Raw genomic sequence first — 62,314 nt, forward strand, 5'->3', positions numbered from 1 at the left:
TTTTTCTTCACTAGATTTAGTTTCTCAACCATAATTAACTAACGGAATGCCACACATCATATTTTTTAAATCCCTCTTCATTCAATTGATCTGTTATTGCTCTGATAGCGTAATAAACTGATTAAACTTTAAAATGACCTAATTCTGTTTTTTTTACCATTCAGTATCTCATTTATATTAAGCGACGGTGTGATCTATGATAGATTTCAAATTTTAGTGACTAACACTTCCGTCAGTAAAGATATTTTTCTAGTAGTTTATAGTTAGACTACTTGAGCAATTGATGTTGATGCAATTGCATTATGTCCATAGAAATATAAAAGAAATGTCTCTAATAATGAAATTAAACGTAAATATCAAAGACTTATAATAGTCATCAAGTCAACAGTAAATTTCAAAATCATTGATAGGTAATGCCAAAGACTTGTAATAGTAATCAAGTCAAGTAAACATTTACTTGTTGTACACGTACAAATTTGGGGACCAGTTTATTTATTAACTAGCCATAAAATAACTCCGTCAATAAAGCATTGATTATTTTTGTTATTAAAGTTATTATGAGTTTAATTTAGTTGAGTAAATCTAATTCAATTAAAGATATTTTAAATATTTATTAAATTAAGTGCCCTCTAAAAATAGAAGCACACTTATAATTTGGAACGCCTAAAATAACACAAATCTATTTTAATTTTTATAGATGGAGAAAATTAGTAATTTATTGATTTAAAAATATCTATAGTACATTTTTTGAGTTTTATATTTTTATAAATTTCGTATGTAGGAACTGTATCTTTATTTGTAAATTTTAATAATAATAGAGATAATTCAGTTCATCTGGTTCCAATAATAAATAGAGATAATTCAATTCTAGTAATTCATTGTTTTAAAAATCCTCATCAAAATTTTTGTTTTACAGATCTTTGCTTCAAATTCAAATATTTTCTTAATTAACTTTGTCCTTCTTTTTCATTATAATTGAACTAGAACATAATTCACCAATTTTAAAAAAATTCTTCATAACACTATTACATTTAATAAAGAGAAATTAGTAATATCTTCTATACTATATATAAAAGCACGGATGGGGGGGGAGGCACTTTTACGCTAATGTCCTTTATAATAATTTAGTAATTATCTTAATATTTTATATTAATTAAATTTAATAATCACTATAATTTAACTCCTAATATGATTCCTAATCCAAATAAAATATTAACTTTCCTATAATATAGTATTCCTTAATAATCAAAACTCTAAACTTTTCTAACCAACTAAAAACCCTTTAATGTTTGATTAGTATGTTAAATAAATCCTGTGGCAAACTAATTTTTATGATTCGGGATTTATTAACTGTCTAACTAAAATAGTATTTTGATGTTTGATTACCATTTTAAATAACTCCCGTAGCAAACAAATTAGGGACGTGTTGTCAATCTTATAAGGGAATTAGGTATGTTTGTTATCTGTAATAGTAAAAAGGATAATATTACTTAAGTAAATGACTTATAATAGAATACTCATTGTTATCAAAGCAAACAAACATAGACGTGTTAGCAATAGCAATTTTATATATTTTCAATTTAAAGAACTATTTCAACAAAAAAATAAAGCAAATAAATTTGGAACCAATTCAAAATTCAATATCCAAAAGTTGATGATAAATATGTCTAGAATTTGATAAATATGTCCATAATATGTTTTATTTTATTTTATTACTATTTCGATGTATATTCACTTCAGTATTTTTAGAAATAAAAATAAATAAATGTAAAAAGATTTCAACAAAAAAATAAAGCAAATAAATTTGGAACCAATTCAAAATTCAATATCGAAAAGTTGATGATAAATATGTCTAGAATTTGATAAATATGTCCATAATATGTTTTATTTTATTTTATTACTATTTCGATGTATATTCACTTCAGTATTTTTAGAAATAAAAATAAATAAATGTAAAAAGGAGTAAGAGTATACATATTTGTTTTATAATCATTTGTTATTTAACAAAAATTATAGGAGCCACGTACGTAGCACATAATGAGAATGAGAATTAAGAATTATTTGTATATGTAATACTAATAACAGACTAACATTACTAAATTAGTATTTCTTATTAAATTACTTATACTATAATTATCATTGTTAAAAATATTATCAATTTTATAACCAAACAAAAATTCTAACTAATCTGATATTTTACATATAAATTATATTGAAAAATATAATAGATTGTAAATAAATATTATCGATGTCGATTAATTTTAAAAATCAATAATTTGAAGCATTATATTTATTTGTAATAAAAGTTCTAACAAATTTTATATTAATTATAAATAAATATATTACTATAATTATGATGAATTTAATTGATATAAATCAAGAAGTTACATTACGAGCCACGTGCATAGCACGTAATGCGAAACTAGTGCCAAATAAAGAGAATTAGTAATATACCAAATAAATAAGAGGAATAACTTTTTTATGCTACAAATAATCATAGGTACATGTCTTTATTTCAGAAACTATAAAAAATTGAATGATGCAAATTGTACTTTTATTTGCAGATCTATGAATTAGTGGTATTCGTAATTGTTAGAATTTTAAATAGGAAAAGAAAAGCAATTAAAAAACATATAAGCATTGCAGCAGAAATAAATTAAAGATCTAAACCAAACTTTTTTTTCTTTTTCTTTCTCAATTTGATTATTTAATTCAGTTTTAATATTGTGAGAGAAAGTTAATAATTGATTAGTTAATTAGGTTGTGATTTTATTCGGATTTTTGAGACTTGAGAGGGCGGGATTCGAGTGCACTAGAATAGTTCGATTCACAATAAAATCACTAATAAGTCTTAATCCATTTCTTACTAATTTATTTGGAATTATCAATACTTGAGTACTTTATCATTATTGTTTAAACCTTAATTTATTTCTTGTTTTCAGTTTATATTTATTTGAGTTAGTTTACTTTGATTCTTAATTAATTTATAAAATTCCATTAATTAATTAAAGAATAATTAAAATTTGTTGTTTAATTCATTGCTTCTGTGATACTTGCTCTTCCAAAATATATTATATGCACAATATCGTACACTTTCTTGGTCTTCCAAGATATAATTTTTTCGGATTTTTTTTATTTAAAATTATTTATTTTTACGGTTTTGTATTTAATGAATTATTAATAATTAATATAAATTAAATAATAATTAAAAGTTTAATTTTATGAAGAAAAATGTATTTTTGTATCATTAATAATATTAAAATTTAATTAGAATATAGGTTAAAAAAATTTAAACTTTGTTTTAAATGAAAAAAGTTTAATTTAATGCTTTAAGGTAGAGTTGAAAATGAAAAATAAAAAAAAATATAAATAAATTTTTTTTAGGTCGGGATATAAACAAAATAATGTTATAATATGAGATTTTTTTAAATAATTAGGCCTATTGAAATAGATATTAATTCTAGAACTAAACAAAATAATTGAATTTTAACTAGACAGGTTAGGAATGCTATTGTTTTAAATCATCATACTGCTCTCCTCCTTAATTTACTGCTTTCGCAAGATTGAGATTATTGAATAGTAATTACTGATTATGAAAAAAAAAGGTTTGGACTTTTTTTAGAGAAAATTACTCTATTTTTAAAAATAATTTGATTTTCTACCTCAATAAGGAAAAGATAGAGAAAATACCTCAGTATTTTAATGTTTTTATTTTTTTACTCCAACACCTATTTATATTATAATTATACCTATCTTTTATTATTATTTTACTCTAACCATATTATTTCCACTCTTAAGTGACAACTGTCACTTTTTTTTTTCTCTCCTTTTCTCTTTTTTCTCCATTTCTTTTCTTCTCTTTCTCTGTTCTTTTTTTCCGCCATTCTTTTTCTTCATTTTCTTCTTCTTCTTTATTTCTTCTTCATTTTTGTTCTATTTCTTCATCGTTAATTCATCATTCCGTCGTCGCTCCACCATCATTCTGTCGCTGCTCAGCCGTTTTTCATATTCAATTTTAGCATTTTTTCCCCGACTCATGGTGATTAATACGATTGTTTAACTTTCAGATCTAAATAAATTACTCTTCAATTTCTCAATTTTAGCTCTAAAAATCTGCATTAAAAATGTTTTTATACACAAAAATGATTTTCTGAAGAAAAAAACTGCTTCTGATTATCATACGAGTATCATCACTGCATTATCATGCAAGTATCATAACACTGCATAAAAAATCAATTTTTTATTAAAAAATATCGTCTGATTATCATGTTATTATCACTACATTATCATGTCATTATCGTAACATTATATAATTATGATAAGGTTATGATAATACAATGTACGATAATGATAACTAGATGATAATGAATTATAACAAGGTTATGATAACTGGATGATAACGTACGTGAAAATATAATTACAAAAAGATTCATGACACCAGTATGATAACAAGATGATAGTAAAATAATAAAGTTATGATAATTGTATGATAATATGATACCTGTATGAAAAAATAATTACAAAAAAATTATGATAACGAGATGATAATGTGAAAATAATATGATAATATGATACATGTTTGAAAAAAATAATTACAAAAAAATTATGATAACAAGATGATAAGGTGAAGATAATTGTATGATAATATGACCTTATTATACTTCATTATCATACTATTTTCTCCACATTATCATCTCGTTATCAAAATTTTTATGTAATTTTTTTTCATATATGTATCATATTATCATACTGTTATCATAACTTTATTATCATGTAATTGTCATAACATTATCATTTAAGTACAGTAATACATTATCATCTCGGTATCATATGATTATATTATGATAACGAGATAATAAAATTGGGGACTTTAATTTCTGTCACTAAAGTCATGCATAATTATCGATGAATTTAGTGACGGAATACTATGTCCAACTTAAATAAAAAAAAACATCTTATACATAAATTTAGTATATATTTTTTCTTCACTAGATTTAGTTTCTCAACCATAATTAACTAACGGAATGCCACACATCATATTTTTTAAATCCCTCTTCATTCAATTGATCTGTTATTGCTCTGATAGCGTAATAAACTGATTAAACTTTAAAATGACCTAATTCTGTTTTTTTTACCATTCAGTATCTCATTTATATTAAGCGACGGTGTGATTAATGATAGATTTCAAATTTTAGTGACTAACACTTCCGTCAGTAAAGATATTTTTCTAGTAGTTTATAGTTAGACTACTTGAGCAATTGATGTTGATGCAATTGCATTATGTCCATAGAAATATAAAAGAAATGTCTCTAATAATGAAATTAAACGTAAATATCAAAGACTTATAATAGTCATCAAGTCAACAGTAAATTTCAAAATCATTGATAGGTAATGCCAAAGACTTGTAATAGTAATCAAGTCAAGTAAACATTTACTTGTTGTACACGTACAAATTTGGGGACCAGTTTATTTATTAACTAGCCATAAAATAACTCCGTCAATAAAGCATTGATTATTTTTGTTATTAAAGTTATTATGAGTTTAATTTAGTTGAGTAAATCTAATTCAATTAAAGATATTTTAAATATTTATTAAATTAAGTGCCCTCTAAAAATAGAAGCACACTTATAGTTTGGAACGCCTAAAATAACACAAATCTATTTTAATTTTTATAGATGGAGAAAATTAGTAATTTATTGATTTAAAAATATCTGTGGTACATTTTTTGAGTTTTATATTTTTATAAATTTTGTATGTAGGAACTGTATCTTTATTTGTAAATTCTAATAATAATAGAGATAATTCAGTTCATCTGGTTCCAATAATAAATAGAGATAATTCAATTCTAGTAATTTATTGTTTTAAAAATCCTCATCAAAATTTTTGTTTTACAGATCTTTGCTTCAAATTCAAATATTTTCTTAATTAACTTTGTCCTTCTTTTTCATTATAATTGAACTAGAACATAATTCACCAATTTTAAAAAAATTCTTCATAACACTGTTACATTTAATAAAGAGAAATTAGTAATATCTTCTATACTATATATAAAAGTACGGATGGGGGGGGGAGGCACTTTTACGCTAATGTTCTTTATAATAATTTAGTAATTATCTTAATATTTTATATTAATTAAATTTAATAATAACTATAATTTAACTCCTAATATGATTCCTAATCCAAATAAAATATTAACTTTCCTATAATATAGTATTCCATAATAATCAAAACTCTAAACTTTTCTAACCAACTAAAAACCCTTTAATGTTTGATTAGTATGTTAAATAAATCCTGTGGCAAACTAATTTTTATGATTCGGGATTTATAACTGTCTAACTAAAATAGTATTTTGATGTTTGATTACCATTTTAAATAACTCCCGTAGCAAACAAATTAGGGACGTGTTGTCAATCTTATAAGGGAATTAGGTATGTTTGTTATCTGTAATAGTAATAAGGATAATATTACTTAAGTAAATGACTTATAATAGAATACTCATTGTTATCAAAGCAAACAAACTTAGACGTGTTAGCAATAGCAATTTTATATATTTTCAATTTAAAGAACTATTTCAACAAAAAAATAAAGCAAATAAATTTGGAACCAATTCAAAATTCAATATCGAAAAGTTGATGATAAATATGTCTAGAATTTGATAAATATGTCCATAATATGTTTTATTTTATTTTATTACTATTTCGATGTATATTCACTTCAGTATTTTTAGAAATAAAAATAAATAAATGTAAAAAGATTTCAACAAAAAAATAAAGCAAATAAATTTGGAACCAATTCAAAATTCAATATCGAAAAGTTGATGATAAATATGTCTAGAATTTGATAAATATGTCCATAATATGTTTTATTTTATTTTATTACTATTTCGATGTATATTCACTTCAGTATTTTTAGAAATAAAAATAAATAAATGTAAAAAGGAGTAAGAGTATACATATTTGTTTTATAATCATTTGTTATTTAACAAAAATTATAGGAGCCACGTACGTAGCACATAATGAGAATGAGAATTAAGAATTATTTGTATATGTAATACTAATAACAGACTAACATTACTAAATTAGTATTTCTTATTAAATTACTTATACTATAATTATCATTGTTAAAAATATTATCAATTTTATAACCAAACAAAAATTCTAACTAATTTGATATTTTACATATAAAATATATTGAAAAATATAATAGATTGTAAATAAATATTATCGATGTCGATTAATTTTAAAAATCAATAATTTGAAGCATTATATTTATTTGTAATAAAAGTTCTAACCAATTTTATATTAATTATAAATAAATATATTACTATAATTATGATGAATTTAATTGATATAAATCAAGAAGTTACATTACGAGCCACGTGCATAGCACGTAATGCGAAACTAGTGCCAAATAAAGAGAATTAGTAATATACCAAATAAATAAGAGGAATAATTTTTTTATGCTACAAATAATCATAGGTACATGTCTTTATTTCAGAAACTATAAAAAATTGAATGATGCAAATTGTACTTTTATTTGCAGATCTATGAATTAGTGGTATTCGTAATTGTTAGAATTTTAAATAGGAAAAGAAAAGCAATTGAAAAACATATAAGCATTGCAGCATAAATAAATTAAAGATCTAAATCAAACTTTTTTTTCTTTTTCTTTCTCAATTTGATTATTTAATTCAGTTTTAATATTGTGAGAGAAAGTTAATAATTGATTAGTTAATTAGGTTGTGATTTTATTCGGATTTTTGAGACTTGAGAGGGCGGGATTCGAGTGCACTAGAATAGTTCGATTCACAATAAAATCACTAATAAGTCTTAATCCATTTCTTACTAATTTATTTGGAATTATCAATACTTGAGTACTTTATCATTATTGTTTAAACCTTAATTTATTTCTTATTTTCAGTTTATATTTATTTGAGTTAGTTTACTTTGATTCTTAATTAATTTATAAAACTCCATTAATTAATTAAAGAATAATTAAAATTTGTTGTTTAATTCATTGCTTCTGTGATACTTGCTCTTCCAAAATATATTATTTGCACAATATCGTACACTTTCTTGGTCTTCCAAGATATAATTTTTTCGGATTTTTTTTATTTAAAATTATTTATTTTTACGGTTTTTTATTTAATGAATTATTGATAATTAATATAAATTAAATAATAATTAAAAGTTTAATTTTATGAAGAAAAATATATTTTTGTATCATTAATAATATTAAAATTTAATTAGAATATAGGTTAAAAAAAATTTAAACTTTGTTTTAAATGAAAAAAGTTTAATTTAATGCTTTAAGGTAGAGTTGAAAATGAAAAATAAAAAAAAGATATAAATGAATTTTTTTTAGGTCGGGATATAAACAAAATAATGTTATAATATGAGATTTTTTTAAATAATTAGGCCTATTGAAATAGATATTAATTCTACAACTAAACAAAATAATTGAATTTTAACTAGACAGGTTAGGAATGCTATTTTTTTAAATCATCATACTGCTCTCCTCCTTAATTTACTGCTTTCGCAAGATTGAGATTATTGAATAGTAATTACTGATTATGAAAAAAAAGGTTTGGACTTTTTTTAGAGAAAATTACTCTATTTTTAAAAATAATTTGATTTTCTACCTCAATAAGGAAAAGATAGAGAAAATACCTCAGTATTTTAATGTTTTTATTTTTTTACTCCAACACCTATTTATATTATAATTATACCTATCTTTTATTATTATTTTACTCTAACCATATTATTTCCACTCTTAAGTGACAACTGTCACTTTTTTTTTTCCTCTCCTTTTCTCTTTTTTCTCCATTTCTTTTCTTCTCTTTCTCTGTTCTTTTTTTCCGCCATTTTTTTTTCTTCATTTTCTTCTTCTTCTTTATTCCTTCTTCATTTTTGTTCTATTTCTTCATCGTTAATTCATCATTCCGTCGTCGCTCCGCCATCATTCTGTCGCTGCTCAGCCGTTTTTCATATTCAATTTTAGCATTTTTTCCTCGACTCATGGTGATTAATACGATTGTTTAACTTTCAGATCTAAATAAATTACTCTTCAATTTCTCAATTTTAGCTCTAAAAATCTGCATTAAAAATGTTTTTATACACAAAAATGATTTTCTGAAGAAAAAAACTGCTTCTGATTATCATACGAGTATCATCACTGCATTATCATGCAAGTATCATAACACTGCATAAAAAATCAATTTTTTATTAAAAAATAGCGTCTGATTATCATGTTATTATCACTACATTATCATGTCATTATCGTAACATTATATAATTATGATAAGGTTATGATAATACAATGTACGATAATGATAACTAGATGATAATGAATTATAACAAGGTTATGATAACTGGATGATAACGTACGTGAAAATATAATTACAAAAAGATTCATGACACCAGTATGATAACAAGATGATAGTAAAATAATAAAGTTATGATAATTGTATGATAATATGATACCTGTATGAAAAAATAATTACAAAAAATTATGATAACCAGATGATAATGTGAAAATAATATGATAATATGATACATGTATGAAAAAAATAATTACAAAAAAATTATGATAACAAGATGATAAGGTGAAGATAATTGTATGATAATATGACCTTATTATACTTCATTATCATACTATTTTCTCCATATTATCATCTCGTTATCAAAATTTTTATGTAATTTTTTTTCATATATGTATCATATTATCATACTGTTATCATAACTTTATTATCATGTAATTGTCATAACATTATCATTTAAGTACAGTAATACATTATCATCTCGGTATCATATGATTATATTACGATAACGAGATGATAATACAGTGATAACAATATGATAATCAGTTTTTTTGTAGAAAATCTTTCTTTACGCAGTGTTATGATAATAACATGATAATACAGTGATACTCATATGATAATCAGAGACTGTTTTTTTTTATAAAAAAATATTTTTTCTGCAGTGTTATGATAATCATATGATAATCAGATGCTGTTTTTTTTTTTTTGCAGAAAATCGTTTTTTGTGCTGAAAATCGTTTTTTTCATCATAATAACGTTTTTTCATGTAGATTTTCAGATCTAAAATTGAAAAAAAAATTCAAAAGTAGTTTATTTATATCTGAATGTTAAAAAACTGTAATAATCACCATGAAATAAAAAATAAATAAAATATGAATGAACAATGCAGCGACGGTGGAGTAATGAAGAAACGGCGGCGAAGCGATGAAAAAACGGCGGCAAAGCGATGAAGGAACGGCGAAAAAAGAAAAATGGAGAAGAAATAAAGAAGGAGAAGAAAATTGACGAATAAAAAAGAAACTGAGGAAAAGAAGAAGAAGAGGAGAGAGAAGAGAGAGAGAAAAATATTAAAAATATGACAGTTGTCATATGATAAATAAATATATACTTAGAGTAAAAAGTTAATAAAAAGTGAATATAATTATAATATAAACATATTTTAGAGTAAAAAAATAAAAGAATTAGAATGATGAGATATTTTCTCTATCTTTTCCTTATTGAAGTAGGAAATCAAATTATTTTAAAAAATAGAGTATTATCCTAATCTTCTCCTTTTTTTATCATTTGGCCTTTTTATTATGATGTACTCCCTCCGGTTCATAATATTTGTCGTATTTGGCCATTTCACATATATTAAAAAATAATAAATATGTCTTGATTTGTGTATCGTTTTATTAAATTGTCCATATTAATTACCACTTGTTTTATGTTTGACTAATTTTTTTAACCTTACAAAGTATTTATTGCTAGGGATAATTTTGGAAAAATAGCAATTAATGTTTTCTTGAAATTCTAATGTGACAAATATTTTGAAATAAAAAAAAAATCTCAAATGCGACAAATATTATGAACCGGAGGGAGTATAAGTTTAAATTAAAAGGGAGTTTGTCTTTGTCTTGTAGCAAGCTGATGGCCAAAAATGGCTAAAACTATTTATTTGAACAATTTTAAAAAATTAAAACACTAATTTAAATAAAATAAACATGCAGACACTACTAATGTATTTTATTTAAAAATTTATTTTGTTTAATCACTTTAATATTCAAAAAAAAAAACTCAAATGTTTAATTCATACTCTACCCTTGAAGAAGAAAACAACGTTAATTTAAACTTAATTTCGGTAAAAGCACTTCAATTATACAACAAAAAAGATAAACAAAGTTAGGGAAAAAGCTCAGAAAACAAAAGTCAAAACCCGGTAGATAAAGATGTAATTAAACTACCGAAACATGTATTTTGAGAAATTACCATAAATAATTATTCTAAAGATAAATTAAAAAGAGTTTAAATGTTTATTCTAAATTAAAATATGTAATTTATAAAATTAGAATAGGAGCGTTTCTACAAATATTTACTTTTTTGACCGTTTCAATTTTAGTTATTTTTCAACCGAAGGGGTCCACAGTTGAAATAGGATTCACGGGATTGATGAAACAAAAAGAAAAAAGGGGCCCGTGGTTTCATTTATAGCCGTCAGCATTATGATTTAGAGCAGTGTTTTAAAAACCGAACCGGTGGCCGAACCGGTGAGGTCACCGGTTTCCGGTTCAACCGGTTGACCCGGTTCAATGACCGGTTTAACCGGTTTGATAAATTTAAAAAATTTCTGGTTCACCGGTTTTTTACCGGTTCAACCGGTCCAACCAAAAGATCTGGTTTTTCGCAGTTTCAGACCGAACCACTGGCCGGTTTGCGGTTCAACCGGTCCGGTCCGGTTTTTAAAACACTGATTTAGATTAGGTCGCATTATGACTTAAGAGTGCCCCATCAATTTTTAAATATCCACTTGCCTGCATTGACATATCATTTATCACGTTAGGTCCTTTTTCTTTATTTGCGTTATTAGCAAAAATTGGTACACATTCTTTACATCTTGTTTTAAAAATGGTACCACAAACTTTAATTTCTATGATTTTTGTATTTTTGTATTATTGTTTATATTTTTATTTTATATTAGTGTTTTTAATCATTTTAGGATATTTGAAGCTGACCTGACAGCATGTGAATAAAATATCTCGTCAGTTAAATATTCAATTTGATTGCCACGTCACCTTCAAATGGCATAAATAATTGAATAACCTTATTTGAAATAAAAGAAAAAATAATAATATCAAAATGACACAAATTAAAATTATGGTACCATTTTAAAGCAATATAAAATTTTTTTACCACTTTAACTAATAATTATCTTCATTTATTTAATCTTTCAAGTTAAATATATAATAATTTATTTATTTATTAGCAATTTTACGTCGCTTGTTAAACATATTTTTATTTTAAATTTTTTCCAAAAATATCTTTTCTCTCACTTTTATCAAATATAATCACAATTTATTTATTAATTCTATATATGCCGTATATAATATAATATCCTATCACATCAACTCTAAATCAATTGTCAGTATATCTAACAAAATATGAAAAAAGATAGTGATGTACATGACATTAATTTACATTATACTAATATGAGACACGTCTATATCAAGCAATCAGTATAAAACCGAAGCAAGTCAAATCACATAAAGGTCAAGGCAAAGGCCTCAATCGGACTCACCGAATCAGTCATATCTCGGATACACCGAGGACAACCACTCTGAACATTCTGAACAAATCTGTCAGAACGTACTCTGACATTCCAGACAACTCCTGCACAGACAAAGAGAAGCACGTCAGACTTGTCGGCCTAAACAAAGGGAAACAAAGGCATAGTATAAAAGGCAAAAGAAAAGTAGGTGAAAAGGTTAATTCTCTTTTTCTCTCATCTCTTAACTCACTTTCACTTCTTATTCTTTCTCTCACTAAAATACCTATTGACTAGACCGTCGGAGTGGTTTGCCGGAATCCCCTTCAGGTACGGTCTTGAAGCTTTCGCCGGATCAGAGTGTCGCCGTCGTTCCACAAGTTATCATTGGCGCCGTCTGTGCGAACGAAAGTAAGAAAGTTTCCCCCTTTCTATTCTACCGGAAAGTGATAGGATCAGCAGAGGAGAGGGAGATGATCCCGCCATCGGAGATAATAACACGCTCAGCAATAGAACAGGAGAGAGGCTCAACGCGGCGCCACGAAGAGCCACGGGTGAAAGCTCGTTCTGCCCGGCCACAACATTAGGAGGAGGTGTTCACCCGGGCACTACATCGGGGATCACCACTCATTATCCATGGGGAATGCCACTACCGGGAAACATTCCCCCAGCATCATACTTCACTCCTATGCCGCAAACCACTCAAATTTTTTCACTAAGGCCGGGCGTAACTCCCATCAACCTCACATTCACTCCGAGCACCACCCCCACTCCCAGACCGACCACCACCATAAAAATTCAAAACCCCACACCAGCACAAATCCAAGAATACATCGAGTTTCATGCTCGGCAATTGGCTTTCCTTCAACAGGTACAATAAGCCCATGCTCGGCCAACGGCCGCAACCACAACTCAGGGCAACATTACCACCCCACCATATATACCGACCGCACCACCTCATCCACAAGAATTCTACCAAGGCCAGACAACACCCGAGGAAGCAAATCACGAGAAAAATCCACGTGAACAGAACCCAAAGGAAGGACAAGGAATACTAGCCGTACACAAAGCCCCAGAGGGACCGAAGAAGACGCCCAAGCGGGTTGAAATCGAAGAAAGCGTGCACAGCTCAGGAGCCGATTCACCAAAGAAAAAGAGTCTGGAGCAAGAAATTACCAAGAGGGTTAGAACTGAAATGGAAAAATTCAGGAGGAAAGAGCCGAGGAACACAAGCTTCTTAAACATTGAAAACCCACTGTCTACCGAGATACGGGATGAACCCTTCCCTTTAAACTACAAAACACCGCAGTGAGACGAGTACAATGGAACAGGGGATCCGATCACACACTTGAGCTGTTTCCAAGTGGTCATAATGGTACAAAGCTTATCCGAAGCCGCCGTCTGCAAGCTCTTTCCAACAACCTTGAAAGGACCGGTTGCCATCTAGTATCAAAGCCTGAAAGAAGGCTCTATTTGAAGCTTTGACGAGCTAGCAAAAGCTTTTCGAACTCATTTTGCACCGATCATACAGTGAAAGAAAAAGTCCAGTGACCTAAAACTTTGTTACCAGAAACAAGGAGAAAGTTTGCAAAGCTATATCGGCAGATTCAATGCCGAAGCCGTCGAAGTAGGAAACTTGAATGATGATACCGTGATAGACGCAATGAAGGACAACACAACGATGATGGCCTTCAGAGATAATGATAGGAGTAAAATACTCCTATATTACGAGTCACTTTTACATCGCTTTGTATACTTTTGTTGCATGTTTCGAGTGATTATATCGCTTATTACGTGTGTTAGTGTTTCAGGATAAACGGAGCGTATGTGAAGGGTTTTGAGTCCAAAAGAGCAAAGAATCGATGATATTTGGAAGTCGGAAGTTAGATTGAAGCAAGGAGCGAAGTAAAGATCGAGAAGCCCTTCTTCTGCTTGATCTCGATCGAGAAGCAGATTTAAACTGAGCTTCTCGATCGAGAAGAAGAGCCAAATTTGGCAGAGATTCAAGACTTCATGCTTCTCGATCGAGAAGCTGAGTTTAATGAAGCTTCTCGATCGAGAAGGGCCAGAATTTAGCAATTCAAATCAGTTTTGGGTCTTGTGCTCTCTTGGCCCACTTCCACTTTTGGACAAACAAGCTTGTAATAGGATGTTTTTTATTTCCTTTTTAGGCTTTACTATATAAAGGCACCTTATGTCACATTTTAGGTTAAGCCTCTTTTTGTAGAAACAATTAATTCTCTAGCAATTATTCTCTCTTATTTTCTTGCTTGTTCTTGGAGATTCCTCCATTGTTAAGGATTTCAAGCTTTTATTTCCAGATTTTGGGTTTTGAATTCATCTTTAATACAAGCTTAGTTATTGAATCTTCATTATCTTGTTCATGCTCTATTGTTCTTCATTGTTATTTGAGGTAAACTTTCTAACTTTGATTATGTTGATTTACTATTGCTTAGTTGTTGTTTTAACTTTAATTATGAATAGCTAAACCCTAGTCTAGGGGTTGTTTATGATTGCTATATATGATTGCTAGATGATTGCTTAGGGTTGTATGGGTTAGGGTTTTGTTGTGTTTAATGATCTTAATGCTTAGATTAAGTTAGCTTCTTAATTTATGATTTGTGTTTGATTAGTGAGGGCGAGAGTTAAGCTAATCGAATAGACTTAGTTGAGCATAAGCTTAAGACCTAAATGCGCGAGAGTGATTTAGGGATTTAGCGGTTGTTCGGAGTTTGCGGATTAATCGGATTGATTGTTGTAGTCGACATCCAATTGTGCGAGAGTGAGTTGGATTTCGACTCATTAATCAATTGTCGGTTCGTCAACTTCCGGCTCGAGAGAGCGGATGTAGATACCTTAGAATGGCTCGACCCGAACCAATACCCGTATACCCTACCTATCACCTAGGAATCTCGATGGCATGATTAGCAACCCTTAGGCGCTTTTAATTATTGTTTTAAATCCTTTAATCAATTAGTTGTTTAATTCTTAATTGCTTCTTAGTCTAATCAGTGATTGCTTAATTTTAGTTCCATTGTTATTAATCAAAAATCCAACTACTCTTTGCTTTTCCGAATTGAAAATCAAAGTCAATTTCATTCACTTTAAACCCCTTGTCTCCGTGGGATCGACACTCGACTTGTCGAGTTACTACAAGTTGGGTTAATTCTCAACAAGTTTTTAGCGCCGTTGCCGGGGATGAGATTGCATTTAATTGATTGAAAGTATTTTGAAATTCGGTCGAGTTAGCCTTATTTTCTGTTTTTATTTTTATTGTTCATTTTTGCTTTTTCGTGGTTTATGCTCGGTTCTCTTGTCTTTGTTTGTGTAGGAGTTCACCCTTTGTGTATGCATAATACACGACGTGCTAATCTCCCACTAGAACCTTTCCAAGAGGATCTCGGTAGTTACGAAAGAGGCGTGAGAAGAAGAGCCCGGATTCCGTTAATTATGGAGGGTGACGGGCATGATTATGAGGTAGAAGAAGGATTCAATCCTCTAGTGGATGAAGTGGAACAACAATATCCACCCCCTCCTCCACTTGAGAATGTGAATCAACAAAGGCAACAAGAGCGACCAAGAGATGTTCGCCCTCGAGTGCAACCGCAAGTGCAAAATCAACCGAGGCAAACTTTGGGCGAATTTTTCTTGCCGGATGTGGATAACGCCACGTTCGGATGTTTTGCTATGCCGGTTCAAGCGGCGACTTTTGAGATCAAGCCGAATACTATCCAACTCTTGGAGAACCGTTGTGCTTTCTATGGTTTGAAGCATGAGGACCCAAATGCCCACATAGCCAAGTTCTTAGGTGTTCTTAACACGTTCAAGCTTCATGGGATAACCGCGGAACAAATCAAGCTCCGGATGTTCCCTTTCTCCTTGAGGGATAAAGCTAGTTTGTGGCTCCAATCTCTACCCAATGAATCGATCCACACTTGGCGGGAGTTAGCTCAAGCTTTTCTTAACAAATACTTCCCATATGGCAAGACAACAAAGCTCACCAAAGACATTCTCGAGTTTGTGCAATTCGATGGGGAGTCACTCTATGAAGCATGGGAGCGCTTCAAGGACTTACAAAGAAGTGTCCCCCATCATAAGCTTAACAAGGAGCATGTGATTCAAATCTTTTATGATGCAACGAATGTCACTACTAGAGCTACTATCGATGCGGCTTCGGGTGGGTCTTTGATGCAGAAGACGTATGAAGAGGCTCTTGAGTTGGTGGAAAAGTTGGCCATGGTGAGTAGCACATGGGGGCCCATAGATAGAAGGGCACCGGCTAGTCAAAAGTCGGTAATGACGCTTGACCAAGTTAGAGAGATGGAGGCTATCAAGGAAAAAAAATGCGTCACTCCAAGCACAATTGGATGCTTTGAAGAAACAAGTTGCGCCTAGAAATGCTTTGGTGGCTTATGTGCAAGTCGGTTGTGAGTTTTGTGGTGAATTCAACCATTCGGGGGGAGAATGCCTAGTGACGGGGCAAGCTTTGAGTGAGCAAGTGAACTACATTGGGGTCAATGGCAAGCCAACGATCCTTATTCTAACATCTACAACCCAGGGTGGAGAAACCATCCTAACTTTGGTTGGAGGAATAATGAAGGACAAGGTAATGCGCAAGCCCCTCAACAACAAGCGGGACCAAGTTTCCAAGGTGGAAATATACCTCCACAACAACAAGGGAACTATCATCACAATCAAGGTCATGGAAACAATTCGGGTGCTAGACCTCAACATTCCCCCGGTTTTCAACCTCAAAGAAATATGGATGAAGGGAATATGCTTGCCAAGTTGATGGAGGAGCTTAGAGAGATGAAGCAACTTCAAAAGAACCAAGCCGCCACTAATCAAATGCTTGAAACTCAAATCTCACAACTTGCTATCAATCTTCAAGGTAGACCACAAGGGGGATTGCCCTCTACTACGGAGAACAACCCAAGGGAGCACCTAAAAGCGATAGAGCTTCGGAGTGGGAGAAATCTAGAAAAAGCTAATGGTAAGAAGCATGTGGTTGAGGAGGATGAGCCTCAAGTGGTGATTGATGTTGCTAGCTCTAGTCAAGAGCCACCTATTGTTTGTGAGGAGGTGGCTATTGAGGTTGAAGAGCCTTATGTGAGACCGCCACCGCCACCACCGTTTGTACCACCGGTTCCGTTTCCAAGCCGGTTAAGGAAAGCTCAAGGGAACAAAAAGTTTCATAAGTTCCTTGAGATTTTCAAGAAATTGCAAATTAATCTTAGCTTGGCGGATGCACTCCGAGAGATGCCGCAATATGCCAAGTTCTTGAAGGATATCATTACCAACAAACGGAGTTGGGATAGTGGTGCAACGGTTCCCATTCCGGAAGTTTGTAGCTTAATCATTTTGAATGATCTACCGGCTAAGTTGAAGGACCCAGGGAGTTTTTCTATACCTTGCACTATTGGCACTATGAGTTCTATAAATTGCTTATGTGATCTTGGTGCTAGCATTAATCTTATGCCTCTAACTCTTTTCAGGGCATTATGTGGAGATCAAACCGTGAAGAGCACCTCGATGGTACTCCAACTAGCGGATCACTCATTGAAGAGGCCGTATGGGATTGTTGAGGATGTGCTTGTGAAAGTGGATAAGTTCATATTCCCGGTTGATTTTGTTATCTTGGATTATGCGGTGGATAAGGAATGCCCAATGATCTTAGGGAGGCCCTTTATGAACACCGGGAGAGCTTTGATTGATGTGCGTGGTGGGAAATTGACCTTGCGAATTGATGAGGAAACGGTTGAGTTCGATATGAAGAAAGCAATGAGGAGTACCATCGAGGAAGAAGAGTGTATGAGGGTTGATTTGGTAGATAAAATTGTGAGGGATCAAGTCGAGGAAAACGTGGAAGCATTCAACCTGGGAACATTGGAAAAATTTGACAATTTCACCAATGCCCAGGAGCTTCTCGATCGAGAAGCAGAATTACCCCTTGCTTCTCGATCGAGAAGAAGAGGTGAAATTGGCAGAATTTTCCAACCAAGAGCTTCTCGATCGAGAAGCAACTCCCAGTCCACTTCTCGATCGAGAAGCACAGAAAAGGAAAAAATTTCGCAAGTTTCGAAGGTTGTCTTCCATTCCGATGATCCTATTGATGAATACACCGAAGAGGATGAACCTAAGTCGGAGAATTTGAGCAAGAACAATGGTGTGACTCCTCCATCCTCCGAGTTGCCACCAATTGTTGAAATGAAGCCACTTCCGTCTCATCTCCGGTATAATTTTGTGGGGGAGAATGAAACCTTGCCGATAATCATCTCGAACAAGCTTTCCAAGGAGCAAGAAAGGAAGGTGGTGCAAGTAGTGAAAGAACATGTGTTAGCCATGGGGTGGAAAATCTCCGACATTCGAGGCATAAGTCCTCAAGTGGTGATGCACAAGATCCACCTTGAGGATGAAGCCAAGAAGTGTACTCAAAGGCAAAGAAGATTGAACCCTAATATGAAGGAGGTTGTGCACAAGGAAATAGTAAAGCTTCTAGATGCCGGGATTATTTATCCGATCTCCGATAGTGGTTGGGTTAGTCCGGTTCAATGCGTACCTAAGAAGGGAGGAATGACGGTAGTGGAGAACGAGGAAGGGGAACAAATCTCTACATGAACGGTTACCGGGTGGAGAGTTTGTATTGACTATCGAAGGTTGAACGCGGAGACTAGGAAGGACCACTACCCGCTACCATTCATTGATCAAATGCTTGAAAGGGTGGCGGGTCACAAGTACTACTGCTTTCTCGATGGATATTCCGGCTACAACCAAATCTTGATCTTTCCGGATGATCAAGAGAAAACAACGTTCACTTGCCCCTATGGTACCTTTGCGTACCGACAAATGCCCTTCGGTCTATGCAACGCACCTGCCACATTTCAAAGATGCATGACCTCGATATTCACTGATATGGTGGAAGATATAATGGAGGTATTTATGGACGACTTTTCCGTTTTTGGTGATTCGTTTGATGGTTGTTTGGCAAATCTTGAGCGTGTTCTAGCACGGTGTGAGGAGACCAACTTGGTGCTTAATTGGTAGAAATGCCATTTCATGGTAGAAGAGGGAATTGTGCTCGGGCATAGAATCTCGGAAGCGGGTATTGAGGTAGATAGGGCAAAGACGGAGGTTATTGAGAAGTTGGTGGCTCCGGTGACGGTTAAAGGAGTCCGAGCGTTTTTGGGCCATGCGGGTTTCTATCGACGGTTCATCAAGGATTTCTCATCCAATGCGAGGCCATTAACGAGTTTGCTAGTAAAGGATGCCCCGTTTGAGTTCACCAAAGAGTGTCAAGAGGCTTTTGAGAAATTGAAGGAGGCCCTTGTAACCGCTCCTATTATTTCATCTCTGGATTGGAACTTGCCTTTTGAGCTTATGTGTGATGCAAGCGATCAAGCCTTGGGATGTGTATTGGGTCAACGGAAGGACAAGAAAGTGCATGTGATCTATTATGCAAGCCGGACAATGGCGGGGGCCCAACTCAACTACACCACTACCGAAAAGGAAACGTTGGCGGTAGTTTTTGCTTTGGATAAATTTCGGCAATACTTGCTTGGGTCCAAGTGTATCATCTACACCGACCATGCCGCTTTGAAATACCTCTTTACCAAGCAAGATGCCAAGCCAAGACTAATCCGATGGATCCTCCTAATGCAAGAATTCGATATTGAGATTCGGGATAAAAAGGGCACGGAGAATGTGGTGGCGGACCATTTGTCAAGATTCAAGAATCCGGAGCCAATTCCTATCGGTATGGAAATCAACGAGTGGTTTCCGGACGAAACGCATATGGTCATCCGGGAAATGGAAACTCCATGGTATGCCGATATTGCTAACTTCCTTTCATCTAAGGTAGTGCCTCCAGATTTGACGCACCATCAAAGGAAGAAGTTCCTTTCCGATGCCAAGAGGTTTCTTTGGGATGAGTCGTATTTGTTTAAGGAATGTGGAGACGGAATGTTGCGGCGATGTGTTGCTTTGAAGGAAATGATGTCCATTTTGGAGGCTTGTCATACATCCGATTATGCCGGTCATTATGGAGTGGCGAGGACCGCCGCCAAGGTGTTGGAGAGCGGATTCTTTTGGCCTACCTTATTCCGTGATGCTAAGGACTTTGTGAGCCATTGTGATAGGTGCCAACGGGTTGGGAACATTTCCAAAAGGGATGAGATGCCATTGACTTCCATGCAAGAGGTAGAGATCTTCGATGTTTGGGGGATTGACTTCATGGGTCCTTTTCCGATGTCGCATGGGAACTTATATATTTTAGTTGGCGTATGTTATGTGTCGAAATGGGTGGAAGCGGAAGCTCTACCTACCAATGACGCCAAGGTGGTTTTGAAGTTCCTAAAAAGGTTGATGAATAGGTTCGGTACCCCACGGGTTATTATTAGCGACGGTGGATCTCATTTTTGCAACCGGCAATTCGATGCATTAATGAAAAAGTACAATGTGTATCACCGGGTTGCTACCCCCTATCACCCGTAAACAAGTGGGCAAGTTGAGGTCTCTAACCAGAAGTTGAAGCGGATATTGGAGAAGACGGTGAATGGCACTCGCAAGGATTGGAGTTTGAAGCTTGACGATGCATTATGGGCATATCGCACGGCATTCAAAACGCCATTAGGTATGACCCCTTATCGCATTGTGTATGGGAAAGCATGTCATCTACCCTTGGAATTGGAGCATCGGGCTTATTGGGCGATTAAAAAGTTGAACTTTGATCTCAAAGCGGCGGGGAAAAACGCTTGTTGCAATTGAATGAATTGGAGGAATTCCGGTTCTTGGCGTATGAGAATGCGAAGCTTTACAAGGAGAAGACCAAGCGGTGGCATGATGCCCACATTTCCCCTAAAACTTTCGAAGTTGGAACGTATGTATTGGTGTATAATTCGAGGTTAAGATTGTTTCCGGGAAAGCTTAAGTCCCGATGGAGTGGGCCATTTAAGATTCGGAGCGTGGCGAATCATGGTGCCATTGAGTTGGAGAATCAAGGAGGCGAAACGTTTAAGGTCAACGGACACCATTGCAAGCCTTACTTGGGACCTTTAACGGATCAAATTGGGGAGCAATGTTATCTCGACCCCGCCTCGTGAGTTCCACAAGCGAGAATGGTCGAGCTTTCGACCTCAAACAAGCGCACTTGGGAGGCATTCCCAAGCGGTTCGATTTTCTCTCTTTTTACTTAATGTCTTGAGTAGTTTACTTTGAGCAATTTTCATTTTGAATTAGTTTATTTTTGTTTATATCCTTTGTTCTATTTAATGCTGGGGTGTTTCGTGTTTTTGGTTGCGTAGGAAGTGAAAAATGCCTTTGCAAGTGATGGATAAAGTTGGAGAAGCGATTGGCAATTTTCGCTCGTTTTGAGAAAAACTTGGTGTTAAAACCAAGCTTCTCGATCGAGAAGCCAAAAATGCCTTGGCTTCTCGATCGAGAAGAAACCTCAAAAACGGCAGAAAAATGCCAATTCAAGCTTCTCGATCGAGAAGCACATTTCTCAGGTGCTTCTCGATCGAGAAGTACATTTTAAAATTTGAAGAAGCCTTTGTCATTTTCAAGACTCTTCAAGTGCACATGGGGTGTGATGAGGTGGCTTAATCTTAGCCATATACAAGAAACACAACTCACAAGGATTGATGAGTTGTCACCATCTCATATTCAAAATTCAAAAAGAGTGTTTCTTTTCCCTAAAAAGCCAACCCCACTTCATCTTCTTCCCCACACTTTGCCATTTCTAGCAAAAATCAAAAGCTTCATCCTCTCTCATCAAGAAATTCGGCCACCACTATACACACCCCAAACCACCACCAAACTCCAAACTAAATACATTTTCGACTACCCTTTTGCCTCTTCTCAACATGGCCGGAACTTCAAAGTCATCCAAGGGCAAAGCCGCCGCCGCCACCGAGTCCGCCCCTGTACCAAGACCTCTCCGAAAAGGGAAGCAAACCGCTTTCGGAGCAAGAGTTGTGGGTGCTAACACGCCGGCTTCCTTGACAAGAAGATTTGAAGCACCTTTTGAGATACGCTCCGTTGAAGAAGGATAACGGTTCGAAGCTATCAAAGCACGTACGTTTGCCATCCCCTTTCAAATTAATTGGGACGACATGACCGGGTTGCGTTTGGCGGAGGATGTGAAAAAATACTTGGCAATTTTGGGAGTATTGCGACTTGCCAAGAACCCGAGCGTCGGGTATGAGGAGTTAACATGGGAGTTTTTCACAACCCTCCGGCCTTGGGAGGATAGTAGTATGGTGCTCTATTTTCGGTTATTTGGTGTGGAATATGAGTTGACGGTGGCCACACTAAATTTGGACCACGGAATGAGGAGGACCGGATTGACGGAAAACCCGAAGAGATTTGACTACAAAGCGGTTTGGGAGGAAGTCTCGGATTTGGGAGGCTATCAAGCGAAAACGGCAAAGGTAAATGACATCAAGGATTCCGCGTTAGTGGTGGCGGTAAAATGGCTCGGCCACACTTTCGGGAGGCGCCAAGAATATACCAAAGTGGGGGAAACCGAGGTGCTCATGATGAATGCCATGCTTCACCCGTAAGTAAATGATTACAAGATCGACTCGGCCTCCTTTTTGATTAACGCTTTGAGAACGACTCCGGAGGCGGATACAAAGATTGGGTTTGGATGGTTGATAACTCAATTGGCTCGGGCATATGGCATACCCGCAGAAAAGTTTGAAAGGCTCACCCCTATTCCGTCCCGGCTCATCGACGAGAAGCATTTGGACAAAGCCGGCTATGTCAAGAAGGGTGAAGTTGTCCCCTATTTCAAGAGAGGAGCATGGATCAAGGCTCATGGAAAGGAAGCGGCAAGAAGAGCGGAATTCGGTGAGGATGCAAATGTCCAAGAGGAGGAGCAACCGGCCACTAGAAGAGAAAAAGAACCGGTGAGGCATAGTGGGAAGGCGCCGGCCGAATCAAGTGCTCACGGTGCGGAAATTCCGGATAATGTGCAGTGGGAACCACCGGCTCCGAGTACTTACACGGGGAGTGATTTTGAAGAAGAACAACGCCAATTCATGGTGGAGCAAAGGCGAGTTTGGAAGGAAACGCAATATGAGATGCGAAGGCTCTGACATAGGCAAAGAAGAGAGGCGGAAAAATTACAAGCATATTTCAATGCTCAAGGAGGAGCACGCTACCCATCACCTACTCCATCTCCCGAACCTCCGGCGTTCGATTGAACCAAGATTTGCATTTTTCTAACTCAACTCATACAATTTTGTGTTTCTTTATTTCTCGCTTAGGGACTAAGCTTAGAAATAGTGTGAGGAGGGTTGGTGAATTGTATTTCGTTTTGTTAGGTTTTATTTTAGTAATTGCTTTATGTTTGTTCCATTTTGTTTTAGAGTCTAGTTGTGTTAGGTTGTTTGAGTCGCCTCCACTAAACTCTTGTGCCAAGCTTGTGAAATGATCTTTGTGATAAAGTTAGTGTTTTGGTAATGATTTGAATTGTATCAACATTCACTATCTCTTGTGCTTTAATGTCGTTATGCATTTTTCTAGCTTAGACAATTGTGTTCAATGCTTTCTTAATGAAATGAAAATTGATATGACATGTTGCAAAGGGATAGCGGTAAAATTGACCTTTAGTTGTTGATTATCGAATTCAATTGATTAGCCTAATACGGATGCATGATGTGTGACAAAGTTTGAAAAATTTGTGTTGACGCAATTTTGGGCATAAGTGGCATGAAAACATAGGAATTGAGCATTAGGCATAACGCCACATATTTTTTTTTCGAGATTTTTCGAGCCTAATTGTTTGTTGTGAGTGTCAATTGTCCGGAATTCCTAGAATTTGCTCGGTGTCCATTCAAAATTACATTGTTGAGTGGTTGATGATTAGATGAGTATGGTATTAGGTGTAACCAATTCTAGAGACCACTTTAAAAGCTCACCTTTTACCTCTAGATAGCCAAATTTGGGCCTAGACCTTTGTTGAATATTTCCATAATCACATCATATTCCGTTCTTCAATTTCCACTTTTAATCACCCGAACTTGACTTGTGAACTAGTGTGAGGAGGAGAGGGTAATAGCTTGATGAAAATGAAGAAGTTTGAACTTGAGTTCCAAAGGCAAAAACCTACACCTAAGAAAGAAAAATTCAAAAACAAGGAAAAATTGAAAAAGATAAAGAAAAGAAAGAAAACACAAAAATAGAAGTACGAAAAAGAAATAAAAGTGTTAGAACGATAAGAGAAGTTCAATTATGCTAAAATTCCAAGCTAACCTAAAAAGCTCGATGTTAATGTAGTAACTAGTTTCAAGTCAAGTTGTAGCCTAAAATATCAACTTCACCTACCCCGACCTTGGCCACGTTACAACCCGTACAAAGTCCATATGATAATCGTCGATCACCGAGCTAAGTAGTGGAGTTTAGGACTATGAGCAAACCTGTGGCTGTGTGCTTCATTTCTTGCTTTAAACACTTGTGTGTTAGAGTGATACCTTGAGAGGATTTTAGTGCCTTTGCTCAATGCTTATGTTTGATTTTGCCATAACTTGCCCAATGTTCGTGTTTGACCAAGCATTCACATGTCCCGTAGATGATGGTAATAACTTGAGTATTCGAGATTAACCTTAGACTAATGCAATTATTTTCTCTTTGTCTTCGCAATATGTCATTACAACTTGCATGGTTCATTTATGTGCATTGTTCATCGTTGTTGATGTTAGACATTTGCATTTATGCATTTTTGATACTAGAGTGTGATTGATGATGCATGGTCAATCTTACCAAATTACTAGTTTTGAGTTGTGTGCAATGCATTTCTTGCTTGAGGACAAGGAAGGTTTAGTGTGAGGAGGTTTGATAGGAGTAAAATACTCCTATATTACGAGTCACTTTTGCATCTCTTTGTATACTTTTGTTGCATGTTTCGAGTGATTATATCGCTTATTACGTGTGTTAGTGTTTCAGGATAAACGGAGCGTATGTGAAGGGTTTTGAGTCCAAAAGAGCAAAGAATCGATGATATTTGGAAGTCGGAAGTTAGATTGAAGCAAGGAGCGAAGTAAAGATCGAGAAGCCCTTCTTCTGCTTGATCTCGATCGAGAAGCAGATTTAAACTGAGCTTCTCGATCGAGAAGAAGAGCCAAATTTGGCAAAGATTCAAGACTTCATGCTTCTCGATCGAGAAGCTGAGTTTAATGAAGCTTCTCGATCGAGAAGGGCCAGAATTTAGCAATTCAAATCAGTTTTGGGTCTTGTGCTCTCTTGGCCCACTTCCACTTTTGGACAAACAAGCTTGTAATAGGATGTTTTTTATTTCCTTTTTGGGCTTTACTATATAAAGGCACCTTATGTCACATTTTAGGTTAAGCCTCTTTTTGTAGAAACAATTAATTCTCTAGCAATTATTCTCTTTTATTTTCTTGCTTGTTCTTGGAGATTCCTCCATTGTTAAGGATTTCAAGCTTCTATTTCCAGATTTTGGGTTTTGAATTCATCTTTAATACAAGCTTAGTTATTGAATCTTCATTATCTTGTTCATGCTCTATTGTTCTTCATTGTTATTTGAGGTAAACTTTCTAACTTTGATTATGTTGATTTACTATTGCTTAGTTGTTGTTTTAACTTTAATTATGAATAGCTAAACCCCTAGTCTAGGGGTTATTTATGATTGCTAGATGATTGGTTAGGGTTGTATGGGTTAGGGTTTTGTTGTGTTTAATGATCTTAATGCTTAGATTAAGTTATCTTCTTAATTTATGATTTGTGTTTGATTAGTGAGGGCGAGAGTTAAGCTAATCGAATAGACTTAGTTGAGCATAAGCTTAAGACCTAAATGCGCGAGAGTGATTTAGGGATTTAGCGGTTGTTCGGAGTTTGCGGATTAATCGGATTGATTGTTGTAGTCGACATCCAATTGTGCGAGAGTGAGTTGGATTTCGACTCATTAATCAATTGTCGGTTCGTCAACTTCCGGCTCGAGAGAGCGGATGTAGATACCTTAGAATGGCTCGACCCGAACCAATACCCGTATACCCGACCTATCACCTAGGAATCTCGATGGCATGATTAGCAATCCTTAGGCGCTTTTAATGATTGTTTTAAATCCTTTAATCAATTAGTTGTTTAATTCTTAATTGCTTCTTAGTCTAATCAGTGATTGCTTAATTTTAGTTCCGTTGTTATTAATCAAAAATACAACTACTCTTTGCTTTCCGAATTGAAAATCAAAGTCAATTTCATTCACTTTAAACCCCTTGTCTCAGTGGGATCGACACTCGACTTGTCGAGTTACTACAAGTTGGGTTAATTCTCAACAACCCTGAAAGGACCGGTTGCCATCTGGTATCAAAGCCTGAAAGAAGGCTCTATTCGAAGCTTTGACGAGCTAGCAAAAGCTTTTCGAACTCATTTTGCACCGAGCATACAGCGAAAGAAAAAGTCCAGTGACCTAAAACTTTGTTACCAGAAACCAGGAGAAAGTTTGCAAAGCTATATCGGCAGATTCAATGCCGAAGCCGTCGAAGTAGGAAACTTAAATGATGATACCGTGATAGACGCAATGAAGGACAACACAACGATGATGACCTTCAGAGATAACCTGATAACGAATCCGGTACAAACTTACTCCCAGCTCATGGACCGAGCTTGGAATTATATAAATTTGGATGAAGAACAACGACGAAAGGCCACACAAACGACAACACAGTTCCAAACACCAAGGCCTACTTTCAGTTAGACGGCTAGGCAAGACAAGTTCAGGCCAAGAAACCAACAACAAGTCGGTCCGCAACGAACAGAACCACACCGACCAGTGAAAGTAGAAGACCAAGGCTTCATTCCACTCAATACACCGAGATCGCACATCCTAATGTGGATACAGAACAACAATGAGCCAGTAAGATACCCACCAAAGCTTCAGTACGAGGGAGATAGGAAAAAATACTGCCAATTCCACGATGGCCATGGCCATGTCACCGATGAATATGGAAGTCTGAAGAAGGAAATTGACCGATTGGTGCAAGTCGGTCGGTTAAAAGACTTTGTCGCACAAAGCAAAAATTATAACTCGGGAGGAAGTTACCGAGGCGAGCATAGTGGAAAAAGAGAAGAGGCACCACCACCCAAAAGACAAAATGTATCGGGAGTAATAAACACCATAGCAGGCGGTATGGCCGACCCAGAATACAAACGAGGAAGACGCAAAAGGCAAAAAGTGGTGATGAATATATCGGTAGCTAAACCTTTACCCGAGGTTAGTTTCGGCTCAGCCGATGGCGAAGGAATAGATTTCCCACACCAAGATCCCTTGGTAATCTCGGGACTAATCGAAATTTTTTGGGTAATGAGGCAATTGGTCGATGAAGGAAGCTCAGTTAACCTCATCACAAAGCAGGCATACCTCGGTATAGGGTGCTCCGTTCTAAACCTCAAACCAGTCAAAACTCCCCTAGTCGGCCTGGGAGGAACACCGGTACAAGCAGAAGGGGTTGCGGAACTAACGGTGGAATTAGGGAAAGAAAATGGCTCGCCAAAAGGAGGCCTGATCGGCATCACAAAGAAATTCAAAACACTATTTATGGTTGTCGACATGCCACTTGCTTACAACGTCATACTCGGCAGACCAATGTTATACAACACCGGGGCTGTCACATGCATCAAATACTTGTGTATGAAAATACCGACCGAAGAAGGAGTGGTGACGGTCAAAGGAAGGAAATACATAGCCAAACAATGCTACTTGGTATCAATGAAAGGAGTATCAGAAACCTTGGCTATTGAAATAATGGAGATACCAGACTCGGACGAGGGCAAGCTCGAACCGCATGGAAAGTTAGAAAGGGTTAATCTGACAGGAATAACACCAAGATCGGTCCAAATAGGCGCAGCACTACCTAAACCAATAAAACAGGAGAGAACCAACATGCTAATCAGGAACGAGGTCGAATTTGTTAACACCCCAGGCGAAATAGAAGGGGTCGACCCGGCAATAATATCACATAAACTAAATGTTGATCCAAAGCACAAGCCAGTCAAACAAAAGAAAAGAGCCTTCGCAGTGGACAGACAAATCGCCATCAGAGCCGAAGTAGACAAATTATTAGCAGCAGGTTTTATCAGAAGAGTGTATTACCCAGAGTGGCTATCAAATGTCGTGCTCATAAAAAAGCCAAATGGGAAATAGAGATTGTGCATAGACTTCACAGATCTAAACCGAGCATGCGCCAAAGATAGCTACCCCTTGCCAAACATTGACCAACTGGTCGATTCAACCAGCGGCTACGAAGTCTAATCGTTCATAGACGCAGCCCAAGGATATCACCAGATCCCAATGCACAAAGATGATGAAGAGAAAACAAGCTTTGTAACCGACAGCGGCACATACTGTTACAAACAAATGCCATTCGGATTAAAAAATGCAGGGGAAACTAATCAAAGGCTAATGAACTTCGTATTCAAAGACCAGATCGGTCGTAACATGGAAGTTTATGTCGACGACATCATCGTCAAGTCCAAAAAGGTAGAAGATCATGCGAAAGACATAGAAGAAGTCTTCACCAAGCTTAAAAAATACAAACTCAAGCTAAATCAGGACAAATGCGCATTCGGAGTCCTAGCAGGAAAATTCCTCGGTTACCGCATCTCTCAAAAAGGCATTGAAGCAAACCCGGAGAAAACGAAAGCAATTTTGGACATGAAGGCGCCAAAATCAGCTAAAGAATTTCAAAAGCTCAACAGTAGAATCACGGCTCTCGGTCGATTCGTGTCTAACTCGGCCAAAAGATGTCTCCCGTTCTTCAAAATAATAAGAAATGTGAAAAAATTCGAGTTGACCGAAGAATGCCAACAATCTTTTGAAGAGCTCAAGAAATTCCTGAGTTCACCACCCCTACTCGGAAGACCTGAAACCGGAAAAGTGCTATACCTATACCTAAGCCTCACTAACGAAACAGTGGCATCAGTACTGATAAAGGAAGAGGCATCCGAGCAAAAGCCGGTATACTACACGAGCAAGGTGCTAAAAGGGCCCAAGTTCAGATATAGCAAAATTGAGAAATTTGCATTAGCATTGGTCTTAACAGTCGAAAAACTAAAAAGATATTTTCAGGCTCACACAGTAATAGTCCGAACAAACCAACCTCTGAGAAAAGCGCTCGCAAGACCAGAAACATCAGGACGACTAATCAACTGGTCGGTCATGGTAGGATTATACGACATCAAATACGAACCGATAACAGCAATGAAAGCTCAAATCTTAGCCGACTTTGTAGCAGAAACAACAACACATGATCAACCTACCGAGGTAGACAAGGGCCTAGTCAGCTGGACGCTACAAGTAGACGGAGCATCAAACATGAGCGGAGCAGGAGCGGGCATGATACTTAGAGGACCACATAAGATCAAAATGCAAAACTCGATCCATCTAAATTTTCCAACAACCAACAATGCAACAGAATACGAAGCTTTGATAAGTGGATTAAGGATGGCAATGGTAGTCAAGACCGAATACATTAAAATTCAGAGTGACTCTCAGTTGGTGGTTAACCAGGTACTTGGTTTATACGAGGTAAAAGATCCAGAGATGAAAAAATACGTAGACTGAGTGAAATAGATGCTCGCAAAAATTACCGAAGAGGGTGGAAAATGATAGTTAGAAAAAATACCCAGAGAAGAAAACACAGAAGCAGATACATTGGCAAAAGCCGGAGCAGCCAATGAAACAATGCCGGGCATACCGTGCTCGGTTCAAAACTTTAGCAGTATCCAGAATCCCGAAGCAACGTTTCTCATCAACCCATTAGACCAGTGGATGGAACACATCATATCATACATTAAAAGCGGGAGCCTTCCCGAAGATAACAAAGAAGCAAAGAAAGTAAAACGCCGAGCACCACACTTTTCATACCGAGACGGGACACTATACAGGAAATCATTCTCACACCCCTGGTCCAGATGCCTCATGGTGGAAGAAGGGAAATATATCTTAGCCGAGATACACGAAGGCATATGTGGAAGCCACATCTCACACCTGGCACTCTGTCGTAAAGCCGTCTTACAAGGTTATTACTGGCCGCCACTGGCACAAGATGCAGCAAACCTGGTACAAAAATGTGAGAAATGTCAGTACCACCAAAACGTACACCATAAACCAACAACCGAACAAAATCCAATAATAAGTCCTTGGCCATTCAGCATGTGGGGAATAGACATCGTTGGACCTTTTCCAACGGCAAGTGGGCAGAGAAAATTCCTAATAGTAGCAGTTGACCACTTCTCAAAGTGGGTAGAAGCCGAAGCTGTCTCCACCATAACGGAAGCACGAGTGCGAAGCTTTGTCCGAAGAGAAATCATCTGTCGTTTCGGAATCCCAAAAATCATCATAACCGACAACGAAAAGCAATTCGACAACAAAAACTTCAGAGAATTCTGCACTGAAAAAGGAATTGATCTAAGGTTCACATCGGTCACCCACTGATAGGAGTATTTTACTCCTATTTAGAGTGTCGTTTCCGCATGCTTTTATTACGACTTATCATGGTTTTATGGTTTTCCGAGTACCTTATTATATGTTTTAGTATTTCAGGTACTTTGGAGCATCGCGGAAGTATTTTGGTACAAAAGATGGAAAAGTCGACGGATAAGAGGCGAAAGCTCATTTGCAAGTCTGAAAAACCGACCCCTCTGCACTAATTGGCAAATTGGAACCAGCTACAAGCCTCAAATGAATTTGTGTTCTTCATGAAAGTTAAAGTAGACGTCCCAAGCTTTCCAACGGTTCAAGAACCGACTCCATCAGACATTTCTACACAAAGTTATGAAGTTTTGAAGATCGGAGCTGAAACCGTAATGTCAAGCTCGAATCGAGCTCACCAAGACCAAGAGGGAGCTCGATTCGAGCTCACCAAGACCAAGAGGGAGCTCGATTCGAGCTCACCACTCTGAGTTCCAGAAATTCAAGCTCGAATCGAGCTTGAGGAGCAAAAAATCAAGCTCGATTCGAGCATAGGCTTGTGTAAAGGGGGAAATTTGATTTCAAATGCTTCAAGGCTTGATTCTCTTTGCTTCTTTGGGCCAAACACTCTTTGAGTGAATGTTTTTCTTTCCTCTTTTGTAAACATATAAAAACCCTTTTATCTCTATTTTAGGTTAGATGTATGATTTGGTAGAGAATTCTTAGACATCTCATTATTGTAGCAACATTTTCTCTCTAGCTTTTAAGTATTGTTCTTATTATTCTTGCTTAAACTAGTAAAGGATCTTCATAGTTCTTAGTGTTCTTCATAGTTCTTAGTGTTCTAAGTATTAGTCTTTTAATTGAAACTTTATTATCTTGTTCATGTGTTTAAGGTTCACTTATTACTCCAAGGCACTTAATCTTTACTCTATGCCTAATCTCTGTTATTGCTTAATTAGTTATGCCATGATGATTAGTAGCTAAACCCCTTGTTTGGGGGTTGTTATGATTGCCATGATTGATTAGATAGGTGATTAGGGTTAGGGTTTATGGGTGATGTTGGTTGTTGTGCTTCTTGAGCTTAATGCTTAGAATAGGTTGGCCTCTTATTCTTTACTATGTGGTTTAATTAGGAGGGCGAGAGTTAACTAATTAGATTATACCTAGGGGAGTACATGCTTTAGACCTAGATGCATTAGCATGATCTAAGGCTATCTTGGTTGTGGAGTTTGCTTGATTAGTTGGCTCGATTAACTTTATCGAAATCTATGAGCACGAGAGTGGATTAGGTTTCAGAATTATTAATCAAGTTTTGACTCATTCACTTCCGGCTCGAGAGAGCGAAATTGGTTCCGTAGAATAACTTGACCCGACCTAAGTTCCTATCACCTTGACCCGAACTACCTAGATATGACTTTGGCATGACTTGCAACCTCCTAGCGTTTTTACCCTTAGTTGAATCCTTATTGTTCAATCTTGTTTAATTTAGTTTAATTGCAAGTTCAGTAGTTGTTTACCTTTAGACTTTTGATACTTTGAAAACCATATTCATGTTTGCTAAACGAATTGAATAGCAACTAAAATCACTCTCATCAATCATCACTCTCGAATTCACTCCTTGTGGGTACGATAACTCGGACTTAGGTCCGCTCTATTACAAGTTGGGTTTATTCTCAACACCCACCCACAGAGCAACGGGATGACCGAAGTAACCAACCGGACCATTGTCAATGGTTTAAAGAAGCGGCTAGACGAGGCAAAAGGTCGATGGACCGATGAGCTACACAGTGTCCTATGGTCATACAGAATCACGCCAAAAGATGGCACAGGAAGGACCCCATATAGCCTAACCTACGGGTGCGAGGCAATGATACCAGTAGAGATAGGTATGCCCACCATCAGAGTCCAATATTTCAACGAGGAACAAAATGAAGAAAGCACTAGACTCTGCCTCGACCTGCTAGAAGAAAGAAGAGAGAAATCCTTGCTACACATAGAAACATACAAACAGAGGATGACAACATATCACAACAAAAGGGTCAAACCCCTAACATTTGAAGTCGGAGATCTAGTACTACGAAGAGCCGACATAGCAAGAGGAAATGCAGGAGTATCCAAACTCGGAGCAAACTGGGAAGGACCTTACCAAATAAAGAAAGTAGGAAAAGGAGGAGCTTATCATTTAACATATCTGTCAGGTCGAGACCTACCAAGAACCTGGAATGCCAGGGTTCTTACAAGATTCTATCAATAGACAACATTCAGGTTAATCGAGTCAGTCAGGGGTTTTTCACTTGCATTTCGGTCAAGGTCGGTTGTAGGCAAAAATGCAAGTTTTTCCCCTAGAATAAAAGAAAAGAAAAAGAAAAAACAAAGTGTGCCAAAAGACAGCTTCAAAACTCAAAGCAATTGCTTTATCCGAACTAAGCCATAGCTTAAAAACGACTTAAAGCAATTGCTTTATCCGAACTAAGCCATAGCTTAAAAACGACTTAAAGCAATTTCTTTATCCGAACTAAGCCATAGCTTAAAAACGACTTAAAGCAATTGCTTTATTCGAACTAAGCCATAGCTTAAAAACGACTTAAAGCAATTGCTTTATCCGAACTAAGCCATAGCTTAAAAACGACTCAAAGCAATTGCTTTATCCGAACTAAGCCATAGCTTAAAAACGACTCAAAGCAATTGCTTTATCCGAACTAAGCCATAGCTTAAAAACGGCTTAAAGCAATTGCTTTTTCCAAACTAAAAACCGAGCACAGAGATGAAATATCCCACAAACAATATCTATTTTTAAACAAACACCGATGACAAAGTTGAACATATAAAAAGTAAAGAAAAGTACCAAACAACGGAGATAAAAAAACCGATATATATATATATATCACTTGTGAAAAATCCATAAACAAAATTACAAAAAAAAAAAAAGAAGGCACAGTTCCTAATCTATTACAGCTCGCGTAACATCGTCAGGCAAATTCAAACCATTTCCTGACTTAAAGCCACCACCCTCGCTAAGACCAGCCTCTTCATAATGACTCACATCAAGTTGTCCAGGCATCATCGGAGCCGTAGGAAGGTGAACGCTCGGATCGGCAACAGATTGAGCGTTATCCCGGTCTATCTGCTCAAATTCTTAACTTAGCTCGGCCACCAACTCTGTCGCAGCATCAGACACCTCGGCTTTCTTCCGCATAAGCACTTCATACATGCTCGCCGCGTCAAGATAAAGACAGTCGGGATCAACATCAGGCAACAACAGGGGACCGACTCTCTCTCCCATATCATCCTCCAACAAGTCAATCAATTGACCGAACTCCGCAACAACCTCCGTCCAAACAGCTTTCACAGCCTTTTCAAGTTCTTCTGATGCAGTCTTCTTCTGCTCGGCCAAAAGCACATCATGTTGCTCCCTCTGCTTGATGAGATCCAACTCATGTTTTCGTTTGAGCTCAACACGAGTCTCGGTCAGATTGGCCACTTCCTTCTTTAGCTCGGCAATCTGAGCATTATACTCCTTGATATGATTATCAAGCACAGATTGAACGTTTGCTCGAGCAATCTGCTCAGACTCCAGAGTAGCAGCAGAAGCCTCGGCTTTTTCCCGATCAGCAGACGCCTGATTGACCAAATCGTCCTGAACTGAACGAGCCCCGAGCAGATGGTTGATCAACTATCACAAATAAACCACGATCAGAATCATAAAAAAATACACCACAATAAAATTATACAAAGACAAAGTCGTTTACCTGAAACGCCAAAGAACAACCCCCATCAATGAAGTCCCGAGGATGGACAATCTTCAGGCTATCCACGTCTTTAGGAAAAGAGCAAAGACGGGCCAACGAAAGGGCCGTAGGATAATTTCCGACAGTGTCTGCCGACGTCTTCCTCTTCAAAAACCGAGCAATGACAGAAGAAGTCAAAGTCGGATCAGCACCAGTATCAGCAGGGACTTCAACAGAATCTCCAACTTTATTCTTCCCCTTCTTAGACCGACCTTGGTCAGCCTGAGACACGCCAACGTTAACAACTGGGATAGACCCTGTCTCAACCCCAGGACCAGCAGCCCCCATACCGGCATTCAAAGCCAAAACCACAGGCTCATTTCGCTCCTCCCCGCCAGACAGATCTTGAAAGGCAAACGATCTCGGCCGAAAAATGATCAGCACCCAGATCAGAGGGCCTCTTCCCAATAGTTTTTCCCCTTTTTCGTTTCTTCTCAGTAGGTTGGGGTACCGCCTTCGAGTTTACACCTTTATCACTCGGTTTAAGAACATCAGCCATCTTCGGCTGAGAGGCATCAACAGCTCGGGACGTCTGCCCCTTATTAGGTCTAGCTCGCCTCCCGGCAGCAAAAGCAGCCATATCCATCGCTACACAAAAAAAAACCGATCAGTAACCTGACAACATAATCATACATAACAAATAAAACATACAAAAATAAAAACCAAAAACAACCTTTGCGATTGGGGTTAAACTTTACAATCCTCAATCGAGGAAGGACCTCCTCGGTACTTACAAGGCCGGTTTGTCCCAATAAAACCTGAAGACGGGCATGTGCCTCTTCTCGGACCTTATCCCTCCTAATATAGGTATGCTCCGGGGAAACACAAGACCAGCAACATGGTAACTCGGCAAACGCAGAAGGATGCCTGAGTCGGAACCAGTCTACCCTAAACCGTTTAAGAGAGGTGGTGACATTATCTACTATTCGTCTACGTTCCGACTTAAGAATTTTAAAATATGCAAAGTCATACTCGCCATTAAAAACTAGACCATACATACTGGCAAACAATTTAACCGATAAGGGAATTTTATTTCTTAAACAAAAAGCACGAACGGTAAAAAAATGTCTACTACCGTTCGGATGAAATTGGCTTAAAGGCATGTCATACCACCGAAACAGTGCAACAAGATCGGACTGAAAAGGAATCCTAACCCCGGAATGAAGGTGCTCTACACAGACAATCACATACTCCGGGTCAACAGGGGCGTTTATGGTTATACCCGGAGGAGACAACTCTAAAGTATTCCATCCGGAATTTTAATTTTTGATCCTAGGTAGTCTAAATAGTTCTGGGTGAGCTCGGCAAACATCGTTTCCATCATCACTCTCTTAACAGTCGCAGTTTTTGACTTCCTATGTCTAACTCGCCTAGGCCGAGCATACGATGTCGCTTCCGAACATATCAAGTCATCTAAATGATTTTCACCAACAATACCATCTTCGGTATTCTCGGCATGATCACTATCACTACTGCTAGGGTTCTCATCAGTATTAAGACCTAGGTCTTGCTCGGACATGTTCTGAGAATCTTCTTCACCCGACATTTATTCACTAAATCCAAAAACAGAAAATCCAAAAGAATAAACCCTAAGTACACCAAATCAACAGACAAACAGAAAAAAGAAAACACAAAAATCAAATGAAAGATCAAAGAAAGAAAAAAGTTGAAGAACTTACGTTAATCTTGAGAAAATAACTTGAAGAAACTTGACAAAAAAGGAAGGAATAAAAGAAGAACAGCAAGAACACCAAGAACAGCAAGAACACGAAGATTTGAGAGAGAGAAAATGAGAAAAAGGAAAATGGGAAAAAAAGCAAAATGAGACTTATATAGAAGCCGAACAAGGACAACTGATGAGTCACCTCAATAAACGAGCCAAAATCAATAGACGCATCAATAAATGCGCTAGTGGGGGACAACATCAGTTACGAAAACAGCAACTAAGTGACACGTGTAACGAAAAACGGCAGCAATAAATAAATGCAATAAAAGCAAAAAACAGGCTATCAAGATAAAAGGACATAGTCGGACATAAATATCCGACACACTAGGAGGGACTTGTGATAACAAGACAAATAGACCAACCTCAACAAGAGACAGTCCACAAATAAAACCGAACAAGAACATAAAATACCGAACCGAGACACGTCTACATCAACCAATCAGTATAAAACCGAAGCCAGTCAAATCACATAAAGGTTAAGGCAAAGGTCTAAATCAGACTCACCGAATCAGTCATATCTCGGATACACCGAGGACAAACCACTCTGAACAAATTTGTCAGAACGTACTCTGACATTTTAGACAACTCCTGCACAGACAAAGAGAAGGAGGTCAGACTTGTCGGCCTAAACAAAGGGAAACAAAGACATAGTATAAAAGGCAAAAGAAAAGTAGGTGAAAAGGTTAATTCTCTTTTTCTCTCATCTCTTAACTCACTTTCACTTCTTATTCTTTCTCTCAATAAAATACCTATTGATTAGACCGTCAGAGTGGTTTGCCGGAATCCCCTTCCGGCATCCTTCTTACGGTTGTGTTGTGCCTTTCAGGTACGGTCTTAAAGTTTCCGCCGGATTAGAGTGTCGCCGCCGTTCCACAAGTTATCAGTTAAAATAGTTAAATTTAATTTAGGTGAAATGTTTCGGATTAAATTATGTATACAAGACAAGTTGGTAGAAAAAAATATTGATATTTGATATTAATGTTCCGATGCTTGATGTCGGTATCAAAATGACAACTAAATCAAGTCTTTGTTACTAAAATTAAAAAAAAATGTGATAATTAATTATCTTGAATGTGACAATTAATTATCGACGAGAATTAATTATCTTGAATGTATATTAATAATTATTATTTCATAAACTTAAATTTTTAAATAATTTTACTATGGTTAAAGGTAAAAATAAAAAAAACTATTCAAGTTATTCATAAAAAAACATAAGCTCTTTTAGTTATTTTTGACCACTTAAAATATTAATGTTTTTAAACGTTGAAAAAGATTTTTTATACTTTCGGAAAGAGCAGTTAAATTTCTTTTAGCTTAATTTTTATGACACTTAGGGGGTGTTTGATAACCCGACGTATTACTTAAATTAATGTATTAAGCATTTAATTGTTTTAAATTGGTTTGATAACTTAAAAAGGTTCAACTTAACTTATTCAGTTAAGCCAAAAACCATTTAAAATAATAAGTCAAAAAATTTGATTTATTTTTTTACTGAAACATTAAGTTATTAAATATTATTTTTATCATTGAATAAACTTTATATCATTAATATTTTTAATTTTTACTCAAGAATAAAAATATTTTATTTCATATATATTAAATATTTTATTTTTTAATATGACATTGAGTCAATTATGCTTAGATTAGCATTTAAAATTACAAAATACTCTATTTTTCATTATAAATATTTAATTTTCTATCTTTAATTTTGTTTTTATAGTCTATATGTCATTTATTTAATATTTTTTTTTTAATATTATTTGGACTTATGTTTGTAACACACAACATTAGTTATTTATTAAATAGTTTTTCAGATTCTTAAAAACTAGTATTCTATTTTAAGGGCTAATTTTCAAGTTAAAGGGGAACATCATTATAATTTTTATGGACTAATTATCAACATATGTAACTAAAATTTATGAATTTTATTTATGATATATGTAATATTCATAATATCCTTTATACATTATTTATATATATTTTAAAATTTAAATAATATATAATTTTTATTTAGTAATTTATTTTAAAATAGCTAATCTTTAAAGGTTTGATATGTAAATATAATAATTTCAAATATTTAGTAATTGCAGACTTGCTGTTATCAAACAGATTTATTTAATTAAGCACTTAAAAAAATCAGCAATTATTATTTTCAGCACTTAATTTTCAGCATTTAATTTTCAATTTTATCAAAAGCCGCCTTAATTTGTCACATTTTTAGTTAATTTTGTATGTTTTTTCAAGTGTGGAAATTTATTTGCAACCATTTTAAACATGGAACGTCGAAATGGTTAAAATAAAATTAAAAAAACTTATATACTTTTTCTGAATAATAATAATTTGAAGTATTTTTTTTTGTAATTCTTTCTTTTATTAATATACAAAATTATATGCAAAGTAAAAATAATTTTCTGAATTTACCACTGCAGATAAGCACTCCTGGAGATATTGGCCAAGATGTTGTTTCTCTTCAATCTTTCAACGGAAAAAGTATCGGCATGAATGTTATAGCGCCCGATGTCCCCTTTATTTGTAGTAGGGGATTCATGTTAGAAAATCTAGCCGATGGTGCTCTCGGCATGGCTGGCTTAGGGAGAAGCAACATTTCGCTTCCGCCTTATTTTTCTTCTCATTTCGGCTTTTCGAACAAATTTGCTATGTGTTTGAGTTCATTGACGAATTCCAATGGAGTCATATTTTTCGGGGACGGACCATACTCGTTGGTTCCGAATGATTATCTTACTTACACGCCGCTCATCCGCAACCCTGCGAGTAACCAAATCGCTTCGGAAGGCGAAGCATCCTCTGACTATTACATTCAGCTTAAGACCATCAAAGTTGGGGGAAAAGAAATTGAATTTAACAAGACTCTGTTGTCTATAGAAGAGGTAAGCTTACGGGTGGAACCAAGATCAGCACCGTTCATCCTTACACTGTTATGCATACTTCTATTTACAAACCATTGGTTAAGGCTTTTCTAAAAGAAATGAGATTTGAGACTGAAGTGAACCCACCGATAGCGCCATTTGGAGCTTGTTTTAGGTCGAGTACTGAGAATGTGCCGTTGATTGATCTTGTGATGGAAAGCAGTGTTTATTGGAGGATTTTGGGAGCTAATTCAATGGTGAAGATCAGTAGCTATGTGATGTGTTTGGGATTTGTTGATGGTGGATTAAATCCTGAGAGCTCTATTATCATTGGTGGCCATCAGCTGGAGGATAATCTTCTAGAGTTTGATCTTGCTTCTTCAAGATTAGGGTTTATCTCTAATCTTCTTGTCCGCAATACAAGTTGCTCAAACTTCAACTGGAAATCAGTTTGATGCTAGCATTCAAGAAAATATTATGAGTAAATTACTATGAAGCCCCTCACATTTGATATAATTCACACTTTAGTCCCTCCTGTTTGAAAACTAAACTATATAGTCCCTCACTTTTGCTTCCGTCAACATTTTAGTCCCTCCAACCATTTTTAGGTTAGTCAACGAAGTCAAGGAACTTATGGGTAAAGTAATTATCAAATCTGAGGGACGAAATCGTTGACAAAAACAAAAGCGAGGGGTGAAATCGTTGAGAAAAACAAAAGTGGGGGATCATATAGTTTCGTTGACTTCGTTGACTAACATCCAAAATGGATGGAAGTACTAAATCGTTGACAAAACCAAAAATAAGGGGCTATATAGTTCAATTTTCAAATAAGAAGGACTAAATTGTGAATCATATCAAATATGAAGGGTGTCATAGTAATTTGCTCAAATATTATCTATTCCTATTTTGGTTAAAATAATAAAGTTATATTTCAAAGATAATGACAATATATTTGTTAATTTTATGGTCCATGACAAGTATTTTCAACTCACGATTTACATTTATCATCGTTCAATATTTTCGTTAGCTAAAATAAAAAAATCATCATTAATATAATAAAATCATAAAATTAACGGATTGTCGTAATTTTTTTAACAAACTTTTTTTTTCCCAGTTTTCTAGCATCACTTAGTCATGAACACAACTTCTTAATGTGTGGTCAAACGTAACGAAACTAGCATCGCTATCATCACAGCCATCCCATAATTCTATAGAATACAAATGTCCATCAAATATTCAAATACAATTAAATTTTTGAATAAAACAATTTAGTCAATTCGATCCGGTAAGGTTCCTTCTCATATTATTTTGTCTGTGTAGTTGAACACTTGAGAGATTGGACTACGTACATTGCTGAAATTAAAACTTTTAGTTATATTTGCAAAAGGCTAAAATTAGTGGGACTTTTTTAATTATTGTACCTAAGTTAAAGTTGAAAGTTAAAAATTATATAGGTCAATCATAACAGAGACTGACCCGCACCCAGATTTTTTATATTATTTCAGTTGAATTTTAAATTTGAGTTGAACGTTATTTGGATCAACAAAGTTTACGTGTTTGAATGAATTTTGTACGTGTATAATAAAATTAGGGATAAATTCATTTAACTAGCTATTGTGATTTACACTTTTACTCTAACAAAAAGAATTACAGTACAAAGGTCATCACTCCATTTTCACCTGCAGTACTCTCCAATTTCCAAACTCACACATTAGCTTTTCACTATGGAGTCGTGTAATTCAAGTTACATGCTCTTCTTTGTCATGCTCTGTTATTTGATAGCAATTTCACATTCTATAAAACACCGCTGCCACGACGATGAGAGGTCTGCGTTGTTGCAATTCAAACATAGCTTTTTGAGTACCAACACTTGTTCTGCTTCTTCCGATTATCCGAAACTTGAATCGTGGAAATTCGTCGAAGGCGAAAGCTCAGGAGATTGCTGCACATGGGACGGCGTGGAGTGTGACAATAGAACCAACCATGTCATTAGCTTGGACCTCAGTAACAGTTGCCTCTCTGGTTCTATCAACTCCAATACGACTATCTCCGACCTTTTCCACCTTCGGAGGCTTAACCTCGCGTACAATAGCTTCCGTTCATCACCAATACCTTCACGTATTGGCAATCTCTCGAGTCTGACTCATCTCAACCTCTCCTTTTCAGGTTTTTCCGGCCTAGTCCCACCGCAACTATTCAATCTATCCAACTTGGTTTCGCTCGATTTATCTAGCGACATATCACAATTGAAGCTTGAAAACAATAGTCTCAGAAAGTTAGCTCAAAATTTGATATTTTTAAAGAATCTTGATCTCTCAGCCGTAAACATTTCATCAAGTGTTCCTGATTTAATATCAGGACTTTCGTCTTTGGAATCGCTCTATCTTGATGGATGTTTGTTGTCCGGAGAATTTCCTGTTTCTATACTCCAGCTTCCGAATCTGAAGCTACTTGATCTAAGTTTCAATCCAGATCTTACAGTTCCCTTACCAGATTTTCATTCCAGGATACCCGTAAAGTCACTAAGGCTCCGCGGAACGAACTTGGCCGGGGAGATACCGGCTTCAATATCTAATCTAGTCAGCTTAGAAGAACTCGAGCTATCTAACTGCAGATTAAACGACCAGCTTCCTTCTTCAGTTAAAGAACTAGTTCACTGGAAATCATTCAAGCTAAACAACTGCAATTTCAGCAGGGAATTTGCTTACTCCATAGGAAACCTGATCCACTTAAAACAAATTACAATAACCGACAGCATCTTCATCGATCAGATCCCGGTCTCATTCAGTAATCTTACGGATCTTGTATATTTGGATCTTTCGAGTAATCATTTCAGCCCTGCAACTACTTCTTCATTCTTTTGGATCGGTAAGCTCACCAAACTAACATCTCTATATCTTCATAATATGAGTTTAAATGGCGAAATCCCTCCAGGGATTTCGAATCTAACCCAGCTTTCGGCTCTGTTCATGGGTTATAATCAACTCACCGGTCCAATCCCGCCAAATCTTATGAACTTAACTCGTCTTAGGACTTTACGTTTTAACTCCAACCGATTATCTGGTCAAATTCCTTCGCAGATTAGCCGTCTTACCTTACTCTTATCGCTCGACCTCTCGTCGAATAAAATAGAAGGTTCAATTCCCTATGGTCTATATAGTCTCAACAACCTTAGCTATCTTGACCTTTCATTTAATAAATTGGCTGGCACAATAGATTTCAGCATGTTCTTTAAGTTAAAAAATATATGGTCTTTGAATTTATCTTTTAATAACTTGTCATTGATCATCCAAAATATTAATTCAAATTCCAGTATACCAAATTTGAGAGTCTTAGGATTGGCAACTTGCAATCTATCAGAATTTCCCAAGTTCTTGCGAAACCAAAATCAACTCGGATTTCTTGATCTTTCCTCCAACAATATCGACGGCCAGATTCCGTCATGGATATGTGATATAGGCTTAAATTCAATGGATCTTCTGAATCTTTCTCATAACCATTTATCCGGTTTTGAGCAGGATCCTCTCGTGCTTCAATGGCCGAAATTGCGTACTTTAGACCTTAGATCAAATGTGCTAGAAGGAACTCTCCCTATCCCACCTTCATCAATCAATTCTTACTTAATCTCAAAAAACAAATTGTCTGGTGAAATTTCTCCTTTGATTTGCAATTTAATTTTCATTCAGTCTCTTGATTTGTCATTCAACAATTTGAGTGGTGCACTACCCAATTGTTTGGGAAGTTTGAGTAATTCCATTTCTTTATTGGACCTAAAACAAAACAACTTTCATGGAAATATTCCGTCAACTTGGAGAAGCGGATGCAGACTCAGAATGATTAGTATGAGTCATAATGAATTAGTCGGACCGTTACCGAGTTCACTAGCCAACTGTTCGTTATTGGAGTTCGTTGATTTTGGTAATAATCAAATAGTTGACAGTTTTCCGAAATGGTTAGGAACTCTTTCTGATTTGAGGATTCTGATACTGAGATCTAACGGTTTTTTCGGTGTAATTGACGAAGTTGGAGCTGTCGGATTCTTGAACTTACGAGTCGTTGACTTGTCCGGCAACAATTTCAGCGGACTTCTACCACTAAGGTACCTTAGCAGATCAAATTCCATGAAAGTCAGAAACTCAAACCTAATGTCATACATGGAGAAGTATTTGAGACCCGAAAACGGGTATTATATATCATCATATTATGGATCTTTTGAGTATTCAATGACACTGTACAACAAAGGATTAGAGATGAATTACCTGAAGATCCCGAATATATTCATAGCCGTCGATTTCTCCAACAACAAATTCCAAGGAGAGATTCCGGAAATGATCGGAAATCTCAAAGGCCTTCAATTGCTAAACCTTTCCAGGAACATTCTTCAAGGTCCGATACCATCTTCTCTAGAAAATCTGAAAGCATTGGAATGTTTGGATCTTTCTGAAAACCAACTCTCGGGGCAAATTCCGACAATGCTGACGGATATAACTGCCCTTTCGTCATTCGATGTGTCGTTCAACCACCTTTCTGGGCCTATACCGCAAGGAAATCAATTTTGTACTTTCGAAACCAAATCATACGAAGGGAATCCAGGATTGTGGGTGGAAACTTGGACAAAGCAATGTGGAAATGCTAGATCAACGCCGGTGGAACCTCCTCCAGTATTTATGGAAGATGAAGATTCTGAATCTGCAGTGAAAATAAATTGGTTGGTGGTTTTAATGGGGTTCGGAAGTGGGCTTATAGTTGGAGTGGTTGCTGGAAATATGTTCCTTACAAGAAAACAGTATTGGTTTTCCAAGAAATTCGGAAGGAAACAGAGGAAGCACAGAATCAGACGCATAAGAAATAGAAATTGATTGTTGATATATATTTTCTTTTTGCTATTATGGAAATTGATTGTTACTATAATAATTTCCTATAACATGTAAAACTGGAAAAATAATATATTAAAAGGCTTAACGCATAATTAGTTTTTTGAATTATACGCCTTTTAATTAATCCGTTTCTAAACTAAATTTTGTCTTTGTTTGAACTAAAAAGACATATTTTCAAGTTTTTCTATGGATTCAGTTAGAAATTATGTTACTTATATGATACTTTTTAAAAGTAACTCGTCATTTTTAGAGCGAGAATCGCACGCTTTCCACGGAATGACTTAAAGACATGTTTCTTATAAGTTCAAAACCAGAAAGAGATAAAATTTAGTTTATGACCAGTTAATCAAAAGACGTAAATTTTAAAGACCTACTAATTGTTTTATCTTAATGCAAAATCAAACATGTCTATCTTGAGTCCATTAAAAATCGTTGTGACTCCTGACTTCTTCGGAGGTGAGTTTAAAAACTACTCCCTCCGTCCCAAATTGATAGGCACTATTTCAATTTTTTTGTCCCAAATTATAGGCAGTCATTTATTACTAAAATGATTTAATGACATGAATACCTTCATTAACTATATTATATTACATTAAAAAAAGAGCAAACACCATTAAAAGGCAAAGTCAACACTACATTAAATAAGGGTAAGTGTGGTATGTTTTTATGAAATTACTCATTTTACATAAATTTGCTAAATTTTTTAATATTTGTGTTTATCCTAAACTGCCTATCAATTTGGGACAGAGGAATTACAATTCCGGAGAATAAATAAAGGTTAGTCGTTTTGAATTCAAACTATTTCCCATTGTGTCATGATTGGATATAGCCTGACAAATATATTGTAAATAAACCAAATTTCTAAAAAAATTGTGCCATCTACCTGGCTGTCACATATAGTTTTTATAAGATTCGACTTTTTTAAAACATAATGCAACGTTGATAATGTGACTGAAACTCATTCATCAAATAAAAATTCAAGCCAGCACTTAATGTACCAAACAGAGACCCATAAAATTGCATGACTAATTTGACTAAAGAAACATCGAATACTTTAGATTCTTCTAAGTATACTTTCTAAATCTCCCCCTAACAATTAAAAACTAAAACTCTACCAAGACGTTATATTACCCAACATTTTTTTTATCATGAGCTAGTCTTATTTTGAATTTTGTACTGGAAAATGGTCTAGATGTTTATTTTGAATTTAAGCCCATATTGTGTCATTGGCCATTGTAGTCCAAGTCCATAATTTTTGACTTGGAAAACAATGACGTCCCATCCAAACCATTTATTTTTATTTGGTGGGTTTTTGACGGATTAGTTCCTACGAAACATAAAAAATTCCAATTTTGTGTCTGTTTTAAAAATGCGGCAATCCGCACTCTTGAAATGGGGATTGATATTAACAGCAATCCGCACTCTTGAAATGGAGATTGTGTCCAAATAGGAAGATACTTCGAGATATCACAGTAGATCTGGCGATCTGTCCGTATCCCAGGATTGACGCGCTTTGGGCGGATCCTAAGGGATTCGGTTCTTGTCTTGTTGAATGATACATCGGCGAATCCTATGGATTCGGCCGTCTTCCTCATATATTCAGGTCTCTTATTAGGAGTCCGGTATCACCTGAGAATGGATCTCCTGTGACTCGGCTCCATTATAATTAATGTAGGATTCGGTATCCGTCATTAGTGTAGGACTCGGCTCCATTTAAATTTTAAAAATGCGGATTGGGTGGGCAATCCGCACTCTTGAAATGGGGATTGATATTAACAGCAATCCGCATTTGAAGAATGCGGATTGTATGTTAAATGGCTTGGTAAAATATATGATTTCATCCCTAGCTTAAATTAATAGTTTATTAGTTCCTTCTTAGTTTTGTTTTTATTATAAATATGGAATATGGTTAATAATTTTCTGTATCCTTCATTTCTTTAAATTATACAATCTATCTTATAAACTTTTTTTAACTTAACAATCAAATATTCAATTAAACTCAATTACTTACATATTATTTAAGTGTAAAATTAATTTATAGGTGTCCGAGAAAGTAGGTCGTAATTATAGAAATTTAAAATTTAAATTTGAGAATTTAAATTTTAATAATCGGTTTTAAACGAAACAAATGAAGTTTAGAAGGTAAATATATTAAAAATTAATATATCAAAGTACATCTCTAAATGTAGAGTTAAAAGTTTCGGATAAAACCTCAAAATAAAAATTTCGAAATTTAAAAATTTCGACATAATATAAAACTATATAAATTAATTGGCTGTTTTGCATTCTTTTTGGCTAATGATCAGTTTTGGTCATTGAGTTTTTGTGTCTTAAATCTATTGGTTCCTAAACTTATCTTTTAACTGTTTTAATTGATTTTTTATTTCAATTTGCGAAATTGATTTCGACTTATTAATTAGCAATTTAAATAATAATATTATTTATAATTTGAAACTTTCTTTAGGCATTAATATTTTAAATTTAAATTAATATTAAACTTATTATGGATTATATATATGATTTTATAATTGACTATATTAAATGAGAAATTGGGGATTTTATTTAATTTGAAAGTTTGTCAGATTAGTATATTATTTTTAAAGCCTAAAAATAATATTTGAACATTTAAAAATTAAATTAATAATTATTATTGGTTATTATTTAATCGATAATTTAAGATATTTGGTCTAGAATGTCTTTGGGATTAAAGTTAAATTTTAGCTTTATTTTGTTGTTTAATTATTTGAGATATTTTGTCGGTAATATTTAATTACTTGGGTTTCAAGCTATTGAGTTCTATTTTAATATGGATTACTATTTTATTAAATAATTAAATTATAAATTGTGGTTTATAACTCTGGTTTTATGGTTGGGTCGGGTTAGACTTGGGTCGCCCGACATGTGAGATTAGCTTGATAGTTTTAAGAAACTCGGCTACCTCACTATTTGAGGAAAGGATTTTATTTATTAATTAAATATTATTTAATTAATATTTCAGATGAATTTTAAATATGAACTCAATAGGCTTGATTTATTTACGGCATTATAATTTAAGTGAGATTGTATTTCTCTGTGATTCTATCTGACTTATTATTTGTGCTAGTCTTACGTGGTGTCTAGTATTCTTAGAGTTAGGGGTTGGAGCGATTTTAACGTATGATTTATTTTTAGACTCTTCGACTACTCGCGCTCCGGAGTCGAAGCAGGGTTAGCTGTTTGCCGAAGTTTCGCGTGGTTAAGCAAGCAGTGAGTTTGTAGTGCTATTTACCGCTTTATTAAGTACCGCAATTTATTTTAGTATTATGAATGTTTTCGAATTGTTTTAAGCGATTATGGATCTGGATTGAAAAGAGCTACTCGATAGGCTTGTATCGAGACTGTGTGCATCGGTAAGTACTCTGAGATCAGCAGACTAAGGTCTCGCTTACGCTGGTAATTTGACGAGGATTTGTTCCCGTCCGCTTTGGGTTTTTCAGTATGCTATGTCATACTTACGCTGGGATCATTTCAATACTGGTATTCCATAATCATATTATATTAGTATAAAAGGTTTTGATTTAAGGGTTTTAAACTTAATAAATGTAAATAGTACTGCGAACTCATCTCAGTATATCTAACCCTGTTGTTTTCCCAAATTTTCCAGGTTTACAATTTAAAAGCTGGTCCACTCCGATCCTTTTATTCTTCGGAGGTTTATTTTATTTTAAATAAATTGTCAAACTGATTTTTATTCTTAGACCGCAGTAGTAAACTAGAAGTCCATACTATATTAGATGTTTGTCGGATTGGTCTGACTGGCTTTATTTATGCTTTAGCATACTTATTTGTTTAACTCTGTTTATTTATTATTTTATGTAAGTAATTATATGGCCTAATGGTAAAAAAACCCAAACCTTTGCAACTTCTTGCAATTATATCCAAACCTTTTAATTTTTGTAATAATATCCAAATTGCATTTTTTTGTTGCAATAATATCCAAATTGCATTTTTTGTAGTAATAATAGTCAAATTAATGGCTAAACTTATTGTTTTTAATTAAGATATTAGGTTATTATTATGTTTTGATGTATAATAATATAGTAAAAGTCCTAAAAAATGGCAAAAAACTCAAAAAAAAAAAATTCACATAAATAGTGCAATTTGGATATTATTGCAACAAAATAATACAATTTGGATATTATTGCAAAAATTAAAAGGTTTGGATATAATTGCAAAAAGTCGTAAAGGTTTGGGTTTTTTTTGCCATTAAGCCTAATTATATTTAAGTTGTTATATTACTTTGTATGTTTGATTTTTATCCGCAAGGCTTGTTACGGATTTTGGTACAACCATACCCATACCCTAGCGCCGGTTGCGATCCATGAAATTGGGTCGTGACAAGATAGATATTCATCTCCATCAATTAAACAGGGACGAAAATAAAAAAATACCATAGAAGTTCGGATGGGGATGAAGACTACCCATTTCCATCCCGTTTAATTGCCATCCCTATCCTCGAGTAGGGTTGTGCATCAAGGTTCGGCTATCGAACCGAACTGAAACCAAATTAACCAAATCTGAAATGTTAGAAATTTCTAAAATCAAAATCTAACCGAATTATAACGAAATTGAACCGAAACCGAATCAAAATAATATTTCGGTTCGGTCGATTATTTTGGTTGACCGAAATAACCGAGTTTTATTAAAATTAATTATTAAAAAATAAAATAAATAATAGATAATAACAATTTTAATATTAATTTATAATTAATGCACAGTTTTATAGGCTTTAATAATTAAATCCTAAAAAAACTACAAAATTACTTTAACTTTTAAAAAACAAATTACAAAAATAACACTACAAATATATATAATTCGGTTATTTCGGTCGGTTCGATTAATTCAAAAATTTCATAGCCAAAACTAAACCAAACCAAGTTAAACAAACTTTATAAATCTGAAAACTAAAATTGAACCAAATTAATAAAAACCGAACTGAATTAAAACTACGGTTTGTTTCGGTTGGATTTTTAAATTTTTTAACGTCATAAAATTTCAATCTAATAAATTTTTAAATGAGTCATCATATATTTGAACAAAGGATCACTTTACCCCATGAAGTTGGCATAAAGTATCAAAAACGTCCAAATTAGCAAAACAGGATCACATTTACCCTGAATTTGTTAAATTTGGTACAAATACCCCCCTCCCCCCTCTCACCTAAGATAGTGAAATACACTCTCCGGTTTTTGATAGTGGTTTCTTTTCACTAGGTGGTTCTTAATAGCAAAAAGTTTAAAAAGATCCGAATTTTTTTAACTCATTCTAAATTAATACCTAATAATAATTAAAAAAAAACAAACGAATCCTTTTTATTTTAAAATTTTATAAATCGAATTAATGTTAATTAAAAATAAAGAAAACCATTTTGTATATTTTACAAAAAAAATCAAATGTTTTTTTAGTCCTATATTTTAATTTTAATAAAAAAATTATTTTTTTAGAGGAGCAGCTCCTCCTCCATGGGTTTGCCTGGGTTCGCCTCAGGCGAACCCAGTGGGTTCGCGAACCCAGATGGAAACGCATCTGAGTTCGCCGTCGACCCAGATGGAAACGCATCTGAGTTCGTCGTCGAACCCATATGGAAACGCATCTGGGTTCGACGGAACCCAGATGGAAACGCACATGGGTTCGCCGGTGAACCCAGATGCAGCAAACAGACCCGGCGGCGGGTCTGTTTAGAACAGACCCACCGGCGGGGCTGTTATTGTAGAATAAGAACAGACCTGCCGGCAGGTCCGTTCTTGCGCCGGGTGGTCTGTTCTTCTTCAACAGGTTGACCGGAAAATTTTTCGGCCAATCTGTTGAAGAAAAAGAAAAAAAAATCAATTGTTTTGAAAAATGTTCAAAAAGATTCCTAAAAATTTAATTAGAATTAATTAGGATTTAAGTGTGAATAATTAAAGTTAATTGTGTATTCTCGGATAAATATTCTTCTACATCAACAATAATCTTAATATATATATAGACACACACATGGAACTCGCTTGACCATTTCAATTAGGGGTGACCATTGTTCGGTTCCGTTGGAATTTTTTTGGTTTTTCGGGTTTTGATTTGAAAATTTTCCAAACCGAACTAACCGAACAATGGTCTAACTAACGATTATTAACTCATATACCAATAATAGTTAAGATATAAAGACAAAAAAAACGTATAAATATAAGTATAAATATATATATTATTTCTAAAATATATTTTATATTAAAATACGGTTAATTTGGGTTTTTTAGTTTTCAAACCAAAACCCAAATCAACCAAAGAACCGCTCTTGTCCAGAGCACAAGTTGCTCCAACTTCAATTGATGATAATATTAATATTTAGGCCTAATACCTTAAAAAACCCCGACCTTTTAGCCCCTTTTCAATCATACCCTGACGTTGTAAATTTGTCAATTTTACCCTATTTTGCATTTTTGTGTTTCAATTGTACCCTAAAATATTAAATTAATGCCTTTTTTATTTGAAAAAAATTTAAAAACATTCTCCACGTCTAATATATATTAATTACATGTTTTTAAAATTTATTTAAATTTTGTTAAATTAATTAGGAATTTAAATTAGTGTTAATTTGATTATGGTTTTTAATTAGTTTTTAAAAATAAAGGACTTATTTGTACTTTTTTGAATACAAAAGAATTTAATTTCATCTTTATACTTAGTTAATTGAATGATTTCATCATTTAAGTAAAAAAATTAATAAAAGTTAAAAAATTGGGGTACAATTGAAAACGGAAAATTCAAAAGTGGGTAAAATTGACAAATTTGCAACGTCAGGGTAGAATTGAAAAAAACATTAAAGGTCGGGGGTTTTTGAGTGATTAGGCCTAATATTTATGAGCTTAAAAATGATAAAACGATGGTCTGAATTGGCTTTTTTGTTTGTTTTATTTATCTTGATCAAAATAAGTTTGATGTTAGCAAAAATGATAATAAAATCCATGGTCTCTTTTCGACAGCTATTTTAGCACATGCATTAGGTCACATTTACGATGAACAATATGCATATGATCGATATGATATCACTATATCAGAAAATATAAAAATATGATGCATCCCTTTCGTAAGGTGTAGTCAAAAGTAACGAATCTAGCATCACTATCGTCACGCCATAACGCTATAGAAAACAAATGTCCGCCTTGGTCGCTATTTTATACTTTTACTATATTTTTTAAGTTTTTTTATTCTTTTCAATTCAAATCTTACTTCTATTTTTTCTTTTTTAACAATTAGAATCCATTAAAACAAGATCAAAGTACAATCAAGAAAGTCATATGATAAACTTTAACAATATGATCTTTCCACTCTACTTTTATCAAAAATTTAATAAACAACAAAGGAATCAAGCAAAATTAATCGAAAATGAGAAGACTCAAGCCGTGGATCTCGCTAAGGTTGCCAATTTCGGCCACAAACGATGAACAAAGTCCCGTTGTGTGCGAGGGTCTTGATTATGAAACACTTCCGATTACACCTTCAAACCGCTAGATCCGTTAAAATTTAGTATTTCCGATCATCTTGTCAATGAAATTCTACGAAGTTAGATAGATAACCTTTCAAGATCTTAGATCTACAAGAAATTGACTATAAAGCTCGAATAACCGTTATAGATTCTTGATAGATCTAAGAAGACAATCATAAAAAAAACACAAAAACATAAAATTTCAATCAAAGAACGATAAGATCCATCTCGGAAAAACTATTTAGCGAAGAACTTTTATTGAAATAAAAAGTAGATTTAGAAATTATTTAGTATTTATGGGCGGAGAGGAAGTGAGTTTCGATCGAAACCGAATAATCATCTCCTCCCACCCTTTAAAGGATGAAGATGAGAAGAAGATTTTTTTAGAGAGAAGGAAGAGCAAGAGTTTTAGAGAGAGAGAGAGACACCTGCTTGTCAATCTTACTTCTAATTACAAATATACAATATTTTTTAGCAATTTTATGTTAAATTAGAGCAGCATATATATCAACCCAATTTTACTATATCATATTTACTGTTTAAAATAGATAGTAAATATGAAATTTTTATAATTATTATATTGTTATTTTATTTCATTATTGTATAAGAAGATTATTGCTTCAAATCATAAAAATATTATTCTGTCTAATGGATCATTTTATTCATGAACAAACTAATAAAACGTTTATGATTTTATAATATTTAAATAAAAAATAAAAAAATAATTGAATATTATAATATCACATATATTTGTTGACTTGTTATGAAGTAATATTATACATAAAATAATAACTCGATATATTGTGCTAAATAAGAAGGCTTAATCACAAAAAAATATCGAACATATACATCTTCTGTCAGTTATAATCAAATTTTTAACTATCGTTCCGTTTCTTTTTCAGCCATTCTTAAATCGAACCGGATTTTTTATTTACATGTGGCGGTAGCCAAAAAAGGTGAGTTTGTTCATTGGAGAAGGTGAACGGGCCCCGTTTGTCTTCTCCGGTTAAAAATAGTATTTTTGAAAAATAAATAATTATTTTAATTATTTAAAATGTAAAAACAAAATTAAAATTATTTATATAAATTTTTAACGGATTATTTTTCAGCGATGGCTGGTGGGTGTGATTGGAAAAAGGTGGCGGCGATGGGTGGCGGTTTCCAATTGCGTAGTTTGATTTAGTTGGATAAATTAGTGTTTTAGGTTTTATTTGTTTAAATGAGTGATTTTAGATTTGGTCTGGTTGGATGAGCTATTTTAAATTTGATTGGTTGGATGGGTGAACTTACCATAGGTTAGTTTGATTTTATTTTTCTTATTGATTTTAGAGATTTTTTGTCAATTTACGGCAAAAGAGATTCAATTGATCATTAGGTAAAATTTAGAGAAATTAGCGGCGAATTTTAAAGTTGAAGAGGTTTAGTGATAGAGGCCCAAAGTTGGAGTCATATCTGATGAATAGCCTGTTACTTAATTCAACACTCTTAATCCATTTTTTTATACCGTCTAACGCGGTTTTAAAAGAGTGAACTGATTAAATTTTGTTTTTTGTGATATATATTTCTAAACGGAAATTGAACAAATGAAATCTTATTACGTAATGTTGGTTAAAAAAGTTGGGTTAAAAAATTGGATTACAAAACATTGAAATAATTTTTAACTATTATAAAAATAATCTTTTTGTTCGTAAATATATTAGATTATTTTATGAATAAAGGGTAAACGCACTCCCTGAACTTGTGACACAGGATCATTTAACCCAATTTTAACTTGTTTGAGCAACTAACTCCAAAACTCTTCATTTTTGGGTCAACTAACCTCATAATTGTATTTTAAAAACACGTAAAATACAAATCGGAAGTGAGTAATGCGAAATAGAAATTAAAAAGTTTTCTAATTGCTGCGATAAAATTATCCTAAACTTATTTTTTATAATAAAAAAAATAAATTATAAAATTATCTGACCTAAAAATAAAGAGTTTTGGGGTTAGTTGTTCAAACAAGTTAAAAATTGGTTAAATGATCTTTTATCACAAATTCAGGGAGGCGCGTCGACCGTTTATTCATTATTTTATTGTGTGCAACAATATTGTATAAAAAGAGTTAATATATATCCACTCGCAGATTATATAAAAGGAGTTAATATATCCACTTGCACATATTGTGCATTGAAGTTCGAACTTTAGGTCCACTTTTTCATTTACGGTAAAGATCTAATGGGCAGGAACAACACAATAAAACAATATTTTATCCCTTTAATTTAATCTATATAAAACATATAAAGTTGAAGCGAAAAACACTGTACATTGTACAGTAATTTCACTTCTCTATTATGTCCTTCTATTTGTCCTTCTTCTTCATATTTGTGTTGTCCATTTTAGTAATTTCCAAGCATGTCTCATATAAATGCCCATATCTTCTATGTTTAATTTCCAAAAAACCAATGTATATTTACCATTTTTTTACAATTTTGTCTTTACATAATCATTACCTTTGCTTTTCTATTTACAAAACTGCCACTAAATTAATTAATTTTGCCAATGTAAATAACCTCTTAGTAATGAATGTTAGTACTAATATATAAACTAATGATAATTATAGTATTTTCAAATTTAAATTTAATTTAAGATTAAAACATTTTTGTTTATGTTGGAAAATTGTTTTTGTTAAATTAAAGTATTAATCATTTAATTTATCGATATAAAATTATACAATATACATAAAAAAGTTGAAATTAAATTTAGTTATAATTATTTTTCTAATTGTTTGATTAATGTTAAAATCTCATTTATGTTATATTGCGTTGTTATATTTGTTCAAAACCTTCTAAAATAACAATTACTATGATACATAATTTAGTATTTGGAGGGTCATTTTAAATATAAAAATTAAAATTATTTTATGATTACATGATAACTATATATCAAATTTTGTATTAAATTAGAGATATTAAATATAAATAATAAATTATTATATAACATTTTAAAATGGAATATATTTAAAAATCAATTTTTTTAAAACTATATTCATGTAATGTCTTTTAAATATAATTAATTCTTATAATAGGTGGTATTAAAAAAAACAATACAACCTATTACCTTTCTTTGCTTTTATTATAGAAATATTCTTTTAATGTAATGTTTTATAAAATAAGATTGATTATTAGGTTTGAATTTGTATAAAATTGGTCACCGCCTTTTTTTTTTCTTTCAAAAACTCCTCTAATTTTTATTTTTGAAAAATATAGTTATTAAATTTGAATTTTTGTATAAGCGGCTTTCCATATAAATATTAGAAAATGGCAATCGTTTTCTTGCCCAAAACAACTTCCTTTATATTGTTGGTCATATATTTTTATTTATTTATAATTAAGAAACCCACTTATGTTTACTAATCAAAAAATTTATAGTAATTTATATATAAAGGATTATACTCTATATTATTTTCATCACTAAATATCAGTTGGGTACAAATGGTACACTAAAATAGTATAATTTTATAAAATCAATTACTGTATATGACATTATTTTTTAAACTTTGAAAAAAATACCATTTGTATTTTTCATACAATAGTAAATCACTGATCATTTTAATTATGAACTTAGGTCATTTTAATAATTTTCATTAAGATAATATAGATAATTTAATAAGTAATGTTGTGACTTTTATTTAACTAACTTCAATACTTTTTTTATCTAACAAATTTAACAAAATTCAAAATATTTAATGGATACATAACGGTAATAAAACAACTCTATTTTTTTACTATATATACTCATTTTAATATTTGTTTCCACTACACAATTTATTTCTAAAAATTTTATAGTCTTTAGAAACAATTTAAAATAAATTTGGTTTTAGTTTTAATTATAATAAATGTTATTTTATTGTTCATTAGTATGTTTAATCTAGCATCAATTTTTTTTTATTTCTTTTTAAGTTTTTTTTTGTATTTTTGGTTCTATATTTATTAGGTCTTGCAATAATTACAAATTATGAATTATAAATGTGAAGATTAATAATATATTTATTTTTTTTACTATATAATTAACACGTTTATCATATTCTACTTTATTTGCCTAAACCACTTTATGAGTTTCAAGTGATTGGTACAGAATCACTTCTTTAAAATTCAGAAACATAAAGGAACGAGAACCATATCCGAATTGTTATAGCCTGGCCACAATGCGCAATTTCATCTTTTAAAATTTTTAGAATTAGCAAGAAAGACACTCTGAATCCAGTTCCTTTGCAATTTTAAGTTTTTTAACTGTAATCGGCTTCTTCCAGCAACATCTTATGAAGTGTATCGATCTCTTCAACATATTGGTGATGAATCTCCTTTGAAAGTAGTATTTAGTTTGAACAATTGTCTCAACAGAATGTTACAAACTTTAATTTTAATTATAATAATAATTATATCAAAAACATTTGTGTTTTAATATTCGAAGACTGCGTAAATAATTACTATAGTGTTTGAGTTGTCTTTAAAAAAAACGGCTTTGCCTAAAGCAACGCGAGGGTTTCGTACTAGTACTATAATATAGAAGCAATAATATATATGTATTGTACATCTATAAATAGAATGTTGTATTATATATAAGCCTTCACTACTTCTCTACTTCCCTCAAAATCTCTTTTAATGGCTTCCTTACACTATTTTATACTAATTTTTACTTCTTTCATTTTCCTCAGTTTTGCATCTGCTGCAAAACCAGTTCCATCAAAAGCTTTAGTTCTGCCCGTCTTCAAAGACAAATGCACTCACCAATATGTAACCCAAATCAACCAGAGAACCCCTCTCGTCCCTGTAAAACTAACCCTAGATCTCAGCGGCAGGTTCATGTGGGTTGACTGCGACAACTATGTTTCTTCTTCGTATAAGCCTGTCAGCTGTGACTCGGCTCTTTGCGGACTCGCTGGATCTATTGCTTGTCATACTGAATGCTACTCAACTCCAAAACCAGGTTGCCATAACAATACCTGTGGCCTATTCCCCTACAACCCAGTAACACAGGTGAGTTAATAATATATATAGTTTTTTGTCATTTTAAAAAGATAAGATAAATTTATCTATCCACTATTTTAATATTTTTAGTTTATAAATAATACTGCTATCTCTAGATCTTGCCGGTTTTATTAACCTCTTTTAAATTTTCAAACATGTCATTATTTATTTAGATCGACATAATGCGAAATCTAACAAATCACGTAAAATTTATTTGTATCCACCTAAATGATATTATGTCATATTAGATCAAAATGTAACAAAAATATTTATCAAAAATCAAAAAAATAGACGACAAATTAAAACTGACAATGGTATATTTAACAAAAATGCTAAATTTATAAATATATAAATATTTTTTATTTCAAAAATAATTGAATAAATTTTCGGACTGTCTTTGCAGCTCAGTACTAGTGGTGATATGGGGCAAGATGTTGTCTCACTCCGATCTTTCAACGGAAAAAATCCCGGCGGAAACGTTCCCGTCCCTAACGTTCCTTTTATCTGCGGTTCCGGAATCATGTTAGAGAATCTCGCCGACGGCGTACTCGGAGTAGCCGGCTTAGGCAGAACCAATATGTCACTTCCGGCTTACATTACCTCTCATTTCGGCTTCCAAAGAAAATTCGCAATGTGTCTAAGTTCCTTAACGAATACAAGTGGAGTCCTATATTTCGGCGACGGACCTTACGCGTCGATTCCAAGCGATTCTCTTACGTATACTCCACTCATCCGTAACCCTCCGAGTGTCGGAGGCGTATCCTCCGAAGGCGAGGCGTCTTCGGACTATTTCATCCAGCTCAAAACCATTAGAGTTGGCGGAAAAGAAATTAGATTTAACAGGACTCTGCTGACTATACAAGACGGCAAGGGTGGGACAAGACTCAGCACTGTTCATCCGTACACTATTTTGCATACTTCCATTTACAAGGAGGTGGTTAAAGCTTTTAAGAAGCAGATGGGATCGGTGATCGAAGTTGAACCACCGATTGCACCGTTCGGAGCTTGTTTTCAGTCGGGTTCGGTTGATAAAAATGAGTACGGACCGGTTGCTCCGTTCATTGATCTTGTGTTGGAAAGCGTTGGGAGTACTTATTGGAGGATTTGGGGAGCTAATTCAATGGTGAAGATCAGTAGCTATGTGATGTGTTTGGGGTTTGTTGACGGTGGAATGAAACCGGAGAGTAATGTTATTATTGGTGGCCGTCAGCTTGAGGATAATCTTCTGCAGTTTGATCTGGCTTCTTCGAAGTTATGGTTTAGCTCTAATCTTCTTGTCCATAACACAACTTGCTCGAACTTCAATTGGAAATGAGTGTGTGTGATGTTAGCTTTTTTGTTTGCTTTTTAACTATTTATCTTTAGAATGCGTTTGATGTTTTGAGTGAAAATGAGAGTAAAAAATTATGGTCTCCTTTTGTCAGCTAATTCAGCATTGTAAGATCAATATAAAAATATGATGCATCATATCACTTCGTAATGTGTAGTCAAAGTAACGAATCTAGCATCACTATCATCACACCCCGGCAAAAAAAAAAAATCATCACATCCATCATCCCATAACGTTGTAGAAAACCAATGTCTTATTTTATTTTTATTAATAATATATTTTTGATGAATGAATTTTTATATTCAAAACGTCATATTTATCATAATTTGTAATTTAGTCTTTCTTATTTAAAATTTAAATGATATGGTCTCACTTTTATTTATGTCAGTAATTTCATCCTTTTGTTTTAAAAAATTAGTTTATCCCTAAATCCTTTGACGCTATTGAGAAATAGACAGAGATCGGTTGACGGAATAAAAGTGAGGGATCATATTATTTTATTTTTAAATAGAAGTGACTAAAGGGTGAATTGTGATAAATATGGATGTCTCGTAGTAATTTACAAAGGATCATTTCATCCTTAAAATTTAGCATAAAATATCAAAAAAGTTCAAATTTACAAAAATAGATCGGTTTCAGCCCTCTCATCCGCGCCCACACTTTCAACCCACGTTTGAAACACACTCTCCATAAAAAAAATTGATAAGCTTAATATTTTTTAAATTCTTTAAATTAGTACTTGAAGATTAAAATAAAAAAATAACTTACAAATTCAAATTTAGGATTTTTATCTTACTTTATCCCTCCACCCACCGGATACCACTGACCCGCCGCTACCAACCACCACCGCTGGAAAAAAAATATGGTGTCGGTGAAGAAGATGAGAACAAAGCCATCAGTGAGGACAAGCAGATCCAGATGAGGACAAGCAGTCCCAGACCTTCTTGATGAAGAGGAGCAGACTCATCCGGTGTGGTGGCTACCGAAACTTTTTCGAACGGCGGTGGTTTGTAGCGGCAGGTCAGTGATATCCATTGTGAAAAACATTTGGCAGTTGGTGTCGGAGTCAGCGGCAGTTTCCGGGGGTTTTTGATTTTTGTGTGCTTATAAAGCATTGAAATTTCCGGTTTAGTGCCTTTTTGGAATTTAATTCCAAAAGAGTGTCTGGGCCCACGCGTTCCGCATTGTGGGAATGTGAAACACGTGGCGTTCCGCATTCCTACAATGCGGAACGCATTAATTAGCTGATTAAATCAATAATCAGCTAATTAAGCAACTTTAATATTTGGGCACTTTTACAATTTTAATAAATGATATAATATTAATAAACGATTTTAAATTAATATTAACAAACGATATAATTTTAAAAACAATATAATATTAATTTTATTTAAACAACGATTTTAAAAATAAATAATATATTAAAAATACAACATCTACTACAAATGACAAAAAGCAAATATAGTGTACCAATATTATCTAAATACAAAATTTAATCTAAAAAATTTATATCCATTTCGTCTCACTACAGTTTGATCACTTAAAAAAAGTATATTATTAAAAAAATCGACTTGACATTTATAAATTTAAAAAATTTGTATGGTGTTGATAAAAAAAAATTAAAACGCAATATGATATTTTTAACTCATATTAAACTGGGTTGTTTCAATATTTTATTAATATTATTATACTAATTTTTTAAATCTTACAAATGTCAAATCGATTTTCTCAATAGTATATTTTTTTTAAGTAATCAAACTTTATTGAGGCGAAATGAATATATAATTTTTAGATTAAATTTGTATGTAAATAATATTGGTACATCAATAATTGGGGAGACAAAAGTACTCCCCAATCATTGGGGAGTAATTAATCAACTGATTAAGTAATTAATCAGTTGATTAATAAGTTCCGCATTGTAGGAATGCGGAACGCCAAGTGTTCCGCATTCCTACAATGCGGAACGCGTGGGCCCAAACACTCTTTTGGAATTAAATTCCAAAGAAATACTAAACCGGAAATTTCAATGCCTTATAGGCACACAAAAATCAAAAACCCAGTTTTCGGTGGGTGTGGCGTCGGCGGTCGAAATGGAGCGGTTTCTAGTAGAAAAGGAAAGATGAATTGATCCGGTTTTGCATAATTTAAGGTGATATTTCCACTCTCTCAGGCATATTTGATACGATTTGTTAAGGTATAAGTTTATTTGATCTATTGTCACGAACTTAATTTTTTTGATATTTCAAACTAAATTCAGAGGTTGAAATGATCCTTTGTTCGTTTCTTTATAATAGTTATATTTCAGCACATGCACTGATCATGAATGTAATGAACAGTACGATATCAATATAAAGATAATATAAGCAGTCCAAAGCAGTGAAGTTTCGTCTCACAACCATCCCATAATACTATCGAAGAAAATTTGTCTCCACGTTCATCTCTCTAATTCCAACGACTGTCAACTACTTTAGTAGCGTTCAGATGCAGCAAAAAAGAATATAATTAAAAATATGATTAATCATAAATAATTATAATTTTTTTTGATGAATAATAAATTTATAATTCTATTTTATATAAAATTGTAATTACTTAACGTCCATGTTAAATATGTAAGTTTAGTTACAATCAATTTTTTTATAATTAATATCATTAAATTTAAAATAATTATAGAATTATAAACGAAATACTTGATGAATTATTACACAACTTTAAATACACGTGATAAAAATTTAAATTAATATAAAATTTGTGAATATATTTATTACTAATCTAAGAGTTAAAAATTTAAAAGTGCGCTAGCCTAAATCTTTAATGAAAGTTTGTGACATAAAGTGTAAGTAAGAATTAAGATTTTTTGACTGGACAATCTGCGAACAAGTCAAGATCTTTAAACACTGCTTCTGATCAAAATCTCTAAACAGTGCTTTTGAGAGTCAAAACTCGGTATGTTTATAAGTATAATTGTTTTTCATTTTATTTTATTTTTTTGATAAATGATAGGTGTATTAGCACATCTATAAAGAGTAGCTGGCAAAAAAGTCAGAAAAAATAACAATTAGGAATAATTGCAAAACAACTCAATAGATCGAAAAACGTCATTCCCCAAATAAAGGAAGCTCGGATTCTTAGCACGATAAAACTCCACTGCCTTACAAATGGTTAGAAAAACCAAGCTTTACAAATTTGCTATTTCTTCTTTGAACACCCTCTTATTTCTAGCTTTCCAAAGATGCCATACTCCATAAAACCAAATAAGTTTCTACAAATTCTGATATCTTCCAAAAGATACATAAATCTAAAATAAAAAGAAATTCTCGATAGAAAATTGAGCCACCCAACAAATATTGCATTTTGACAAAATGATATTTCAAAAGTTCTGGGCAAAATTGCAATGAATAACAATATGAGAACCGGATTCATCCTCTCCACATAAAGCACACAGACTGATTCGGTTGAAGAATTCTTTGACTTACCAAGACCACGTTTGATGAGATACGATCCCGAGCAAGCAACCAGATGAAAAATTGAATGCGAGGGGGAAGAAATTCTTTCCAAATGGACTGAGATAAAAAAAAAAAGAAACCTCAGACAGATTTGGAGAAGCATTAACGGACAGCAGCTGCACCATGGAGACTGAGGAGTACATCTTCATTTTCTGCCACAAGAACTGATCTGTGCAGGTCTGTAATTCAGCAGGTTGCAACAGTAATTGACGCAAGGAGGACAACCTGATCTGCTTACCAATCCTCAAACGTCTGGACCACAAAAAATTGCTATAAATATTGAGTTGTTCATCCAAAATATTTGAGACCATGACATTCTTATTTCTGCTAAGATGATACAAATCTGGAAATAAAAGAATTAGAGGGTCAGACAGCCACCGGTCCTGCCAAAAACGAATATGAGAACCATCGCCCAAAGACACCGAAACCGATTCCATAAAACAAATCCAAACAGTCCTATCTTTAACACAAACATTAAAAATCTCTTTCCAAATGTGCACACTTAATATCCAAAATTTCAACAGATGCGGACAGGGGTGAGTGTCTGCTATTTCCGGGCCATATTTCTTCTTCTGCCGCACTCATCAAATCAAAAAACTTCTGAGCTTCTTCATTCGGGGTCTCTTCCTCAAAAACTTCAGGACCAGCAGCATCGATAACCATTCTCTGACCAGAGTTTAAATCTCCCCCTCCCTCATTATAGTAATCGTATTCATT

The 62,314-nt window shown here is 34.0% G+C and overlaps 2 protein-coding genes, 1 non-coding gene and 1 pseudogene across 3 annotated transcripts; 3 read left to right on the plus strand and 1 right to left on the minus strand.

Moving 5' to 3' along the window:
• Positions 1-16,553: 16,553 nt before the first annotated feature.
• Positions 16,554-16,661, minus strand: LOC126658922 (small nucleolar RNA R71). The gene has a single exon (XR_007634488.1). It is a non-coding gene; the product is annotated as a small nucleolar RNA R71 (small nucleolar RNA).
• Positions 16,662-38,900: 22,239 nt separating this feature from the next.
• LOC126657240 (probable aspartic proteinase GIP2) lies at positions 38,901-39,850 on the plus strand (annotated as a pseudogene).
• A 1,251-nt stretch (positions 39,851-41,101) lies between these two features.
• LOC126657241 (receptor-like protein 33) lies at positions 41,102-44,236 on the plus strand. The gene has a single exon (XM_050351903.1). The coding sequence runs from the start codon at positions 41,102-41,104 to the stop codon at positions 44,234-44,236; it is 3,135 nt and encodes a 1,044-aa protein (XP_050207860.1).
• Positions 44,237-56,349: 12,113 nt separating this feature from the next.
• Positions 56,350-58,192, plus strand: LOC126657407 (probable aspartic proteinase GIP2). Its single transcript, XM_050352085.1, has 2 exons — positions 56,350-56,773; positions 57,168-58,192. Exons 1-2 carry the CDS (start codon positions 56,399-56,401, stop codon positions 58,077-58,079), a joined length of 1,287 nt encoding a protein of 428 aa, XP_050208042.1. The 5' UTR covers positions 56,350-56,398; the 3' UTR covers positions 58,080-58,192.
• Positions 58,193-62,314: the final 4,122 nt, after the last annotated feature.

This window comes from Mercurialis annua, linkage group LG7, assembly GCF_937616625.2.
Source record: "Mercurialis annua linkage group LG7, ddMerAnnu1.2, whole genome shotgun sequence".
Classification (NCBI taxonomy): Eukaryota; Viridiplantae; Streptophyta; class Magnoliopsida; order Malpighiales; family Euphorbiaceae; genus Mercurialis; species Mercurialis annua.

Bases quoted from the DNA above. Each gene is read 5' to 3' on its own strand.
- LOC126657241 (XM_050351903.1), top strand. From the start codon at position 41,102: ATGGAGTCGTGTAATTCAAGTTACATGCTCTTCTTTGTCATGCTCTGT.
- LOC126657407 (XM_050352085.1), top strand. From the start codon at position 56,399: ATGGCTTCCTTACACTATTTTATACTAATTTTTACTTCTTTCATTTTC. The intron at 56,774-57,167 runs GTGAGTTAATAA...CTGTCTTTGCAG, and splicing joins CCTACAACCCAGTAACACAG to CTCAGTACTAGTGGTGATAT.